A 72089-nucleotide genomic window follows, 5' to 3' on the forward strand; every position below is an offset into this window, starting at 1 on the left:
GATTTTAGCTAGATAGCAATTGTGATATTTGCATTCTCAAAGTCGTTAGTGGAGCGTGTGTGGTTTACCGGCACACTAACATGGACTTGTGAGAAGTGGCAAAGGTCTAAACAATTGAGACTATGATTACGACATCCCTTTTCATAGTTCTAAAATTGTTTAGACACACATGTGAGCTATCTAAGAGAGGTGTATGATTTTGATAAAGTTTTATCAAAACAATCTAGTATCAGAAATCTGAACTTTGGTAAGAAAGTCAGTTGATTTCTGAGTACATGTCAAAGCTAGTGGGAGCATAAGTGTTATGCTAATAATCATCATGTTAGTGGGAGCATGATAATTATGATAAAGGTTGCAAGTTAGCAATGTTAATTATAGAAAACAAAAGTTTCAATTCGTGAGGTTGCAGGGGTTGAAAAAGTTGTTTTGCTATAATTAAGGGAGAGGAAATTATACTTCATTTCAATTCTAAAAGCTTAGATTGAGATTTTAATCGTATTTAATCAAGGATATATATATGAATTTCATGTTGGAATGGCTCAACATAAGGAAATTCTATATATGGGTCCATTATTTGCGTTCTAAAATTCGATTATGATTACGGCATCCCTTTTCATAATCTGAATTTTGAGAACTTGGCAAATTGAAATGGAAATATTATAGCAAAAGACTGGTTTAGTCTTTATGTGAGACATCATGAATCGTGTCCCATATGCTTCGGATATAGGATCGATTACATGTGCTATATTCATCCTTTCTAAAATTTTCCAAATGCCTGGGGCATTATGAAGGGAAAAGGTCTAGAATTGGATATGACTAAAATGATTAAACAATTGTCGAGGACAATCTAAGGTTTACCAAAGATTGGTTGCTCAAGGACAGTTGGAAGTATAATGTTAATTCTGGAAGGACCATATTGACATAATCTGTAAGGAGGCAACTCTTGTTCAGAAGTGATAGTCAAAATGGAATATGGAAATGTTTCAAAGTTAGAAATTATTCAATCTGTGTAAGATTAGGAAACTTAATGAAAAAAGGATGTTTCCAAGGAGCTGATCTCCTTTGGAATGATATGTAATGATTGTTGTCAAGTCTTTCTGACTTCGTGCATAATCAGTAAGAGGATCAATGCATATAAGTTTAGAATCTAACAGATTTCAGTAAATGGCATGAATTTGGAATTCTTGCATTTGCAGTAAGGATTTGGGACTGTGAAAAGAGGATCATTGGAGTGATGTTCAATTGATCTATTTTATAAAGTAAATATCATAGACAAACATAGTATGCATACTTGGTGTATGGCATGACTAGTGTTTAGAAAACATAGTCTACATGCTTGGAGCATGGGACAACTATTGTTTTAAATTCAAGTATAAAGTTGATAAAACCGAAACAATGAATAATGAGTAATCAGTATGGTGATAAATAAAAGTGTTTATTTATATTCATAGGGTTTGATACCATATTTGATTCATTTATTCTTGTGTTTCACTTTGCATGTTTTGACTTCCAGAATAACTAAGTCGCTCTTCCTGAATGATTAAGTTATTCAAACCATCCACAGTCGGTCATATGTTGGAAGTAGATATGAATCAAGACTGTCATGGGTTGGTTTGTAGAGGTCCAAGTTGGTGGACAAAGTGGTGCTACAACACTCATGAGTGCTCATAAGTTCTGAGTATTGGATTCAACCCGCGCTCATTTGAATCACTTCATGGATTTTATCACGAGTGATCATGAGACGATAATATCTTATATTCTTCAAACCTAGATATGAGTTGTTACTATGAGTTGGTTATACATTGATTGCACGAAAACGCATTGGTAACTCGATATTATAAAACGTGCCTTTGTGTATGATTCAACAAGTAGTAGAACAAGCCATATGAGTCGAAGTTTATCCATTCCTTTTACCTTCGGGATAAAAGTGATATCTGAGGGCCCCTCGATGATTTAAAGATGATACATGTGAGTGCTTGGCCAAGCCAGGACTGATTTGATTTGTTCAATCAGTCAGTCATCATGAATCGGAAATCGGGAAACAACAAATGGACAGAGAGAATGATTGATAATCCATGTCTCAGTCCATATGATATCTAGAATGGAGGAATATATGATCCCTTATCTAATGGACAAGTCATTGACAAGGGTCAGAGTTCATCGACAAGGTCAGAGTTTGACAGAAGCTTTTGAGAGCTACGATTGCTGATCGGTTCCTGAAGTCATACGCAATAATAGTTTTAGACTTATCCAAGTGGGAGACTGTTGGATTAATGTCTAAGTCCATAACTATAATTGGTAAGACTTGACCCGACCCGACATGGTCCATTTGGGTTGCATGGCATCATGCATTTGGATAGACTATAATGAGAGAAATAACACTTAAGGTTGGTTAATATATTATAAGTTCTAATATATTAATAAGGTTATTTAATTAGTATTGATCAAGAATTAATTTGGAATTAATTAAGTGATCAAAATGAGACTAATTAAATATATGGGTTGATTGTGTAAATCATTCATTCTTATATATGTGGGCTTGTGATCCAAGATTCCTTATGTTGGACTAAGTCCATGGGGTGACCCATGGATACTCCATGGAGGTTAAAATCTATGGAGCATAAGGAATGGGTAAAGTTATGAGTTATATGGTGTAACCCTAATAGCCACCATATAAAAGAATCCCATGGCTCAAGAAATCGTGCACTAATGTGTGAGTGTGAGGGCTAGACGATTTCAAGGAGTGTTCAAGTTTCTCTCAAGTTATTCCAAGTGTATTTGGTGTTGTGTGAACCATTTGAGGTGTCACACTTGGGGCACTAGGCACTCAAGCTTCATGAAGACATTCTACATCAAAGAGGTATGTATTCTATCTTGTTATATTTATTATTTTGTATGCTAGATTAGGATAATACCTTGGATGTTCATAATTGTATGTATAATAAAGAAAACATAGATCCAAGGTATTTAGGGTTGCATGTACACTTAGGAGTGTTAGAATGCTCATAACCCAACACAATGAACTCTAGTAGATACTTCCTAACACTCAATCCTTGAATATACTAGGCTTAGAACACTCAAACACACCTAAACAATGCTAAAAGATAGTAGAAACAAGTCTGACTCTTGATTGAACTGAATGGCTTTACAAGACAGAAATTTTAAGGTTGTCACATCATCCCCCCGTTAGAGAGAATTTCGTCCCGAAATTAGAGTTTAAGCAATTACAAATAACTAAGTAAAAAGATGAGGATATTTCAGTTTCATTTGATCCTCGCGCTCCCAAGTGAATTCAGCTCCCCGCTTGGCATTCCAGCGAACCTTCACTATCGGGATACCGCTTTGCTTCGTTTGCTTGACCTATCGGTCCATGATCTCTACTGGTTCTTCCACGAAGTTGAGGCTCTCGTTGATCTTAATCTCGTCAAGTGGGATTACAAGAGTCTAGTCGGACATACACTTTTTCAAGTTCGAAGCGTGGAAAGTGGGGTGAGACCTTCCAGGGTGAGACCTTCAATAGAACACGGTCACCAACCTAGAATTCCGAAGGTTTGCTTCTCTTGTCTGCGTAGCTTTTCTGTCAGTCTCTAGAGGCTTTCAATCGTTCACGAATTTGAACGATTTTCTCTATCGTTTCCCGTATGATCTCCGGACCTGTGAGAGTGCTGTCAGGAACTCGTCCTTTAGCTAACTGTGTGTTACCCACCTCAGCCCAGCACAGAGGGGATCTGCACTTCCGGCCATAGAGGGCTTCAAATTGAGCAGCCTTTATGCTCGTGTGATAACTGTTATTGTAGGAGAACTCGACAAGGTGTAAGTGAGTATCCCATGCCTTCCCAAAGTCTATCACACAGGCTCGGAACATATCTTCCAAAGTTTGAATAGTCCTCTCACTTTGTCCGTCGGTTTGCGGATGGTAGGCTGTACTCATGTCCAGCCTAGTTCCTAGGGACCATTGTAGCGACTGCCAGAACCTTGAAGTGAATCTACTATCTCTATCAGAGATAATGGATATTGGAACACGATGCATTCGTACGATCTCCCTAATGTAAGTTCTTGTTAGTTTCTACATCTTGTTAGTTTCTTTGATAGGTAGGAAGTGTGCAGACTTTGTTAACCTGTCTACGATCACCCAAATGGTATCGAGACCACCCGTTGTCTTGGGCAACTTGGTTATGAAGTCCATTGTGATCCGCTCCTACTTCCATTCTGGTATCTCCGGTTGCTGTAGTAAACCTGAGGGTTTCTGGTATTCGACCTTAACCTTGGCGCAAGTAAGACACTTACTCACGAAGGTAGCAATCTCTGCTTTCATGTTAGGCCACCAGTATAACTTTTTGAGATCCAGATACATCTTATCTGAACCTGGGTGGATGGAATATCGAGTGTTGTGCGCTTCGGTCATGACCAAGTCTCTGAAACCACCGTGCCTCGGTGTCCAGATCTGATCCATGAGATATAAGGCACCGCCACCCTTGACTTCCAAGTTTTTATCCATCCCTCTCAGGGATTCACCCGCCACATTTTCAGGTTTCAAGGCTTCTAGCTGAGCCTCCTTAATTTGTGTGGACAGATGTGAATGGATAGTCATAGTCAATGATTTGACTCTACGGGCAGAGTATTCTTTCTGACTTAGGGCGTCAGCTACTACGTTGGCTTTACCGGGATGATAACGAATTTCACATCCGTAGTCATTGAGTAGCTCGACCCACCGTCGTTGTCTTATATTGAGCTCCTTCTGGTCAAATATATGTTGAAGGCTCTTGTGGTCTGTAAAGATAGTGCTCTTTGTACCATACAGGTAGTGTCTCCAGATCTTCAGAGCAAATACTACTGCTCCTAAATCAAGATCATGTGTGGTGTAGTTCACTTCAAGTGTCTTTAGCTGTCTTGAGGTATAGGCGATAACCTTACCTCGTTGCATAAGAACACAGCCAAGCCCTTGGTTGGATGTATCGCAATAAACCACAAAGTTTTCTATCCCTTCTGGGAGGGATAGTATCGGTGCGTTGCATAAGGCTCGCTTTAGCGTTTGGAACACTTTTTCTTATTTCTCTTCCCAGTCAAAGGTCACGCCTTTCTGGGTCAATGTAGTAAGTGGTTTCGTGATCATTGAGAAGTTCTGAATGAACCTGCGGTAGTAGCCAGCGAGGCCTAGAAATTGACGAATTTCTGTAGGCGTCTTTGGTGCTGACCAGTTCTCAATGGCCTTTATTTTGGAAGGGTCCATGTGAATTCCCTCTTCGCTAACCACGTGACCCAAGAATTCGACTCTTCGAATCCAAAATCCGCACTTAGAGAACTTCGCGTAGAGTTTCTCTGACCGTAGTGTTTCTAAGACTTGACGTAAATGTTGACTATGCTCCTCCTTACTTCGAGAGTAGATAAGTATGTCATCGATGAATACAATGACGAACTGATCCAAGTAAGGACGACACACCCTATTCATCAAGTCCATGAATACTGCGGGTGCATTGGTCAATCCGAAAGGCATCACTACAAACTCATAGTGTCCATAACGAGTTCGGAAGGCTGTCTTGGGAACATCCTCCTCTAACACTCGTAACTGGTGATACCCGGATCTCAGATCTATCTTTGAAAAGTAATTCGCCCCTTGCAGTTGGTCGAACAAATCGTCTATACGAGGTAGAGCGTAACGATTTTTTACGGTAAGCTTGTTTAGTTCTCTGTAGTCGATGCACATACGGAACGATCCGTCTTTCTTCTTCACGAACAAGACCGGTGCTCCCCAGGGTGAGAAGCTTGGTCTAATAAAGCCCTTGTTGAGCAGCTCGTTAAGTTGACCGGATAGCTCCTGCATCTCAGCTGGTGCTAGACGATAGGGCGATTTGGCTACTGGGGTAGCCCCTGGAACTAAGTCGATTCTGAACTCGACTTGACGCTGTGGTGGTAATCCTGGTAGTTCTTCTGGAAAGATGTCGGGAAACTCGCGTACTTCTGGGATGTTCTTTATGTCTTTCGTCTCTTGGCTCGTATCGACAACATGAGCAATGAATGCATGACATTCCTTTCGTAAGTACTTCTGGGCTTGTATACTCGAGATGATATGAAGGATTGTGTCGGGTTTGTCGCCATAGATAACTAGAGTTTCGTTAGACGGTAGATTAAGGCGAACGACCTTTTCATAACACATGATGTCGGCACGATGAAGACTCAACCAATCCATGCCGATTATGACGTCGAAACTTTTAATTGAGACCGGCATGTGGTCGATTGGAAATGAATGGCTATCTAGAGTTAGAGTACATCCTATGTATATGCTGCTAGTGCTCTCAGTTTTTCTGTTAGCCATTTCTACAATGAATGGTTCTTTCAGTGCACGTGGTTTTTGTTTAAGTAAGTGAGCAAATTTATGGTTCACAAAACTCCTCTCTGCTCCACTATGAAATAGTATGCATGCATAAGAGTTATCGAGGAGAAACGTACCAGTGACCACTGTAGGGTCGGCTACTGCTTCCTCGTGGCCTATAGCCAAAACTCTTCCTACTCCACCCGCGTTCCCTGCCTTCAGACAGTTTCTTTTGTAGTGACCCACCTCACCATTCGTAGCAAGCCTGGCCCACACCAACGTCGGGGACTTGGTTGATTGGCCTTGCCGGAGACTTGCAGAAACGGGCAGTGTGCCCTTTCTTGTTGCAGTTAGCGCACTGCATTTCCCGGCAGGGTCCATTATGGTGGAAGTTGCACTTGTTGCACTTGGGCAAGCTCCCAGCATACTGTTTCATCGGCGCAGTAGCAGTAGGTGTTATCGCAGCATGAACAGCCACAACCTGCTGCTTTTTGGCAGAGTTCTGCGCCGCCTTGTTCTTCTTGTTATCCCAGAACTTCCGCTTGTTGTCAGCGGCTTTGGAGGGTTCTGGGATGGCCAGGGTTGTTGTGGTTGTCGGGGTGCGGACTCCATGATCAATGAGCCGATGTGCCAATCGCTTGGTACTGTCAAAGGTAGTGGGGTTTGAAGCTAAGACATTCCCCTGAAATGGAGGCACCAGCCCCCAGATATACCTCTCAATTTTCTTTCCCTCAGCAGGGACCATTCCCATACATAGTGGCATCAGATCCCTGAACCTGGCAGTGTAGGCAACTATGTCGGAGCCCTTCATGGTTAGGCTCCATAGTTCCTGTTCAAGTTTCTGAACCTCGCCCCTCGGGCGGTACTCTTCTATCATGAGCTCCTTCAGAGCTTCCCAGCCCATAGCATTAGCCACTATCAGGGTTAGTGACTTGACATGGCTATTCCACCATGTCAGGGCTCTGTCCGCGAAGGTGCAGGCAGCAAATTCAACTTTGCTCCCTTCCGGACAGGAGCAGATCTCGAAGATCGACTCCGTTTTCTCGAACCATTGCGAGAGGGCAATGATTCCACCAGTCCCGTTAAAGGTCATGGGCTTGTAGTTGGTGAAATCCTTATACGAGCACTCTCTAGAGCGTACTGGAGCATCACCTTGAGTGGAATGCACAGTCGTTCCACTCCCGCTAGTACCACTAGCACTAAATTGAGCTAAGGCTGCCGAAACAGCTGCAGCCACTGCAGCTTGGATAGCCGCTGGATTGTATTGTGGAGGAGGTGGTGGTTGAGTAGGAGTTATCGGTGGATTGCGTCTTGGTGATCGGCATGGAGGCATCTTTCAACTAAAAGTTTACAAAGACGAAAATGATAGTAAGAATCGATTGTGAGTATAATGAGAGTTGTCCATGGACTAAGTCGCCATATCCCAACAAAACAGATGCGAGTATGATTGAAATAAAGATCTAACTGTAGAAGGATGAAAGCACTTGGATAAAGATTTCCCAAAAGATTAGATGTCTGTCAATAATATTGGCATAAATGATGTAACAAGTTCGGGAAAAATGACCTCTAAAGTAGGTCTTACATCAAACCAGAATAAGAAAATTTTGACAGCGAAGAGACCTAACAGACTGAAAGTCCAAGGTCTTTAAAATAAGTGGGAAATTAATACTAGAGTCTATACATAGACCTAAATATATCCAAAAGACAGAGTAGAGTAGACTCTACTTGCGACGAGAACCGCTCGGATGAGCGTTTGATTCTGCCTGATGACGTTCCATTTCCAGCATACGCCTTTCGAACGTTGCCTGGCGTGCTCGAAGTTCCCTGACTTCAACTTGGGTTGCAGTAAGTTCTCTCTGCAGGACCTCATTGTGGTCCAGAGTTCTTCCATGAGCAGCTTGTAGATGACGAATACAGACTGTATTGACTCCCGCATCGGCATCAACTTCCATGACTCAGTTGATGGCTGCCCTACCCTGCTCGTCATTTCTAGCAACCCTACGAACCAGGATAGGCAGGATTCTGTCTGCTGAGCCTCCCTCGCTCAGATTGTAGAAGCTTCTGTCTCCATTGTATGGTAAGGGTTGACCCTGTTCTTGACTCCATCTACCCAAGTTCTCAACCTACAGAGGTGTCGGGCCTTGAAAAGCCGGACGAGGGTTAGGATTTGGGATTGGAGCCACTAAGGTAGATCATTAACTTCCGGATCGGAGTCAAAATCCTCCGGGAAGTTCTCTGCGAAGTCATCATCCAATGAAATTGCATGATTCTCTTCTGGATCTGTATCGAGCCAACTACCATTTCCTTGGTTGGGAAAGTACGGGTCGCCAGGGAGATGGAATCCAGCCATGTTATCTACGCGAGAATATGGATAAAAGAGATAGTTAATAGACGTACTACTTAAGATAATTATAGGATGATCCTTACCAGTTACTTCAATATTTGCGTAGTGCATACCAATCATATGTAACCAAAACAGGATAGACCTTCGAATAAGTGACCCTAACTCTAAGTCCACAACCAAACAACGAACAGGAAGTAAAGCAAAGATCATAGATTCTAAGTCTATGACACCCTAGTCACATATAACCTTAGTGTATCCACTCAGCAACTATTGACCTACTAATAAAGACCTTTTAGTTCTCAAATAAGTAATTATAGTAACACAAAATACTCCTATAGTATTTTAAGTTTATGTTCTATTCTAAAGTTTTCATTGTAGTAGTGTTGGTAAGTTTTTAGACTTGCTGCAACACCACAACCATTCCTAGGCACATGCTAATCACTTCTCGGAAAGATATAGTTGATCAGGCTATATCACTCCCAGATCTGATTATATGTCCCCAAGCCTACTTGTGTTGTCCAACAACCGCAATACTTTTGTTCTAATCTAGTATGACACTGATATTAGTATGAATGCATGTATGTATACTTTCGTTAAATATTTTATTATTTAAAAGTATAAACTCTTGGTCAGAGTATTTTAATCCCGTTGTGTTTATAGTTGTATATATTTTATGGGTTGATATACTCAATTCATTATAAACAAAGTTCTGATACCAATCTGTCGCACCCCCAAACCAGAACGACGGAAACATCCGGGGGCGGAGGACGTCATGTACAGTATCATAACAATGCACAATAGTAAACAAGCAACAACATCATCCATTGCATTAATAATATAATTCAATACAAGTGTGTTCTGTGTATAGTTTGAAAGACACCAGAATATGAATCAAAATAAAAGACGAGTCTCGAATGTGCTCCGTCTTCTCAAAATCTGGTCCAGTATACCTATCTACTGGTGACATGAGAATACAAGTTATTTTGAAAGAGTAGATCAGCATTTAAGCTGGTGAGTTCATAAGTATTTTAGTGTCAAATGTTTGTATAAGTTTGATGAAAGTGTTTGTAAATGTTTGATGTAAATGTTTGTAAGCGTTTGATGTAAATGTTTGTATCACCTACAAAATCCTATATTTTCTACTTATAAGGAAATGTAGTCTTCTACCAAGACCCGACTATTCTGTATGTTTGTTCTTTTGTAAAAGTGAGTTTTTTCCCAAGTATGACTATCATTACCAAAAATATAGTTTACATTACCGTTTATGTGAGAAGATCACAATGTGAATGTAATGGGAAAATAAAGATGTACTGTAGTATTGTATATAGTAACTACCATTGTACTAACTACCTTAAACCAATTGTTTAATTAAGGTAAAATGTGATGAGATTATAACCATGCTTGATTGACTAGTAAAACACGACGTTCGAAGACATCGAAATGGTATGACATTCGTCACTCGTAGACCTGCAGGTCCCACTGTAGCTAACAGCAAGGTGTAGGATGGTCAATCCCGTATAGATCTATACACAAATTCACGCTCTCCCTCCAGGAGACTCTGGTTACAAAACGTGACACAACAGTATATTGCCATGCCATGAAGTAGTGGCTCACATTAATGTTATAGTATTCTTGTATTTGTATAGTATGTTCTCTATTATAGTGTATTGTATGTTCTCTCTGCTCTAGTGTATAGTATGTTCTCTCTATTATAGTGTATAGTATGTTCCTCCATCTTTCTCATTATAGTATGTTTTTTCTGTTTCTCGTTATAGTATGTTCTTTCTGTTTCTCGTTATAGTATGTTTGAACTGACTCATGTATGAACTGACTCTTGTATGTTTCATTGTACTAGAAATAGTGGGTAGTAATCCTCTAAACTATACATATTATAGTTTACTAGTAAAGATGTTTGAATGACTGATCATGTTTGTACACCTTTGCTACCCAAAGGTATTGAACTGATGTAAGAACTTTTATATCTATACACATATACATAATATATAACTAAGATCGAAACGACACTCGGACAAACAACCGATACCCTAAGTCCATAACCAAACAAGGAACATGAAATAAAGCGAGTTATCAGTCCTAAGCCCTTTCAACCTTATTTATATAACTATATCTATATAGACACGATTTTGACAATATATAAATCTAAAAGAGTTTGATAAAGCGTTTAGCATATAAAAGAGTTTTAACTATTTGAATGGTTATAGATGACTTGATGTCTTTTTATAAAATGTTTTGAAATAGTTTGTTTGATAACACAGTTTTGAAGTATAAGAAATCCACTTGTTTGATAGTTATTAATCACCTGTGATTGATACGATAACTACAATGTTTTCTACTTGTATCCCCCCCCTCATAAAAGCATTTAAAATCATTTAAAAGATAAGTTAGGGGTATGAACTCACCTGTAGTGAGTGATTCGAATGTAAGATCGATATAGGATGCTAAGTGTCAAGTGAAGTCTCGAGCACAAACGGATCCTATTAAGCATATAATGACACATATATGTATATAATTAGTGTATATAACAACTAATCATGATAGGGAACAACCTTAGGGACTAGGAAACACTTGGAATGAAGTGTTACAATCACATATGATTGTACTAAAGGTGTTCACGGCCACACAAGTGTGTGTTTACGGCCTAGATGTGTTCACGGCCAATGAGTTTACGGCCAACACATGAAATAGCAAGGAGTTTACGACCAAGACTTGAAGGAGTTTACGGCCATGCAAGGGTTTATGGCCGTAAACTCTTGATGTTCTTGCTAAAAAGGTTGTTTCTAGGATGTTAATCAAGAGCTTCTAATGAATATCAAGTATATGGAAAAGATACTTACGATTTGGAAGCTAAAAGAGGTGATTACGGCCCAAAGAACTAGTGTGTGTTCTTGGTGTTCTTGGTGTTCTTGAAGATCTAACCCCAAAAAGATATGAATTCACGGATGAAATCATGGGGTTTTACTAGATCAAGAAGGATATCAACAAATAAAGAAAGAATCACTTACAACTTTTGCGAAAAATAGAAGTGTTCTTGATGATACTTGAGAGAGAAATGAGTGTTCTTGACTTGGAAGTGTGAGAAGTGAAGCAAAATGAAGGAATATCATACTTAAAGGTGGAGTTCACGGCCAAACAAGAGCTTACGACCGTAATCTCTAGTTTACGGCCGTAAACTCCAAGTGATGGAGTTTTTCGGCTTGAATGCTGCACAATGAACTCTAGTAGATACTTCCTAACACTCAATCCTTGAATGTACTAGGCTTAGAACACTCAAACACACTTAAACAATGCTAAAAGATAGCAGAAACAAGTCTGACTCTTGATTGAATTGAATGACTTTACAAGACATAAATTTCGGGTTTTCACAACAATTGATATCAGAAACCTACAAATCATGTGTAGAAACTTATAAAATTGACTATGTTAAACATTTCATTGAACTCATCGCATGCCAAATTGACCTAAAAATAAACCGGGATGAAATTGCAATACATGTGCAAATAGCTTTCTGACTTCTGGTCTTAAGAGTGGGAGAATCAGATTAAAATCATCTCCAAATTGATAAAATACATGACTTAATGGGAGGATTAACCGTTAATATGCTGATTCTTCATTCCCGAACCACTATTGGCACATAAAATAACTGATATCAGAAACCTATAAATCATGTGTCGAAACTTATAAAAATGATCCCAAAAAGCTCAAAATCGTATGTTTAGAACTTGAAAACCATCGGTACATACCTTCAAAACCAAGGCAAGCAGAAATTTAGCTTCGATTCACCGTTCTTCTTCTCCACAAATGAATCCCCAAACGTCACTTCTCAACTCCGTACAGAGTAGCGTGACTCTGTCGTGGTCGGCAACAATCGTCGATTGACCGGAGGAAGACAAACAACAAAATGGATAGAAGTACCTGTATTATGCAACAGACGTTAATCTCTGATGGAAGATTGAGGGTTTGTCAATGAATCCTCTTCGGGAAATTGAGGGACGGTGGTGGAAACTTTGAGAGAAACAATAATATTTTGGACGGAAGAAGATAGCAGCAGTCGGTTGAGGCAATGGGATGAGGTGAACCGGAAGCATGATCCGAAGAAGAACGAAAGAGGGACGATGACCTTTGCGTGTGAAGATAGGTGACCGGGAAACTAAAACTGTTCCTAAACGTGTTGTCCGTTAAATATGTATATTAATTATAGATACAATGTAAAAAATAATATTAAGAGTTGGAAATAGTGTAAACACCACGACACCTTCTTGCCTTAGGGGGTGTTTGAGATTGTTTTTTAAACTAAAAAGTCATTTTTAGAAAAAGACTTTTTGATTTATGTTTTTTTTTCAAAAAAAAACTTTTAAAATGTGTTTGTATGAACTTTTGAGGGTGTAAAAGGAAAAAAACAAAAAGTTACTAAAAGTCATAAATCTATGACTTTTTAAACGCATCATTTTTCTTTTTTTTTTAAAAAGTTAATCTAAATTTTGAAGTTACCAAATAACTTTTTAAACTTTTCACTTTTTGAAATAACTAAAGATTAAAAAAAAAAAATTATTTGTTAAGGAATGCCAAACAACCACTTGAATCTAAAAAAAAAAAGAGATCATATTTCGGTCACTTTCTCAAAATTTCCTATACAAATTCATTCCCGGATCGCAAAATCGCTGGGACGACCTGCCTTTGAAACATCTGACTGTACCTATTCATCATCAAATTACTTGATTCATCAGATCCATTTCATTCCAACAATCACCCGGTCACTTTCACATCACTTTGGAAGCAGATCTAGCAAAGTTTCCTTTTTAAAGTTCACAATAATCAAATCCATCTGTCTGAGTAAACTTTGTTAAGTGTTCAATCAATCAACTATGCTGCATTCTATATCTCTTTCTAACTTGTAATTCAAGTGTATTTAGAGAGAAAGCGAATGAGTCAGTTGTTCGAGTACTTCGTGGTGTGTGGAATTGGACCAGAGATTCGTACGCTGGATGGTGAAAAAGGGTTTCACGGAACAGGGGTTTTCTATTTAGCTTCTCTCCTTGATCAGTATCCTCCTCCTACTCACACGCTCTATCCTCCTCCTCCTCCCCAACTTCCCACCGTAAGTTTCCTGATTCCAATGCCATTCGATGTCATTATTCTTATGTAATAGCTTGTGCTTTCTGTTATTGCTTTACGATTTGACTCTCCTTTCAGAAATTGAACCTAGTCTTTCTAAAATTGAAACTGATGTGCTTTAGGCTACAGTTTAAACTCCAGCAGCAAGATGGTCATAATTTCAGTAGTTATTATAAGTTTCTAATGTAGTCAGCGATTTTACCTTGAAAGCTACTTAAGTTACATATCAATTTTGAAGTTGAAATCAAACAAATTTGCATCGCAAAGTCAAAAGCTGCAACTCATCCTTTCCCTTTTGGAATGAGGAGTAATGTGCATCTTCTGATATATGAACCGTGATTGTGGCAAGCTCTGTTCAATTTTGGGGGTTTTTTGGCCGTGAGTTAAAATGATTATTACATTTTCAAGTCAGAGGTATCAGTGTCAAAACCTATTTATGATTATAATTTTTCTGAAGTGTTAAAGTAATCAAATTATAAGAAAACTAAGATAAATGTATGTTTTCAAATTATCATCACCTTCCGATTCCTCAAGTCACAGTAATCACCTTGAAAAAACATGTCCAACACTTAAGTTTATTCGAGACATACATAGGATAGTTGCTGGTAATGTGGTTTGTATGAGATTGTGGTTAAGTCAGAGTAAATGAAACACAAGAGTGGTAGATGAAAGCTTGAATTATGTTTTTCATGGTTCACAATTTTATTGAAGTGATAGAATTAGTAAGTGAATATGGTGAAAATAGGTGTTCCATTGTGTATTTGGAATTGGCCCCTTGTGGGCACTGTAGTGATTTACATACAAATCATGTCACATGATGATGCTCTTGGGATATGATAATTTACTTCACTATTCTTATTCATGTTATTTTCCAGTCTTAATAATATCCACGGTTTATTTGTAATGCAGTGTGTTCTACCGGCTGGTGTGGAATTCTACACAACTGGGTTTGATTCAAGCAATCCGTTATCTTTCCCACGCAGTTATCCTATTGTTTTAACTGGTATGTAACCATTGAGTAAATGTCGAGGGTTTTTATTTTGTTATTTTTGATTACTATTTGTTTAGCAATTAGCACATACCAAACCCAACCCAAATGGTTGTTCCACGATAAACGCGGGGTACCAACTAGTGCAAAGACTTCCCTAAGGGGGAATTAAATTTTAGTGAGGTTTTTGGTTATGGTAGAAGAATTTAGAAATTTATAGTGGTTTGTTGTAATCATTAGGAACCGAGAGGTCTATAAGTAGTAATATAGCTTATCATGAAGGAGATATTGATATGATGAATTCACAAACAAAAAACTAATAATATGATGAATGCTTCCTTTATGGATGAGCATGGTGGGACAAAAATGGCGAAATATGTTAATTGACAAAATACTAGATGACCCCTTGAAATTAAATTAAGGTCAACTAAAAAAGTACAAAAGTGCAAGTCAAGGTATGTTATGTTGACAGGGAAGTTGAAGATGTGATCAGTGAAGGGCAATTCTTATATTTTTTTAGGGGTTGGTTGGGTCAGTACAATGATGTGGCAAGAAAAATTCTGATAGTCCTTAATATGTAATTTTGTAGATTATTTGTTTGAAGTTATAGTTTGTTTTATAATTATGCGGATGGAGACACTTAATGGCATGTTAGAGGCAGTATTATAGATTTTTTTTTTTTTTTTGGAACGGTAAATCTACTCTACTTCTAAGTCCACCTATGTCCTTGACGGGACTTGAATCCTCAACCTCAAGGAGGGATAACGCTGGGCTATAATTTTAGAAGCCCTTTGGTTTTGGTTTGAATTTTAGAATTTTAGTTAATTAGTTTTTATTTTGTAATTATGCAATGACATAGACTGATAGACACAAGTGTTTTATTATTGTGTTGGTTTGGTGCAGAGGGCGATGGTTCTAAAATTTATGTGAGTTGCATTGCTTTTCGGGATCCTGTTTGTGAGGATATTGCAGAAGCTTATCGCATTCCTACAAATTCATTTGCTGATAAATGTATCTGTCTAGTTTCACGTGCTCCCAGTTTTCACATCCTTCGGGAAGTACTAGAGAAAATACATCAACTTTGCTTTTCCTCTAACGGAAGCAGGTAACAGTATAATATTATGCCTGATACGAATACGACCAGAGTGTGTGGATAATGATAATTACCTGTCTGTCTGTATGCACATATCTGTTCTCGTTCTCGTGTGTTGATGCATCATTCTTTTATGTTAGCGTGCAAATTCATCATCAAAAAAGCTTCTTCAGTCCTGTCCTGGCTTGTGTAACAAACACAGGCGGTTATTTTGATTATATCATCAATTTCCAATGTTCTAAACATGTACTTCTTTCTTGAACATAATGAATTATCATTTAGACATCTATCTCATTCTCATCTCTTTAGAGTTTTAGTAAACAAGTTGTTGCATGTATATATATTCCTTTAGGGGAGAAATAGCAATGTGCTTTCCAAATAATTTTCCTATTACTTTCAAAAGTAGAATAGTAATTTGAAGATACAGTATAGGCTTTGTTTTAGGATATGGAAAACAGTTATATATTGGATTGGATTGGATTTTGCAGCAAGCCATTATGGGATGTTATCTCGTATACGGTGTCTAACGTACCTTTGCCTACTCCTGGAAAGGGACGTGTTCTCTTTGCCATTGAGAATAGCCTGCTTTCCGTTGACTTTCCGCCCAAGGATGGCCTTCCTCACGCTGATGTAAGTGCATGAATTTTCCCATATGGAAAAACTCGAATATGAAACCTTTACCTGCCACGTGTTTGCTTGTTGGGAATGGACTGGAATTCAAAATTACTTTTAATATATATATATATATATATATATATATATTATGTATGTATGTATACGGTTTTAACAAAAAACGGAATGATAGATTCTGATATGAAGGATTCCTATGGATTTAAACCAAACACAAACATAAATACAAATACAAACACAAACACACACACGCATGAATTCCAATTCTGTTAGAATTCCTTTCCTTTTGGGTGCTGATAATTATTGCCCGTTTACTTGAGCAGATATCCTTTCAACCGCTGGTGCAGTGCCTGGATGTGGATAACTTCATCAAACTGTTTACAGCTGTATTAATTGAGAGAAGGGTTTTGCTTCGATCAGACAAGTAGGTCTTTCTTTCATTTAAGATCCAACTTCTGACCTTTTTTTCTGGACTATTTTCGCTTTTAGATCTAAAGTTGCCATCCCCATTCCATTCCATTCCATTCTGGCATGGCATTTTAGTTGCAGATATGTACGTACGGAATTGAATTATGATGGAATCCGAATATCCCACTAGTAGTAGTGAAGGACTTTTTGTTCAATAAACATGGAATTCAAATGCCCTCCCTAAACCCGAATATTTTATAACTAACAGTCTTCTCTTTGATAAAAAACATAATTTAAATATTTTTACAAGTATTTGAAGAAGCTCAAATATTTTTACAAGTTTTTTGACAATAATTTGTATGTTTTGTAGAATAATCAATTATATTTAATTCTAAAATAGTTTAAACAAGAAATTAATAAAAGGGTTAAAAACAAAGAATAATTTATAAAAGATCAATAAAGGGGAATTTTACCATTTATCCTTAGTTACATTCCGAATCTTTTGATGGATTTATAGACCAACAAATATATACAAATTTCCATTCCATTTCCTACAAATGCTAATAATCCCTTCCAAAACGTTATGTGAACCATAAGGTTGGAGAGAAGGTATCACACATTTGTAGGGTATTAGTTAAAAGATGATATTACACAATGATGGGTGAAGAAATGTAAAAGTTTGAGTATATATGCAATAATTGCAACTATGTTTAAGTCCCCATGGTGTTTTCTGCTGTTTCTTTTTTATCATAATGGACTTAGTCCATTAACCTCTACATATCAGTCATCAGTGTTTCTGTGTCCTTTTGACTTGACTTGATGCCATAAATTAAAAACCACTTAATAGAGAAAGTCAGGGAAAGGACTACACCTAAACTCAGGAGCCTTGCTCTTTGTCTTGTACAAGATTTAATTTCAGTGCATGCATTTTAGCAAGGGTAATAAAAAGGAATCCCAAATCCTAAACCTAAACTCGTTATCCCAGAAGGTTGTAATTTTTTACAAATTTGCCCTCGTGTATTCTTCCCTTTTATTTTCTCGAATATCTTTTCAACATTATTTATCCAGACAACACTTAATATGAAAAGAAAAAAAGAAACAATGAAGGGGTTAATCAAGTAAAAGAGAAGTTTTATGATTGTGAATTATTTGTTTTATGCAGATACTCTCTACTAACGCTTGCTTCCGAAGCAATATGCCATTTGATTTATCCTTTCCGGTGGCAGGTAAACTTTTTTGCAGGCTTTATCTATCTCAACTTGTCTTGTCTGTGTGACTTTTTCTGGGAGGCTGCATATAAAGTTTTAACATGGGAAAAAAATAAAAAAAAAGTTTGTAGACTGTAGTCCAATCCAATTATCTTCGGCAACTTAACTTAACTTAACTTAACTTTGAGTTAACAAGTAATTAATTATTAATACATCAACCTGGGCGGGTCTTTCAAGCTTTTAAAAAGATATCATAGGCATACTATACTAACCAACTAAAATAGGGAGGGATAAACGCAATGTAGTTTCATATATCATAGCATCCTACATTCATTTCTTTCTATTACCACATTCTACTTTCGAAAGTTTTGCTTATTATCCTACTTTGAGTTTGAATAATCTATGCAAATCCTGACATCGTATTTTCTGTGAAAATCCTACCGAATTATGGCACTGAAAATTGCTTGTACCAGCTATCTATGATTGGATGGATTTTCCAAAGCACAAAATAGGCTGTGCTAAGTACGTTGCTAACTATGATAGAATTTTGAATTAATTGGATTTATAGCTTTAACAAACCCAAACCACCAGTAAAGGAATTTTCTGAACCAAGTAACATTACATGATATGACTGAAAATAGTGTGATGTTTGATTGGATTGGTATCTGATATGAATATGATTGTTTGTGTGGTGAATCAGCATGTCTACATTCCGTTGCTATTTTTCAGTGGAGTTGACTATATTGATGCTCCTACACCATATATGATGGGGCTTCATTCAGGTGTTGATACTACTGGTCTCTCAATGGATGGTGTAAGTTGTTATTTTTTTTTTGTCCTTAAACCGCTGTTACTGCTCACTGCTTGTGTTAGTTTCTTAGGCCAATACAAAACTCCTTTCATTTCTGCCACGCAATTATTTTGTACATCAATGCATTTATTTACGCACGCCTTCTAAAAGCCATACCAACAACTTAATAATCCTTTTTTAATAGTTAATACTTGTCCAAATAATAACATTACTTATTTAATTAATAAAATATTTCAGACATTATATTACAAACTACTAATAGTAATTATTACCTTTACATCAACCAAACGTTTAGCATCTTTTAGTATGCAAATATATTAACATCAACCAAACGTTTAGCTTCTTTTAGTAATTATAATAAGTTAAGCTTCTTTTAGTATGCAAATATATTTATAAAATAATAAATTAATTTAATCAATCGACATAGATAATGTTAGAACTTCGAATTCAATGTAATAATAATATTAAAAGAATGGGGTCCATACACATACCCATTGGCATTGCTAAGAGACTTCCATTTGTTAAAAGTGGGTTTGCATGGATGCCCTTATTGGTTATTATTATTTTTTGCATAATAAAACTTTGTCTTCTGCATTTTGGATAGCTGTACTGTATGTATTAAGGGTGGAACTATTCTTTTCTTTAGCTGGTTAGGACGATCAGGAAGAAAATCTTTTGCACTTTTAGGGGCAGAGCAAAACCTATAAATTAAAAATGACTATGCTATGCCTTGCATTTAAAGAATTAAAATCCCAGAATTAGACTGAAATCTAATAGAATTGGAGATTTGTTTTATTAAATATAATGAATAATGACAATTTTACATGAGAAAATATGTTGAGTTTTTATTGGTAAGCTATGTATAAATATTTTTATTTTCTTTAAATTTGCTTGGACCGCCCTTTGCTGTAATCTTCTTTTTGGAATAATTCAGTGCCACCTCAATAGTGCATGTGAATCTACTTCACTTATATGTATATATATATATATATATATATGTATGTATGTATATGTATATAATATCATTTGATAGTTGAAAATCAGAGGATTTGGGGTTGGTGGGTGTAGGTAGTGGTTGTTGATCTTGAACATAATTGCATCATTAGCTCAGAGGAGATTCCGCCAATACCGGAGCCAGAAATGAGTTGTTTACGGAGTGAGATCTTGAAGTTATTGCATCCGAATGTTGTTTGGATAGACTCAATGAAGGCTGATCTTGACTCATATCACCAATATTCAAGATTTAACACCAAGCCTTGGTCCCCCGACCATGATGTGCAACTCAGGTAATACTGTCTCAAACACTTACTAAATCCATTTTCCATCTAAAACTATTTTTAATATTACTACTTTTCTCCCTCCCTATATTACTTACTTCTTAAAAAAAAATCTACCCATTTATTGTAATTGAAACTATAAGATAAAAAAAAAGTTAACTATAATTGGGTATATCTTTGCCTTGATTAGAAAAAAGATTGAACATACAATGTTGTGATGAAAGATAAAATGTAAGTATTTCAATTAATTGAACTGCATTTTGATTTGATCTTTGGAAAACTTTCCTTTATTCTTCAGGATTATTTTCCTTAAGTTTTTTGCTTCAATCTTGGGAGGCTACCGTAACTTCATAGTAAGGAGGAATAAACCCACCCTGGCCTGTTATAATTCTTTCTAACCTCCTCCTGCATTGCATATGCTCATATTTCATTTTCCAGGAAAATACTGCAAATCAAGTGTTCAACACTCAAGCTTTTCTCAAGAAGCGTTCCCGCGCAACTCACCAACCAATAGATGAGATGGTAATGGCCTATGCCTATGGCTATGTGTTTAACTTATGCTTATTAGAACCTCCATACATTCTGATTCTGCATACTTACATGATGAATTGTTTTTAATTAGGTTAACTGCAGAAAATAGCAACATACTAAAATTGATTTGTTTCTTATGGTATCTTCTACTTTGAAAAATATACCCAATACTAGCCATCCAAATACAAACCAATTTTAACTGCCATACAATTTGCTATGATTGATTCGGTAGAAATTTCAAAAATAAGAAAAATGCTGAAACTACAATGCTATAATTGTTTTTAAATAACAATGCCTTGATATAATTAGATTGGAAGTACAATGCTGTACTCTAACAAAACGAAATCAAAGTAATTAACAAACTGCTGCTGCATTTTTCCCTTTATAATTGCTTTTCCTTTTTATATATATCCATACATTCCTGTTATCGGTCTGAGTCTAATTAGAATAGGTTGTTGTTTAAGTTAATACTTAATAGAACTTTCATACATTCTGCATAACTGTATTAGCAATCGTATATAATTGGATTAAATGCAGAAAAATAGCAATATTCTTTGATTGATTTGTTAATTATAGGATCCTACTTTCATTTTTTTTTCTTATTACAACATTGTACTTTGGAAAATCTATGAAATCATAGAATTAGTATCCAAATACAAAACAGTTCTCACTTGTATAATTGGGCGGGTTTTTTAAAGACAAAAAATTGTAAGTACAATGCTGTAATGAAAGTAGGATGCTCTAATAAGCAAATAAACAAAGTACATTGCTATTTCTTGCATTTAGCCATTTATAACATGCTTTTCCTTTTTATTCATCTATACAATCCTGTTATTGGGTGTAATTTTTTTTTGAACTGTTGCATAGGTAACTCAGTTTCTAGAGTCTCAAGGATTCTTGGATTATTTGGAAAGAGGTTTAGGTTCTGGTGAAAACAGTAGTAATCTTGTTGATAAGTTACAAGATGCAATTGGAAGAGGTCAAAATCCACTCTCTATATTGCCCTCAGCCTCAGCAGAGCCTGAGATTATAACTATTTCTGACCCGGGTTTAGGAATATCAGGTACTTTTTCATGTTACTTTATCAAAGGAATCGGCATGTGAAGGAATCAATCATAATCCGACACACATTAGCTTGACTGAAAATGGAATGGTGTTGAGTAATTTTTATAATTATATTTATATTTTTTAATGTAAATGTGTTTAGTTGAAATTTTTAAATATTTAATAATAATAAAGGTATTTTGATCTTCTAATAAAAAAGGGAGAATTGCAACTCTGAATGACGAAATTCATGGAACAAGAATGTTTGAAAGATTCCGAAAGAATTAAATTCTGTCCATTTGGCAACCAAACACACTATGGAATGGAATATTGAATTCCGATTCCATTGGGATCTTATCTGATTCTGATGATTCCATTATTCTTTGCGAACCTTTTAGGTTTTGTGTTTATAAATATGTGGTACCCTAGGCTCCCAAAACCAACCACCACCAACAGGTTGTGTGTCTGTGTCCTATGGCCTATGCTTTAAGGTGTTGATCGGTAACCCCCATATGGATGATATATCTGGTCAAAGAAAGTCCCTCAACAAGTGACATAGTGCTCACACATACATTAAGGGGTGTTTGGGATTTTGCTTATTTAAAACAACTTATGTTTTTCTATACAAGTGCTTAATAGCTTATGAGGTACCAAAACGGAGTTTAAGAAAAAGTGTTTGGATTAGCTTAAAACGAAATAAGTTGATAATAAGTTGTTTTTTAGTGTTTGTCAAATTCTTCTTATACATGTAAAATGACTAAAAACATATTATTTGCTTATTTAACTTTACATATAACAATCTATTTGTTATCATTTATATCTATTATATGATTTTAAACCAATAACATTAAAGAAAGTATCTTTTACAAAAAAACGATATCTTCAATAACATTAAATAATATGTTTTACAAAAAATGTCAATAATGTTTAAATTTAGTAAAAGTGAAAACATGAAATATGATATATTTCACATTTGACATTAAGTGTATCATATGATTGAAATCACTCGACGCTCAACATTTATTTACATATGAAGAAAAAAATGGTTACATAAAAGAAATTTAGGTAAGGAAGAAAAGCTGTGATACATAAATGTTTTTAAGGATAAAAGAGTAAATCTAATAAGGAGTTTCAAATACGTAAGGGATAAGCAGTTTTCAGTTTTTTGTATCCAAACACTTAAAAATGCATGCATGCTTATTACTGGTGGGGCGGTGATAAGTTAATAAGCATGCTCACCTTGTGGCTGGGATTGGGGGAAATTGGTGATGATTGTTTTCTGTTTCACTCCACCTCAAACTTATAATAATAAAGTAGCAACTTAAAATATATGTGGTGGTCTGGTGTCAACCAGCAATGTTGGTTGATTTGTTTTTGTTTTTCAATTGATTTTGTAAGTTTGCTGATGAACTTTCAGGATCTGGTGGTAGATATACTTATGACAGGTTCCCTTCCAACTATAGATCACAAGACCAGGAGGAGAAAAGAAAGCAGATACTAGCTGCAGCCAGTGGAGCTCTTGAATATGCCGCAAAGCATACTCCTAGGTCAATATTTCCATTTATTACTTCCCCTTCTTTCTATACTTTTTCGTATTAAGCTATTATACCATTATACTTGCTATCTTTTTCTTATTACATGGAAAAATCTATCCATTTATAGCAGTGAAAATGCTATACTTTGTAAAGTGCTTAAATATATATATATATAAATACTTAGGATAATAACGTAAAAGATTTGTAAACTAATTTGATTTAATGCTAACCTAGAAACCTGCTATTACAGGTAATAAGGGTAAAAATAAAAACTTGGCAACTTTTGGACATTAACAAACAAAAAATCGTCACAGGAACAAAACCCTAAAAAATATCCATAAAAGTACATACATAGCATTTAACCGAAATTTGTTGTTCAAGTATAATTCAGCCAAGTCTGTTGCTAAGTTTTGATATATTGTTTTATGCCAGCTCACCTTCGGTGTACGCGGATGGAGACTCCAAAGGAGAAAGTTTAAGTCCTAGAGAGAGAGCTGTGAGTTCTCTTAAATCTTAATCACAACTCATCTCATCTCATCTCATCTATCTGCTGGTTTTGTGATTCTAAATATTTTGCAACTTGCAGGCCGAACGGGAGCGCATGGTCTTGGATATAAAAGTGAAATTGCAGGTCAGGAAAGGGTCTTTTCGTAATTTTATCCTTTTGGGATAATTGTTCATGGAAATATCATTTTGACATCCTCCATACTTTTACCCTTTTGGGGAATGTGTGCCTGCCTGTTTGTATTGTGTAGACACACACACACACACACAAACACAAACACAAACACAATGGGGGGTCAAAAAGTGCTACAAGTAGTCAATTTGTATTTTGTTTGTTACCATCTCAGTTGTATATCTATGAATCTTGTTTAATTCTTTCTCCCAAATGCTTTTTGTTATTCTGAATGGCCAAACAGGGTCTATGGCTACGTCTTCTGAAATTGGGAGCCACTGATGATCCTTTGTCATCTTTTGAATACGGAACAATCCTAGGTACATTGTTTCTATTTTATATGGCTTATATTTTGGAATAACAATCTACTTTTCTAAAATCATCCTACTTACAAAAATTCACCCAATTATATTTATACCGAACCAGTTTAAAAGGTTAGTCATTGCTTTAATTGGCTGGATTTTTCAAAGTACAATGCTGAATGCCCTAATAAGAACTAATTTCAAAGTACAATGCTGTAATAAGTAAATTAAACTACAATGCTATAATAATATATTTTTGGAAGTGCATTGCTATTTTATGCATGTACCCTTTTTTTTTGGGCCAAATGTGAGATTAGCAATGCACTTTCAATTATTTTTGTATTATAGCATCATTTTATATTAAGGTATTCTACTTTGAAAAATCTAACCAGTTATAGCAATGTACTTCCAATCCTTTTTTTTTTTTTTTTTTATTGTAGCAGTGAAAGTTGCTTTGTATTTGAATAGCATTGCTATAACTGGGTAGATTTTTCAAAGTAGAATGCTGTAATAGGAAGAAATGAAACTACATTGCTATTTTTTTCATATTAACCCTTGTATTTATAAGGATCTTAGCTAATTGGTTTTTGGCTTCTGCACATATAATCTTTTGTAGCTTTGATAGAAATTGATGCAGAGGGGATTGGTGGTAGTGGATTTGTTGAATGTATAAGGGAACACATTCACTCGGTATGCACACTTTGAACCCTGATTTGATTGAACTTTGTTGTCGTGATTTTAATCTTTGTGGTTTCAGGGTTGGAAAGGTCACTTGACTGAAGAGCAGTTCACTGCAGTGAAAGAACTGGTATGTTATATTTATGGTCTATGCTATTTCTATTCCTTGGTTGAGAATTATTCTATTCAAAGGGCTAAATGCAATAATAGCAACAAGCTTCCATTTAATTGTTTATTTTATAGCATCGTACTGCCATTTCATTATATTTCAGCAGTGTACTTTCATTTTTTTTTTTTGGTTATTAAGGTATTAGCGTTGTATTCTCATCAGGACATTTGAAAAATCTACCCATTCGTAGGTAGCTGTGAAAGTTGCTTTGTAATTGGAGAAAACGCAAGTAAATAGATAAATGGGAGTAGGGTGCTATTTTTTACTTATTTAGGAGTCAACACTATAGACATATTTTGATGGAAGTGCTTTGCAATGTTATTAAAATTCACCATTGCTTATGTTGGAAGAATGGCTTTATTTGTGCAATAGCTGTTTGTAGAAGAAGTGCTGTGTGGATTCTTCTCTTGGGGAAGTGGATTGAAAAAGCATAATGGGGAAAGATGTTTGCATTTTTATTTAGCTTTACTGTTATAAGTTTTGAGATTTTGTATTTTCTTTTTATGTAACACAGCTAAAAACGGCAATTACTCGTGCTACCTCGAGGAATGATATAGCAACCATTAGAGATGCCCTTGAAGTTTCAGCTGAAATGTACAAGAAAGACAGGAATAATGTTGCAGATTACGTTCAACGCCATCTTCGTTCCCTTTCCATATGGGAGGAGTTACGGTATGTTTTTACTTGACTTCATTTATCTGTTTTCTGTTTCTTTCCCTCCTCCCCTTAACTGTTTTCAAGATAAATCATGTTTAAGGAAAAATAACAGCAAATGGAAGGAAATAAACAATAAATTTGTAAAAAGTTACGACTTAAGGGAGAAACCCTTATTTTTCTAAATTTCTCTATTAACTCTTTTTTCTGCATCAAGTCAAAATAAAACACCTATATGTAGCTTATGAGATTAAGGAAGGGACTCTTTCTTTTCTTTTCCCATCGACTTGACCAAGTGCTGAATGATGTTTAAAAAGTATTTGGGAAAACAACCGGAATTTGAAGTAAAAAAATAAATGAGGGCAAATCTGAAAAAAAAGATTTTAACTTTCTTTGGTTTTTTCTATTAAGTCATACATAGCTTACCAGATTATGTATGGCAAATCTGGAAAAAAAAGACTTTACTTTCTGCATTAAGGTATATAGCTTAGCAGATTAAGTCCATGAAGTCAACTATCCAATGACTAGTGTTTTATATCTACGAATCTTATTGCAGCTTCTGGGACGTGTACTTTGAGTATCTAATGGAATGCTTTTCAAACAAGTAAGTAGCAATTTATTGTTATTTCCCCAACCCAAGATTATCTATTTCTTGCATAAATTGGTATAAACTAGTTCTCCTTCCTTATGGATTTTGAAGATTAGTTGCACCTTTTTTGGGTGGGACAAAAATTGCAATTTATGTTCCATTGACACGAGCCGCGCTCCCAGTACAATCCACACACGTTGCTATTATTATTATTATTATTATTCCTAAGAAAAGAATCTGTCAGGTCAACTAACTATGCGGCATTGGTGACTGCACAGCTAATTATTTTGGCGACACACATGGTATGGTACATTTTGATTTTTGTTTCATCTTTAGCTTTTACATTGTTGTGTTGTGCTTGCTGATTTAATAATAATACTAGTAATTAATTTGTTGAAGGCGGGGCTAGGCCTTCCTGACACCGATTCATGGTATATCATCGAAACGATTGCAGGGAAGAACAACATCGGTTACAGTCATATTGTAAGTAAGATTTAATGTCGATTGCTTTGCTGGTGAATATATATATATATATATATATATATATATATATATATATATATATTTATTTATTTGAAGAATCTCCAGACCCAATCCATGGGTCTGCAATCAATGCATTCCTGTTTCTTCTTTTTCAATGAATGATATAAGTATACTGTGGGTGTGGGTGCAGATAAAGCTTCGGGGGTATATGTCGCATATCCAGCAGCTATGTGTTGGTTATTGGGGTGTTTATTCAGTGAAGTCGGCAAGTGTGGGAATGGGATTGCTGCCCTCCCCACGACCACAAGACGCTTCCTCGGCCATAGGAATAGACAACCAACAACCTGCAGAGGCTTCTGGTAGGAGCTGGGTCCAAAGCATGTTTACCAGGGACACTACTACACTACGCACCAACTCCTCCTCATTCACCCGTGTTCGTAAATGGACCTCTGATCAAGGTACTTACTTGCCCCACCCAAATTCTATCTATGCCAACCTACTTGTGATTCTTTGTTGACAATATGTAAACTCATCATTCCCCCATTTACTTCCACCAAATTATAGGAAATACCCACTTTATTACCATAATATTATTTACCAATGTATGTTCAGTTCGTTCATGTTCTTTACACATAACATAAAAGCAATCAATCAATGCTCATATCATAAGTAGTGCATTAATGCAGTGCATTGTTTGTTATTCCCACAGAATTTGATTTTATATTTTATTGATAGGTAAAAGTGAGAATGGTGTTAGTGGACAACATAAACTACAATCTAGCATCCGGACACTTAGGGGCCATAATGGTGCAATCACTGCATTGCATTGCGTGACACAAAGAGAAGTTTGGGACCTTGTGGGTGACCGTGAAGATGCTGGATTTTTTATAAGCGGAAGTACAGACTGCACTGTAAGCTTCCTATTCCTATAACTCACTCATAACTGTATGTATGTATGTGCAGTGTCTCATCATTCAGGCATATCTCAGACATATACATACATATAAATCATTCTGCATTTCTCAAATATTGATAATCACATATGCTGCTAAAGTACCTACTCATCATAATTGGAATATGTTTGCGCTTGGACTGCTAAAAGGCACAACTTCATTTTAACCCTTGACCTTATACCAATAGTTACATTTTACATGTCATAGTTCAATCTAGTTTTATGTTGCAGGAAATAGCAGTTCACTTTTGTTGATATGTTTTTCATTTCTTCCAATTAAAATCTATGATATTTTTCAAGTAAATAAATAAATGAGAGTGTGTTGGTTAGTATGTATTTATTTTGTGAGGAAACATGTTAGTTATTGGTTGTTATGGCACGCAGGTTAAGATTTGGGATCCAAGTCTTCGTGGGAATGAACTGAGGGCAACACTAAAGGGACATACAAGGTGATTTTTGTGTCGTAAGCCTAAAACTTGTGAAATGAGGTGAAACTGATTTTTGATGATGATGATGATGGCAGGAGTGTGAGGGCAATTAGTTCTGATCGTGGAAAAATTGTGTCAGGATCGGATGATGCGTATGTGTTTGTATGGGATAAACAGACAACACAACTTCTAGAAGAGCTCAAGGGACATGATGCCGAGGTAAAGTAAAATCTAAGTTATAATAATAATATTATGTTGTTGAAATTTGAAAATTAAAAAGAAAGGAGGAAATGATTGATTTGGCATTGGCATTGGCAGGTGAGCTGTGCTCGCATGCTATCGGGGGAGCGTGTGCTGACGGCAGCGTATGATGGAACAGTGAAGATGTGGGATGTAAGAACGGATGCGTGTGTCGCCACTGTCGGTCGTTGCTCCAGTGCTGTCCTTTGCATGGAATACGATGACTCTACCGGAGTTTTGGCCGCTGCTGGAAGAGACGCGTATGCCCCTTTCCCTTCCCCTTCCCCTATTATTAATTAATTAATAAATACTAGTATTACTTTTCAAATTGCCAAATAACCCAATTTTTTCTTTAAAAACCTAACCTATGTATTTGTATTCTATTTAGACTGCCCATGTTTTAAATTTTCTTACAAATTTCGTCCAAACCTTTTTTTTTTACAACCTACCAAGGTTGAAAAAATATAAGAAAAAGGTTTAAAATTTTTTAAGTGTAAGCAAAAATGTTTAAAAAGGATGATTTTTTTAGAGGTTTTAAAAACAGGTTTAAAAAGCTTTTCGCAACTTAATGTTGTTTAAACCTTTTTAATTACTTTCTTTATAAAGTTTCAAATCTTTTACTTACTTTCTTTAAGCTTTTCGCAACTTAATGTTGTTCAGTCCCACCGTTTTACCAGTGCAGCCTCTAAGAACCTGTATTTTGCTGGGGCTGGGCTGGAATGGACAAGCTTTCTAGCACTGTTTCAGACATTAATGTCTTTTGCACAACAGTCCCTGTCAATATTTTGGATTATAATTTTTGTCCCATTGACATCATCAGTCCAAATCCAAACACAGTACTAGAGATAAAAAAAAAAGCTTAATGTTAATTTCCTCTAACAGAGTTGCAAACATATGGGACATACGATCCGGTCGACAAATGCACAAGCTTTTAGGGCACTCCAAATGGATCAGGTAAGGAAGGGTCAAGAATTTTTGGTGGCTGGATACACAATTTTTTTTTTTTTTTAAAATCTATGGTGGGTGTGGCAGGTCAATAAGAATGGTTGGGGACACTGTAATTACGGGCAGTGATGACTGGACTGCCCGGATATGGTCAATTTCTCGAGGAACATGTGATGCTGTTTTGGCCTGCCACGGTGGCCCTGTTCTTTGTGTTGAGTACTCCAAGTCAGATAGAGGAGTAATAACTGGTCAGTGTAATTCCATCTTAAAGACTTAAATGCGTTTGTTACATGGGAGTGGGACTGACTGCGTAGCCTAAGCCTAGGGCTTTTTTTTGATGAGGGAGGGAGGGAGGTCTTTTTTCATCCCACCTTCCAGAAAAAGGCTACGTTTGCCGTTTATAGATGACAGATGAGTAGACCAAGTGGAGAGAGAAGCTTTCTAGTGCTATTTTCACAGTGATGAAAGACTGAAAGCGAGTCCTTCTATTCTATCTTTTTATGTAGATACTACTTATAACTTACTATGCTTTTTATGTTTTCGTTTTTCTTAGAAAATCTGTCCAGCCAAGACCCAATTTAGTCTCCTTCAGTATTAATAAATAGGTATCGTATGTAAATGTTTTCAGGTTCAAGTGATGGGTTGGTCAGGTTCTGGGAAAACGAGGATGGTCAGTATCAAAAACCTTTATAATAACTCCTGTTTTTTTTTTTCTTTTGAGGACATAACTTCGCCATGCCATACATTGAATGCAATATATATATATATATATATATATATATATATATATATATATATATATATATATATATATATATATATATATATTACAACTTAAGTCCTAGTTTGTTAATAGGAGGACCGAGGAGATTGTAGTTTGAAAAAGTGTATTGCTAGAATGGTATAATAATAATAAAAATAATGATGATGAGGATGATTTTGTGTGTGTAGGAGGAGGAGGAGGATTGAAAAGTTCAAAGAACGTGACGCTTCATGGTGGTGGTGTTCTGTCAATTAATGCTGGGGAGAATTGGTTGGGAATTGGAGCTGCTGATAATACAATGTCTCTCTTCCATCGACCTGCCTCTGCCTCTGCTTCAAAGACTTCAACCTGGCAGCTCTACAGAACACCTCACAAAACAGTAGCAATGGTATGTATGGTATTACATACACCCTGATTGCCAAAAATACTTTATTGTAGCTTATAAGCTAGCTTTTCATAAGCTACTTTGAAATAACTTTTGGGAAGCTTATGGAGTTTTTTCATAAATATTCCAAATATGCCCTTAATTATACTACTATCTTATGCTAGTTTTTAGTTATATATATATATCTAAATGTCCATTTATGTCATTTTACATGTAATCTAGCTTATCAACTACTTTTTACCAAACACTATTAATTCATAACTTAGCTTATCATCTACCAGCTAGCTTTTCTGCTAGTCTGCCAAATAGGACCTTATTATATCTATACTATATCCCTTCTTCTCTTCTGTCCACACTTACTTTTCTTGTTAGTTGTATTGTGATACACTAAATGTTACAATTGCTTTCACCAACTATAAATAAATAATAATCTCATATCATCCAACCTGTACCACTTTACCATTTTATATATCTTCTACGTGTTTTCACTATGTAGTTACATCATGAATTACTACTTTGTATCTCAACTATTATTACTATGGATAATAATAAAAAAATAAAATGGTGAGTGAAACTACATTGTGTATTTGTGTCTTCTTCTCAAAACTGGATCATGGTGGCCGTGAAAATGGTTCTGTTAAATGGTCAAGAAAATCACTACACAAAACTACAGAATGACTAAATCAATAAAAATGATATATGATGAAATTACGTTTATTTGTCCTCTGATTTGCATTTATATTGGGATACAAGGAATAACTTGAATTTACCAAAATTATGATGTTTTATTTTCAGGTGCGATGCGTGGCTTCTGATCTTGAACGCAAAAGGATATGCAGTGGGGGCCGCAATGGACTGCTTAGACTCTGGGATGCAACCATCAACATTTAAGATTCTCTACAATTCTATTAAAATACTTTTTTTTTTGCCTTTGTCAAATTATTTTAAAGTGTACATATGGACAAACTGCCAAATTCCTCCTACTTTGTTGTTGCTCAATTGTTTTGAATTTTGTTGCAAGCCAAGTGTCGTTGGAGTATTATTAGATATGCCTTTTACTCTTCATTACATTTCATCATCTCAGATTCTCAGTCACTTTTAGTAGCTATCAAGTATTGTTTCTTTTTGACTCACATAACTTAATTTGCTATGTCATAAATTGAGTTTTAGGGTTTACGTTTGTCTTTCATCCTAGTTAGGTCTCTATGTCCTTAATCGAATGGGGTTTTGGAAAGAGTTCCATGGAACACTTTACTGATTTTGTAGAATATGAACATATTGACATGTGATGAAACTCAAAGCAGCATCAGATGCATCATGATTAATCAAATCAAGAAATGTTTTAACTATAATGGGTGCTATCATCTAATATACATTGTCACCCATCCACATACTTAGAACTTAACATCTCATCTGTTGACATAAGTGATGTCAAGATATAAAAAAAGTCCCCAAAGTCCCCATTGCGGATAATGCTAATGATCCTATGAATAAGCAATATCAGACTTTCCAAGATTGACATATATACATGTAGTATAAGAATGAGATTTCTCTCTGAGTAGGGGTAGAACAACCCAATTAATATATTCAGAATTATAACAGGGACACTATGAAATATGATTTGATTTAACATTTTAAATGCAAGTACATATTTTCTTCAAGTTAATATTCTTCTTCGAATTATTGGGATTCCCCTAAATGCAAGTACATATTAACTATGATTACCTTGTTACCTAGATTATCAAGAATTGGTCCGTCGATGACATAAAGTTTTCATTCATGTTTGAGGACAATCGTAAGGTTATGATATGAATTAAGGAAATTGTTTTAGGAAGCTTATCCTTACCGGTGATCAGACATAGTGACCATATAATGGTGTTGTATTTTTTTTTTTTTTTTTTTTTTTTTTTTTTTTTTTTTTTTATCAAATGACATGCATAGATAAATAAAGTTGCATTTTAGTACATTAAAATTAATCTCATTCTAATAATTTTGTAATGATGATGCATAAATAAATAAACTTGTATATTAGTACATTAAGATTGATTTTTCATTCTAATAATTTTGTAATGCTCGAACATAATTTGTTAAACTATGTTTCATACATAGTTCACATATATAAGTTTGAATTCCTATTATACTGTTATATTAATCATATTATTTTTCGGTAGGACAGTTCTTTACTAGTTATACCTATGAAACTCTTTATAACACCCCCAAAACATCATTTTATATTGGGGTTTAAAGCATAATACCATTTGCAAACTTTTATGAAACATTTACAAAAAGCAAAATATCCTTTTATACAGCGATGCATATCATCACACACAATAGAAAAACATTTACAAATTACCATTTCTATTTACATATCAAAAAAACTATAGCATGCTTTTTACAAACTATCTTTTAAAAGTAAGTATTCCAATATCCCCCAAAACCTCATAAAACAAATATCATTTCATAACAAAAAACATTTGTAACGAACATAAAACATTTGTGATATGTACTATTTAAATGTCATTATCTTTTGGGAATTAGAGTCCAGTAAGGATTAAGTTTGTTAGTCGGCCGTAGCTATTATTAGTATTTATGTCTTTCTTGTTCTATGTATTTTTTCAATTCAACAATAATAAAATTTTTGTTGTTCTTTTTTCTTCTCGGTACTATTACTAGTTTCTTGATGGTGTCATAGTAGGCTCGACCCTGCCTTAGTCAATAAACCCTTCTCTGTCTTCGTGTTGTTTAGGTGTTGTCATCATGACCGAAATCAGATTCGGAGATATCCCTGCCGCCCTAGTCAAGCAAAGTAACCTCATAATCATCAATAAAGAATCCATCTCCAATCCAGTCAAATCCAAATGTTAAATACTTAAATATATAAACCTTCCCATTGGTTACAAGATGAATGAGCAAAAATACAATTTATGGTCATAAAGTTTCAATTTTCATTGGAGGAAAAGGTCAAGTGATGTTGTTCAACTAGAAGAGAAAAGTCTAGGATTTAAAAAATGGAAAGCAAAAACTAAAATTGTAATGTATTGGCTCCTAAATACTATGACATCTGAAATTGGTGATCAATTCATGTTCTACAAAACAACCTCTGAAATATGGGAAGCAACACGAGACACTTTTTCAAACCAAGAAATACATCTACCCTATTCGAAATCAAAGGTATCCTACACGATCTTTGACAATGTGAACTTACTGTAACAAACTACTTCATAACCTTAAATCGCTACTAGCAACAATTGGATGTTCTTGATACTCTTATGTGGAGTTGTTCTGTAGATGGAAAATGATACAAACACATGTTAGAGATAGATAGAATTTACAAATTCCTCCTTAGACTAAATCACGAACTTCACGAGGTACTAGGAAGAATATTGGGCACTAAACGCATTCCCAGTTTTCGTGAAATTTTCTCTGAAGTTCTAAGAGATGAAAGCCAAAGAAGGGTGATGCTCGACACAGGTGGAAATCTAGCAGCAGATGGACCGAGTCTTGCAACCAGGGTTCCATTCAACCTGAAATCTTCAACAACTTTTGGACCTCCTCAGAAGAAGACTAGTCGACCCTGGTGTGATCATTGCAAACGTACCGTTCACACAAAGGAAACTTGCTGGAAAATCCATGGTAAACCTGCAGATTGGAAGCCTAACTCACGTGGTAATATGGCAACAAGTGACACTTTAGAACCATTTACCAAGGAACAACTGGAAGCTCTTCTAACAGTGCTATAAAGTATAACCTTTAAAGATAAAGGGATAACAATGGTTTCATAACAAGGTGGGTTCTTTTCCGTATTCACAACTAACGCATCTGGGACAAAACCATAGGTGGTAGACTGTGGTGCCACCGACCACATAACCGAAGACTAGAATACCTTCACTGAATTCCAACCAGTGTCAAACAAAAGAACTATCAGAGTGGCAAACAAGAGAAGACAAAAAAGTCATGGGCATCGGTACAATTTTCATCTATAAAAAATAAAACAATACGATCAGTGTTATATATTTCCAGTCTTGACTACAGTCTACTTTCTCCCATCAAACTTATGTAAGACCTGAATTGCATCACTATGTTAACCCCATCTATTTTTGTTTTTTAGACGTTGAGTTCGGGAAGATGATTGGCAGTGCTAAAGTCCGTGATGAGCTCTACCAATGTGAAGCCGAGAAATCAAGAAATCATCAAGTTTCGTCTTTTTTTTAATGTTTCATGTCAAAATAGTGTGATGATATGGCATCATAGATTAGGTCAACCAAAATTTCATTATCTCAAGAAATTGTTCTCGCATTTATTTAATAAAGATCCTAGTTCTTTTAAACGTGAAGTGTGTCAATTGTCTAAGCATGCCCGGTATTCTTACTCTCCTCTTCCATATAAACCTTCTCATCCGTTTTATTTAATTCATAGCAATGTTTAGGGTCCTTCGAGAGTAAAAAACGTGTAGGGTGCCAGATAGTTTGTCATTTTATCGTCAATCATACCCGTATCACTTGGGGTTTTCTAATAAAAGACAAATCTGAAGTCGGAATAATTTTTAAACAGTTCCATCAAATGATTCAAAATCAGTTTACCATAAAATTAAAATCCTCAAATATGATAATGCATAGGAATACTTTCAATCTGAACTAGGGAATTACTTGAATCAACAAGGAATTGTCCAGACCACCTCATGCGTTGATACCCCACAACAAAATGGTGTTGATGAGAGAAAGAATAGACACCTTCTCGAGGTAACTCGATCATTACTTTTTTTCAAGTTTTGTACCTAATTGTATATGGGTAGAAGTAGTATTAAATGCTACATACTTAGTCAACCGAATGCCCTCTCGGGTGATTGGTTTCAAAACTCCACACCATATTCTTCGATCTAGTTTCCCTCATATTCGAACCTTGTCTGAAATACCACTTTAAATATTTGGGTGTTCCTCATTTGTTTATAAGAATTAGCCTAATCGTATCAAACTCGTCTGTCAAATGTGTTTTCTTAGGGTATTCCCCAAATCAGCGAGAGTATAAATGTTATTCTCCATCCACCAGAAAACAATATTATTCCGTGGATGTCATATTTTTTGAAGACGAACCCTACTATTATTCAGGGGAGAGATCAGTAGAATTTTAACATGAACACTATGCAATATGATTTGATTTAAGATTCTAAATGCAAGTACATATTTTCTTCAAGTTAATATTCTTCTTCGAATTATTGGGATTCCCCTAAATGCAAGTACATATTAACTATGATTACCTTGTTACCTAGATCATCAAGAACTGTTCCGTCGAGGACATAAAGTTTTCATTCATGTTTGAGGACAATCGTAAGGTTATGATATAGATTAAGGAAATTGTTTTAGTAAGCTTATCCTGATCAGACATAGTGACAATATAATAGTGTTACTTGTACTAAGATTAATCTTTCATTCTTTTAATTTTGTAATGCTTGAATATAGTTTGTTAAACTATGATTCACCTTTCACATATACAAGTTTTAATCCCTACAATATCGTAATACTAATCATATTATTTTTCGGTAGGAAGGCTCTTTACTAACTGTACCAGACTATGAAAGTCTTTGTAACACCCCAAAACATCATTTTATACTAGGGTACAAATTATACACCATTTTCAAACTTTTATGAAACATTTACAAAAAGCAAAACATCCTTTTATACAAGGATACAAATCATCACACACAATAGGAAAGCATTTACAAATTACCATTGTTATTTACATATCAAAAGAACTAAAACATGCTTTTTACAAACTATCTTTTAAAAGTAAGTAGTCTAATATCCCTAAAAACTTCATGCTAGTGATCTAGGTTACGATTACTTTATTTGATAGGTGGAGTGGAGTACATATCATAAAACAAATATCATTTGATAAGAAGCTATCAATCATATGAACATTTCATAATAAATAACATTTGTAATGAAAATAAAACATTTGTGACATGTACTATTTACATGTCAAAAAAACTATCTTACACTAAAAATACGAAAAACATTTACAAATTGCCATAACTATTTTGCATACAAAAGAACTATAACATGTTTTCCACAAACTTCTTCATCTAAACCAGTAAGGTAATCTTCCATATGATCAACCCATTGATCATAATACTGGTGATAGTTTTATAGTATGAATGAATAAAAAGTAAAGGTGTCGTAAGGCCGTAGAGAAAGTAGGGTGCCTAGTTTAATGAACCAGTGACGTACAATAGTAAAAATGAGAAAAAGTTAGAAGACCCATTGAAACTGTTATGTTTGACTTAGCATATAATGGTTGAAATTATATCCGGTTTATCATTGTACATGACCTGTTTTAGTAGGTCGTATAAATATTAGATGTAAAATAAGAAAATAACAAATACTAATGACTGTTCTTCAAAGGTATAGCTGTGTGTAAGCACACAAACATTAAACTGTTAAGATGCAAGTGGTGGTGATATCGTGTGAATAACATCACTAAAAGGGTATAGTTATTTGTTTACTCATTGATGGAAAATCTATGCAGTCACTATTTATAGGGCGAAAGATTTTAAATGGATAAATTTGGGAAGTCTTCGATGGCAACTATGTGTATGATCTTTTAATATGATGATGTTGAGACCATCGTCTGATTGTAAACATGATTAGTTGGATAACAAGGCCTTAAGGTGTCCTTGACATGAAGTCGAAAACACATGAATCAATTATACAAATATGACATGTGTACCATGTTGGTAAAATATGAACACTGCAGAAGATTTGTGTGGGAAGTTTTGAGATTCTAAGAAGTGGGAAGTACATAGAAATATATATATATATATATATATATATATATATATATATATATATAATGAGATGTGATGAATGACAATAGGGATCGTGCCATTCTGGAGATATTCCACAATGGGCTGGATCCAGGATTTTAAGTATTGCGGAGGATCCTGAATGTTAAGATCCTAACGATTAGGATCTTGAGAAAGTGGTTGAGGGTCAGGATCCTCGATTATTGCTACGTTGTTTGTTTGATCATGGTTATTGGGATTATCTGGTTTGTTGGAGGGATATTCCATCACTGGGATCAATATATGGGTAATAGGGATCCTAAATTCTGGTGGGATCCTAAGGGAAGATCCTAGATTGGCCAGTGCGTATGCCTAAACATTTTCTTCTCTGGGAACTTGGCTTAAGCTGAAAGCTTCGAATTCGAAGTCCAATCTTTTGAGGATCAATAGGTATAGTGCTAGTCTTTCACCTTTTACTTCATAGGACCGATTAAAATGATTAGTTAATAATAAGGAATCAACAAATACCCAAAGATCCTTGATTTGAAGATCCTTGGCCAACTGTAATCCTATGATCAATGCTTCATATTCAGCCTCGTTGTTGGTTGCATCGAATTCCTACATGACTGACTGCCTGGGGTATGATGTCCCCATATGGAGATTTTAGTATGATCCCTAGGCTTGTTCCTCGGAAGTTGGAAGATCCATCAGTGAAGAGTATCCATCTTCCCATGCTTTCTTCTTTTTGGAGTTCCTTGCTTTCCAATTATGCTTTAGGTTGTAGATCATCATTGAAATCAGCCACAAAGTCTGCTAGTGCTTGTGATTTTATTGTTGATCTTGGTTCATATTTGATGTCATATGTACTCAGCTTCACATACTGTTTTTCCGTCCTACCTGGCATCTATGGTTTTCGCATAACATTCTTAATGGGATAATTAGTCTTTACATGTATAGTATGTGTTTCAAAATAATGTCTTAATTTTGTCGAAGTAGTTACTAATGCAAGTATTAGTTTTTCAAGATGGGAGTACCTGGTCTCAGGATCCAAGAGACTTTTGCTTACATAGTAGATGAGATGTTGGCCTCCGTTAAGATCTTTGGCTAAAACAACACTTACTATGTTAGAGGATACTTAGAGGTATAAGAGTAGTGGTTACCCATCTAGTCGTTTCACCAACAAGGGTTCTGATCTTAAATAATTTTTAAGTTCCTGAAAAGCATCTTCGTGCTCTTTGGTCTACTCTTCTTGTTAGTCTTTGAATATCCTTTGTCGAGGATGGTGATCTTAAATTGATGATGGCCTTTATTTGCTATGGACTTGATTCTATTCCTCTTTTAGTCACCATATATCCGAGGAACTTGCCTCATCTCATTACAAAATGGAATTTGGAAGGATTCATTTTCATGTTGTATTCGTCTAGTATGTTGAAGGCGTCCTCAAGATCCTTGAGGTGATCTTCAACTTTATTTGATTTGACCACCATGTCATCGATGTAGACTTCCATTGTGTTCCCCACCTTATCCTTGAACATCTGTTTAACTAGCCTTTGGTACACTGCACCTGCATTTTAAGACCAAAAGACATAACAACATAGCAATATATACCTGTTGGGGTTATGAACGTGGTATCTTCCTGGTCAGATGGTTCTATTTGAATTTGTTGGAACCTTGGTGATGCATCCATGAACGTTAGCAGTTCATGGCCAAGCGTAGCATCTATCATGGAATCTATGTGTGGCAAGGGGAAAGGATCCTAAGGACAAGCCCTATTAAGATCCATGTAATCTACACATACTCGCCATTTTCCATTCTTCTTTTGTACTATGACCATGTTGGCCAGCCACCTTGGGAACTTCACTTCCTTGATCATCCTTGTCTTGAGAAGTTTTTCTACTTCTTCTTGGATGATCTGATTTCTCTTAGGTGCAAACTTCCTTCTTTTTTGGTGTATTGGCCTGAAAGAAGGATCAATGTTAATTTTATGAGTTATAATATTTTTTTGTCTATACCTGTCATATCCTCATGCTTCCAAGTGAATGTTTTGCTTCTATCTTTTAGAAATTTTATTAGTTCTTGCTCAATTTGTTCTGGTATTGAGGATCCTATGAGGACTTTGGCTTCAGGACCCTCGAGGTTTAGGGGAACTTCCTTTACATCCCGTTCTCTTGTTTCTAGCACACCTCATGCCCCCTGCTTTAATTTCTATGCTTGTCATGGTACCGTTGAAGATTTCATTGAGGTCTTGTAGCACTTCTTGGATTCTTGTTGATCACCTGTGATTTTTATTGTCCCCTATGGAGTGGGCATCTTAACACACTAATGGTATGTTGATGGGACAACCTTCATATCGTGGATCCATGGTCTACCTAGTATAACATCATAAGAGGATAATGTATCAATTACAAAAAAGCGTAGCATAGAGTTTACCCCCTCTATGTAGGTAAGTAGCTTTTTCTTGTCGATTGTATGCTTTGTTTCGCCACTGAACCCTATTAACATTGAGGATCTTTTGACTATTTCGGATTTAGGGATGTTCATCCTCCATTGACAATGATTCTTTTGACAAAATGGTTGGCGATGTAAATGGTGATCATCAACCCATCGTGGCGGGGATCTTGGACGTCTGTTCAATTCGTTTCGTCGAAGGTAATCTCCTTCTCGTTTGTGATCGACATATTCTTATGACACCTTTCTTATTTATTTGTTTTCGATACTTTGGCATGTCTTTTTGCTGCAGAGTAAGAGGTACCACAAATGTCAGATCCTCCAGAGATCACATTGATTACCTTGGAGTCTGCAGGAGGGGATCCTGGTTTCTCTAGGATCTTTTTCTTTGGATCTTTCTTTTCTTCTTCCAAGGATCTCGTTGATGTATCCCTTGCTAAGTAGGTAACTGATCTCCTTTCTGAGGGCTATGCGAATTCCGTAATGTGACTGAAGTCCTCGCGATATGCACACCATTTGTGCTTATCTTTCCAGGCGGTGGACTTTTCTCCTTTTCTTGGCCATCTTGATTTGTCGCCAAGATCCTGCATAGCAAATATTAAACCCGAAACATCCACAAAAAAATAATAGTCAATGATCTTAGGAAATTCTGCTTCCCCCTTCATCTTCAAGGGCATTGACCCTATGATGATCGGGTTTGGAATAAGGTTTGGATTTATAGGATCTTTGGACCGATGAGTCGGCCTTCCTATTGGGTTTATCATATGGGTTGCTCCTTTTTTGGATCTCCTTGTCTTCTTCGAGCCTTATGAAGCTCAGTACTCTGCTCCTTACTTCATCCATTCTTTCACATGGAGTCATTACAAGGTCTTCGTACAAAGGAGAGTCCTTCTTTAATCCCATTTTGAAGGCTTCTACGACAATTTCCATATTGATGTTGGGGATACTTAGAGCTTCCCTGCCAAACCTGTTCATGGAATCCCTGAGGGATTCCATAGGATCCTGAACCACTTGATAGAGATCACTAGTGATCTTTTCGAATGTTTTGCTACAAGAAAATTGGTTGTTAAAAATATTAGCTAAATGTGCAAATGAAGTAATAGAGTAAGGAGAAACATTTAGTAGCAATTTCAAGGCTGATCTTGTGAGGGTCGAACCAAAACCATTGCATAGGCAAGCTTCCTTCAAATGTGTGGGAATGGGGATGATCTCCATTTTTTCCTTGTATTGTGCCACATGTTCTTCATGATCCATATTCCTATCGTAAGGCTTCATGATGGGAGTTTGGAAGAGCTTTGGGACTTTGGTGTCAACAATCACCGGAGCAAATCTTGAAATCCTATGGCTCGTTGGGGAAACTTCCAGTATCGGTTGGACCACCTTGGGCACACTCGAGATCATCTACCTTAACTCCTGAAGTTCTTTGTCCATGAACAGGCTTATTCCTGCATCAATGTCCATGGAGTTAGTATTAAAAGTATTATTATTCATGGAGTTACCAGGATCCTTGTTATTGGGAGTGACGAAGGTTTCACCGGGATCCTGGATCATATAAGCTTGCTCTTTTGGCGTTGCACCCTAAGCGGGAGTAGGGGCCGGTGTTGAGGATCCTATCTCGCGGCGGTTTCCTGAGGATCCTGTATTGTTAAAGTTCAGGATCTTGGGCTGCAAGATCGAGGGTGTCACTTTTTAGGATTTTTGGATCTCCGCCCTCATTCTCTCCATTTCCTTGAGTACCGTCCTGTTGTCCTCCTACTACTGAGTGACTTGTTATTCCAATCTATTCATCGTAACAAAGAGATCGTTATTGGAAATCAGTACAAGAGGATCCTGAAATCCTTGGGTAGCGACCGGGGAGGTGTTTTTCTTCGGTGCCTCAAAAGATTTTTTGGGAGCTCTGCCTAGAGGTGGTGGAAGGTTTTTAGAGGAGATGGGATGAATAGAGGAAGAGGATAAGGTTGGTTGGGTAGACATGATTCTCGAACGATTGTGAACACCACGGCCACACGGTGGGCACCAAATTGTTTTGGTTGAAAATTGATCAAGTATAATTCAACCAAATTGCATGAGAGGTTGTGATGTTAGGATAATGCAAGTGTATAATAATAATCAAAGTGAAACAAGTGAGTTACAAGGAAATCCCTTGACCCTTTGTAAGATCTCCGACATAAAACCTTGGGAGGTGATAATGATCACCTGCCTTGTTGCTTTTTATTGATTTTAATATGAGATTACAGAGATGATGAAGACACGAGTACAAGTATGATAATAGAGCTAATCGTGTGTGTGCTCTGCAATTTACAAGTGTTATTTATATTCTAAGCTGAATAACAAGAAGTCCGATATTTCCGGGATCTGCCTTGAACAAGCATTTGCACATTGTTTGACTTGGTATTCCCGGGTCTTAAGCTTGGTTGAAGTGATTCTCCGTTGAGAACGAGTCTTGTGTTGACTAAGTCTGCACACGTGAGAAAAAGAAAGAAGGATATATCTGTTATAAGTATTAGGAAATATTAGTGATAATAGTTAGGATCCATAGATATGTTTAAGGATCCTGAGGTTTCAGGAATATTAAGGATCCTGAATATGATTCTGGGATCCTGCCCCTAACACTTTTACGTCATATATATGTTGAAATGGTTAAAAATGACTGTATATATATATATATATATATATATATATATATATATATATATATATCCAGTCATTTTTAACCATTTGAACATATATATGATGTAAATAAGAAATATAAACGATAACAAGTTTATATAAACGTAAATAAGAAATATAAACTATAACGAGTTTATATAGTAAATGAGAAATATAAACTATAACGAGTTTATATAGTAAATGAGAAATATAAACTATAACGAGTTTATACAAAGGTAAATACGAAATATAAACGATAACGAGTACATATATAACGTAACTACGAATAGCGAATGTATTCTCCCTTGAAAACATAAAAGTCTTAAAAGGGTCGTTGAACTAACCCTTGATGTGTGAAAAGTGTTCTTTTCGAGAATCGGGACTCGTTTCACGTTTTCTCGAATTTTGAACGAGAGACTTTTTGGTTGAACCGACACTGAAGGCTTACAAATTTGTTCGTCAGGAACACATAAAAGTAATTTTTATGCCAAACAGAACCTATCAGAAGTGGAGCTCCGCCGTTTCACATCGGCGCGTGGCTACATAGATGTTTCGTCGGCTGTTTTGGTTCGCCGAAAACTGTTGTTAGAGCAGATGGTTAGTAGCAGGTGGCTCGTCGGGAGAAGACAACAGGTGGCTCATTGGGATAAGGTAGAAGCTGGCTCGGATGTGTGAGGCAGAGGAACAACGGAAGAGGGTGGCGATGTCAATCACCAGCGGCCAGAAATCCCTCGTCAGTGGAAAAAAACCCGAGAGAGAGAGAGAGAGAGAGAGACAGAGAGAGAGAGAGAAAGAGAGAGATAAATGTATAGAGAGTCTAGAGAGAAGGGAATGAGGATGATTTCCTCTCATATATATAGTAGATGATTGTTGGGTTTTTTATTCAAAAATTAGTTTAAAAAACACAAGATTTAGTAATGGAAGACTTTTGATATTAAGACCAACATAACTACTTTATAACCAACCATGGATCTTCTTGCAAAGTTTGGAAAGAAAAAAACAACCAAAAAGGAAGAAGAAGAAGACAACCTTTGTAGTCTTTGAATACTCAAGGGGAGGCTTGGAAGTCGTAGAAGAATTTATGGACTTTTGAGACACCAACATGAAACCAACTTGATGATGATGCTAGTCTTTTAACTCTTAAGTCCTTAAGCTTAAAGTTCATAACCAAAGTATGAACTTCAAGAGTATTCTCCATGCAGATGAACAAAAGAGAGAAAAATCCCATGCTCTGTATATGTTATGGTTTTGGATACAAAGAAGGAAGAGACAAATGCAAGCCTCATAAAGTGTATTCTTGGACCATAAGTCCTTAACACTTCTAAGAACATTATGTCTCATACTCCTACTTGTCTCACATGACCCTTAAGCCATGATTTATTTTGCATAAAATAATCAAAAATCCATAACTAGTCTAACTAGTTAGAGGATTTATAAAAGAAAGTCAAAGCTTTATAAATTTTATAATCTCTTATAAAATATACAACTTAACTTTTGGGATAAAGAAAAAAAGTCTTTCTAGTCCAAAAATATATACAGGACTTAATAAATCATACCATATGATATATTATGTTACTTGCTAATGAAAATTATTATTTCCAAGAAATAAATAGTTTCCAATTAATTATAAGAGTTTATTGTATATTTATTAAAATTAATTTCTAATAAATAATCTATTGAATCAAGTTGTTGTTAGTGTGACCCATTAATATCATATGTTAATTAGCAATATCACTTTAATATGACTCTTGAGCACACAAGATCTTTCAATTTCCCACTTATGGAAGACTCATATTAGACTGATATAGACAGTGGTGAACATCTAGCAACATTTTACTGCTTCTAACAACATATGACTTTGTGCCATTCTATCAACCTCCAATTCCCCAAAAGATCAAAGCTGCAATTAGTGTATAAGGTAAGTTATCACTTATCCCTTTGTCACAGACATCATGTTGAACATGTGATACAGATCAAAATCAATCTCATCTGGTGTTCAAATTTTGGTAAGGCGCCTTAGATGTCTTACTCTCAACACATAAGAGGAACAAATCCCATCTTGACTACATAAGCATCTTGCATAGTTCACACCATACCTAAATATGACTTTTATAACTGCTCGGTTAAGGATCAACATTTGACCATATCTAAGCACAACACTCTTTACACTTAAGTTCCATTATGTATCTCATGTGTTAAGGATACAAAGATAGTACCTTTCAATCAAGTATCACTCATGATAGCGATCCATGAGGTGATCTTGATGTGGGTCAGTTCAATACCAGTTTTCTGATATGTACCTATGAACTAGTTTAAAAACAAAATATCATTGTATTTGTTGGAATATTTCTTAACCTGTTATATCATATATATATATATATATATATATATATATATATATATATATATATAAATCACCCAAGACTTCCTGGAAGTCAGGAATAATTGCTCCTAGTTTGATGTTAGAAGCATCTTTAGCATCATAGTGATGCCTTTACTAGGTATCATGTTTAGGTCTATTGCTCAAAGCAGGTTGTTTAGGACTAGGACCTTTAAGTGTATACAATTTCAGATCTCTCACGAGATTGTCTCTCAAGATATGAACCCATTCTTTGAAGTTGTATCTATCACATGTTGTTGATTTTCAAGTCAATAAAGAAAATGACAATTCATGGTAATGAGAATGGATTATTTGTCTACAAAATCTTTAAAAAATTCATTTAGTATTTTCAATATTTAACCTTCAATAATTAACACCCTTTTAGTTTCCAAAAACATTAATTATCGAAGTCTAGAATCCAAGTTGCAAAACAAATAAATGGTTACGTGACCTTTATCCATTCATTTCAATCTGACCCGGTAGATATCGATTATCAATTATATTCTACTATATAATTCCTAGATTTTGGAATCACTAATAAAAAAATTTAATTTATACATATTTGATCCCATCCATGCCTCAAAACTCTCTTGCTTAGGTATTCTTTATCACAAACGATTTCTGATCAAATCATCCAATTTGAAAAACTTGTGTAATTGACCTATAACTTGGTTATGGAAATTGCGAATACCCCTACCATCAAAAGATAACACTAAGCGGTTAGGTGCCCTTTATCCCACTAGTGCATAGAAGAGATGTGCGAGTGTTCTTCAAAATGAATTGCATAGATTTGAGTCTTGTAAGGGGTCTTTTTATGTTTTATGATTCTAGTTTTAAAAACATATAATCTCATGGTTATTACATACATATAATAAGCCATGGTGCCTATTTTCAAAAGAAAACCGCTTTTAAAAGTTCTATATAAAAAACTAGTATTTATATAATTTAACGCGGTTTAATTTTAAATTTAATAATCTGTATTAAGTTTGAGTTAGAGCGCTTTTGAAGTTTGTATAAGTTACAAAAATCATCATTTTAAAACTTATAATTGACTATTTCAAAATTTGCCGTTATTAATGTTTTATAAAACCGGTTTTTATTTTAAAACAATAACTTGTTACATCTTATGTCCACATTATAAATTTTGAAAACGAAACTCCCTGTGATGTTTATTTTCTCAAAATTATTTTAGCATGCGAAAAACTAATTTATCAACCACACATAATAATTGCATAAAATAAACAACACAAGCATGCATAAACATATGTGGATAAACCAACCATCTAATGACATTTTGTGAGCCAACATAAAAATGCCAAGTCCATTCCTAAAATGACAAAAGGGACCAAAATCTTATAGTAATATTGTTGTTGAAGCTCCCACTTGAGAAACATCTATTGTTTGCAAAAAGTTGGAAAAACTTCATAAAGTGTAACATTTCAGCAACATGCAACACTTTCAGAAAAGGTTGCAGAAAATGTTGCATTATGTCCAACAACCCTTAAGGAAACTGCCAACAACAACATTTTTAGCAACAATTTGCAGAAAGTGTCGCAATTTCCCCTACACACTTTAAAGTTACTAAAATCACCATTTGGTCTTCAAAAATGGTTCCAGCTTCATCTATTGTTACATTTTTGTACAAATTAATCCATTACTTACAAAAAATAAACAAAGAAAACTAATTTATTTATATTACATACATAATGAATAAATAAATAAATATTACAATTATTTTTAACAAATCAACATACACAACAACACAAAAGTCTATGGCTAGTTTATGCACATCATACATATAAACATATACATAAAACAACATTTGTTTTTCTAAGACAACTTTAAATGAAAAAATATTCATGAAAACTTTTGTCACAAAAAATAAAAATTATAAAGTTTTCATAGAAAATATGTATGAACTCATTTTCTTATAAAAGCAGGTTATCCATATTTTTCAAAAATTAAGATTTCAATCAATCATAAAATCTAACCAAACTTGCAAAGATGACTCTGATACAAATTGGTGGGTTTTTTTATTCAAAAATTAGTTTCAAAAACTAGTTTATAACTAACCATTGACCCTCTTGCACAGTTTGGAAAGAAAACAACAACCAAAGAGGAGGAAGAAGAAGACAACCTTTGTAGTCTTTGAATCCGCAAGGAAGGCTTGTAAGTCATAGAAGAATGTATGAACTTTTGAGACACCAAAATGAAACCAACTTGACGATGATGCTAGTCTTTTAACTCTTAATCCCTTAAGCTTAAAGTTCATAACCAAAGTATGTGCTTCAATAGAGAAAGATAAGCAAGTATTCTCCAAGAAGATGAATAAAAGAGAGAACTCCCACGCTCTCTACATGTTATGATTTTGGATATAAAGAATGAAGAGAGAAATGCAAGCCTCATAAAGTCCATTCTTGGACCATAAGTCCTTAACACTTTTAAAAACATTATGTCCCCTACTCCTACTTGTCTCACATTAAGCCATGATTTATTTTACATAAAATAATCAAAAATCCATAACTAGTCTAAGTAGTTAGAGGATTTATAAAAGAAAGTCAAAGTTTAAAATTTTTATAAAATCTACTATAAAATATAAAATTTGACTTTTAGGATAAAGACAAAAAGTCTTTCTAGTCTAAAAAGATGTACATGACTTAATAAATCATACCATATGATTTATTATGTTACTTGCTAATGAAAATTATTATTTCCAAGAAATAAATAATTTCTAATTAATTAAAAGAGTTTATTGAATATTTATTAAAATCAATTTCTAATAAATAGTAAATTGTATCAAGTTGTTGTTAGTGTGACCCATTAATATCATATGTTAATTAGCAATATCACTTTAAAAGAATTTTGTCCCGAAATTCAGCTTGTAGACGGGACATCATTAAAAAGTTGGGGATACGTTTGCTTCATATGATCTTCGCATTCCCATGTGAATTATGGTCCTCAAAGTGAGTTCCATCATACTTTAACTATAGGAATACGAATCCGTTTCAAGCTTCTGATCTCTCGATCCATAATCTCTACAGATTCTTTTACAAAGTGCAGTTTTGTGTTCACTTGGATCTCGTCGAGAGGAATGGTAAGAGTATCATCAGATAGACACTTCTTAATATTGGACACATGGAAGACATTATGCATATTATTTAGTTCTTGAGGTAGCTTGAGTTGATAAACAACAAGACTAATTCGGTCAAGAATTTCAAAGGGCAGTATGTATCGTGGGTTTAGCTTGTCCCGTTTACTGAACTGAATCATTCCCTTCCAAGGTGAGACCTTTAACATAACCATGTCCCCAACCTTGAATTCAAGGGGCTTAATAATAGGTTTTATAGGTTGTAATTAAAAATTATGGTGGAAAAACTTAACCCTTAAGTTCACATGCAACCTATTTGGATCTAAGTTTTCTCTATTGATAGCTGTAATCTATGAACATCAAAGAACCCTAAAAAAACCCTATTATAATCGAAATTTACAAAGGGATTAAGGTTTACATACCTTTTTATTATTATTGTAAATAATCATTTAAATCCTTCTTCCAAGAGCTCTTAAAAAACAAGCACTAGAAATCTTGTGCCTCTGATGGTTTGTACATAAACCCTAGCCATAGAACACTTGAGGAGAGAGGATTTTCGACAATTCGTTCTTGGAATAATAGTGGCTGAAAATTGTATGCTAAAGGTCCTATTTATAGCAGATAGGAAAACCCTAGATAACCCCAATTTGAATTAAAATAATATTATTTCAAATCTTGACTTTTTCTAGTTTTCTTATTATCCATATTATCTATATGAAATAATCTAGAAACCCTAAGGAGCCTTTAAATTTTCGGCCAAACCTAGAATATTCCAGAATCCTTCTCTCGCTCAACTATTGAACAATTACATCTTAGGTCCTTGCACTTTTAATTAATCTAATTAATCACAAAATTAATTCCAATTAATTTCTGATTAATTATTAATTAAATAATACTACTTATAATTAATATATTAATCTCATAATATATTAATAAATTATTTATTACTATTTATTAATCATATAATAAACCAATAAATCAGTCTCTCTCTCCAAAAGTCATTCTAGTCAATTATTAGATTTGAGGGAAACCCAAAGGGACTTTGCTTTTAATTCAAGTATATACCAATTTAGTTATTGGCTTAGACACCTAATCAAATAGTCTCCCACTTGGATAAGTCTATAACTATAATTGCAAGTATAACTTCTAAATCAAGCACCAAAGTATGCTTTCCAAAGCAACTTCCATGCTCTGATCTGATCAGACATCGGTCCTAAGATAAGTGATCAAACATTCCTCCATTCTACAAGATATTGTATGGACATGAGACATGGATTACAATCAATCTCTTGTCCAAAATTATGTTTCCCGATTTCCTAATTTGTGATGACCTCATAAGACTACCAATTGAACACATCAATTCAATCCTGGCTAGGCCCAACACTATAATGTCAACACCAAATCACTGAGGGGACGAATGATATTGTTTTTCCTGTTAGGGAAAAAGGAATGAATAAAATTTGATTCATATACGTGTATCTTTTACTCACGAAATCATGTATGACACCACATTTTATAACATCACGTTACTGATGCATTTTCGTAACACCAATGCACAATCGACTTGTAAATTACAACTCGTATATCTCCATTTAAATAATATAAGATATTATCGTCTCAAAATTACTTGTGATATAATCTATGACGTAATTCTCTGAGCGTGAGTTTTATCCAATACTCAAAATCTCAATTTTCTAAGTACTCATGAATATTGTAGCAACTATTGCAATGTCTAATCTCCATAGACAATCTACAATCTATTCATGACCGTCTTAATTCACTACTTACTTCCAAAAGTATGAGCGACTGTGAAATTTATAATAATCAAATCATTCAATAAGTAAAACATCCAAAACGAAACACAAGAATAAACAATTGAAAAAGGAAGTAACCATATTCACAAATAATCTCTATTATTTAATGACCAAAGTCAATTACATCTATTTTGTTACAAGTTTCAAAATATCAACGAACTACTAAAACTAATATCATCTCTCAAGCCTATGTTCATAGCATGCTGGTTATGCTCAACCCTACTTAGAGCCTTCGTGAAAGGATCTGCAGGATTGTCTTCTGAGGATACTCTCTTCACCAGAAGATGACCTTCTTTAATCCTATGTATGATGTAATGGTACTTTCTGTCGATATGCTTGGATCAACCATGATCCTTGTGTTCTTTGCTCAAAGCAACTGCACCTTCAATATCATAACAAAGTTCCAATGGCTCTTGAATGGTCGAGACTACTCCAAGATCGCCGATGAAGTTCTTCAACCAATCCGCCTCCTTCGATACCTAACTCACTGTGATGTACTCTGATTCACAAGTAGAATCAGCCACCGTATCCTGCTTGGAACTTTTTCAAGTCACTGCTCCACCATTTAACACAAACACCCAGCCCGACTAAGAAAAAAAGTTGTCTCGATATGTATGAAAGCTGGCGTTACTATATCCAGTTACTCTTAACGTATCACTTCCACCAAGGACTAGAATCATATCCTTCATCCTTAGCAGATACTTAAGACTTTTTTTTACTGCAGTCCAATGAGCTCTACCAGGATTTCCCTAAAATCGGCTAACCATGCTCGAAGCATATGACACATCAGGGAGAGTACATGTCATAACATACATGATCGAACCTACAGACGAAGCATATGGGACTCGAATCATCTCAACTATCTCTTCATTTGTACTAGGGCTTTGAGTATTACTCAACTTGGCATTACTCTGAATAGGCAGTTCCCTTTTCTTGGAATTTTCCATAATAAAACGCTTTAGTATTTTATCCAAGTATATACTCTGACTAAGACTTCTATCCCTCAGAATCCTTATCCCAAGAATATAGGCTGCTTCCCCTAGATCCTTCATGGAGAAACACTTCCCAAGCCAAGATTTCACTTCTTGCAAGGTCAGAATATCGTTCCCATAAGGAGTATGTCATCAACATACAAAAACAGGAAAGTTACTATACTCCCATTAACTTTGACATACACACATGACTCATCCTCGCTCTTACAGAAACCAAATTCTTTGACTTTCTCATGGAAGCAAAGATTCCAACTGCAAGACACTTGTTTCAATCCATAAATGGATTTCTCAAGCTTACACACTCTATTAGAAAACTTTACATATACAAAACCCTCTGGCTAGCTTATGTAAACATCCTCAGCCAACTTCCCATTAAGGAAAGCAATTTTGACATCCGTCTGCCATATTTCATAATCATGAAAGGCAACTATGGAAAGCATTATCCTGATAGACTTTATCTTAGCTACTGGTGAAAAGGTATCATCATAGTCAACCCAGAAGGTTTATGTAAATCCCTTCACAACCAGTTGTGATTTGAACATGTGTACTTTCCCATCCATGCATATCTTCTTCTTGAATATCCATTTACAAGCTACTGTCTTTTGACCAGGTTCATGATTAACCAAATTCCAAACTTGGTTGTCATACATAGACTAAATCTCGCTTTCCATTGCCTCTTTCCATTTGGCAGCCTTAGGGCTCGCCCTTGTAGTTAGCCGGCTTATCCAAAGTTACCAGTGTACCATCACTGATAAACGTGTCACCATCTGTCGTTATATGGAAACCACAGAGTATAGGTGGCATGCTAACCCTACTGGATCGATGAATAGGTAATGAATTGTCAATGGGATCAACAAGAGTCTCATCCTATGGTTGAGAGCTAGTGTCTTCTAAGGTTCCTTCATTGGTTGATTCTGGAATTTCTTCCAGATCAATAACACTCCACTATCCTCTTTGAATATGAGCTATTTCTCACGAAAGACTCCTCTTTGATCTACAAAGACCATGCTCTCACTAGGTCTGTAGAACAAGTATCCAAAAGACTTTCGTGGGTAACCAATGAAAATACACCTCTCACTTCTATGTTCTAGCTTGTCATGAGTCTCTCGTCTCACAAAATCTTCATAATCCCAAATCTTGACGTGAGCTAGAGAGGTAACTTTCCCTGTACACATCTCGTGAGGTGTTTTGGCAACCTTCTTAGTAGGGACAAGATTAAGGATATGAGCAGTAGTTTCTAAGGTATACCCCTAGAAAGAAATAGGAAGGGGAGCTCAAATCATCATGGAACGAACCATGTATAACAAGGTTCGATTTCTCCTCTCAGCCACACCATTAAGTTATGGCGTCCTAGGAGGAGTCAATTGTGAAACTATGCCACATTCCTTAAGATAGTCATGGAACTCGATACTAAGATATTTCCCACCTCTATCGGATCAAAGCATCTTTATCTTCCTACCCAATTGATTCTCGACCTCGTGTCTAAACTCCTTGAAGTTTTCAAAGGTTTCTGATTTATGTTTGATTAAGTAGATATACCCATATCTGCTATAATCATCCGTAAACATCACATAGTATCGATTTGTATCCCTTGTAGCAGATCTAAAGGGTCCACACACATCTATGTGTATGAAATCCAACAAACCCTCACCTCTTTCACAAGACCCAATGAAAGGTGTTTTTGTCATCTTACCCAAAAGACAAGACTAGCATTTATATCTGACCTTAAGTTGGGCGATGCGTTTCATGTTAATATGTCCAAGACGACAATACCACAAGCATGCTTTGTCTAAACCATTAGACGGATCTGATGGGTTTTGTATACTACAACATCCAATGGTGCACATACAACCCTAAATACCTTGGATCTATGTGTTCTATGTGTTCACTAATTATACATGCAAATGGTTTCCAAGGCATTAAACCTATAACTAGCATGCAATTTTCATATACCATACAAGATACTAGTTAGGGTAACATACCTTTTGTGTAGCTTGAAGTCTTGATGTATTTGGCCTTAAGAGCTTAGCCCCAATAGTGTGGAAGCCTCAAATAAAGTCACAACACATCATGAACAAAGGTAGACATTTGAGAGAGAATCTTCATACACCAAAAAACCATCCATATGAACTCCAAGAACAAGTCTAGGCGTTTTTAACTATGAATGAACATATTTATATGTAGGATTCCAAGCGTCATGGGTATAACCCAAATCCATACCCATGGGTGTTATGATCCATGGTTCATGTGGCCCAACTCTTTATGTATCCATACATAAACTTGGTCCAACATGGATCATAAGCCCAACACATATAAATATAACTAATTACCATAATTAGCCCCCATAGATTTAATTAGTCTCCTTTGAACACTAAATTAATTCCAAATTAATTCTTGATCAATACTAATTAAAAACATATGATTTCATATTAATATATTATAACTTATAATATATTAATAAATCATATATGACCTTCTCTCAAAAGTCCATCCTAACAAATTGTCCTGATGATATGCAACCCAAATGGACCATGCTACTCTTGGGTCGAGTACATACCAATAATAGTTATGGGCTTAGACATCTAATCCAACACTCTCCCACTTGGATAAGTCTAAAACTATTATTGCAAGTGTGACAACCGTCAAAATTCGAGTCAGTTCTAGATTTGACTAAACTTAGTTGCACATATAGGCACGACACATACTAGACTTAGTAACTAGAAGCTAAGTTATAATCTACTAGAAACTTGGAAACAATTAGAAACGATGGACAATGTACTTAGATTTCACATGGTTATGTGAATTCTACTACTACTTAACTGTAGAGACTACCCATATTCGGTTCACTCTTTGACTCGGACAACTTTTCATGAATCATATACACACATCATTCACTTGACCTATAAGTAGAAATTAGGTCAAAGTCTCATAGAAACTTAAGTCAAAGTTGAAGACTAGGACTAGTATACTTGATTCCTCAATTTCGCTTGAATCTCGGAATCACTACATAGAATGCCAATAAACCGGTAAAATTAATTACAAACATTATTTCTAACTTGAATAAGAGTTATGAAACTCTAAAACAGTTTGAAGTCTCAAAATTTAATTAATTTTGATATCTAAAGACTTACAAACTCCTCAAAACCCTAAAAAGCCCTAAAAACTCAAATTTATAAATTTGAACACCCAAAATTCCATAAAATTTGTTATGAACCACATAATATCAATTTAATATAACTAAATTCAGGAAAATGCAATCAAGGAAAATAAAAATTAAGTCATTGACATTTACCCTTAATTTATAAGGCAAAATACAATTGAACCTTGTAAAAACTTAAGATGATTTTTATAAAAACTAAAGATGATTTTTATAAAAACTAAAGATGATTTTTATAAAAATGATTAGGAGGCCATATTTATTCAAAGTAAATCTTTAAAAGCCTCCTAAAACCCTCTCTAATCCCTCTTAAAGTCGGCATCCACCTCCCAAGAAAGCTCTTCCCAAAAACACTCAATCAAGTTATTCACTCCCACACTCTTCTCTCATGTCTCTCATTTCTCTCTCACACTCTCACACACATTTTCTCTCTTCCTCCCCCTAAGAACCACGAAATTTCTCCAGAAAATAAGTCCAAGAACACTCAAGATACTCAAATCTTCATCATGTAGTGGTGTTTATTAAGGTTTAACACGATTTTCCTTCATCTTCCTTCAAGTTTTACATGTTTTCTTGCATTTTCTCCATCTTCTACTCCATTCTAATGAAAGATCATGAACACATAAACATACACACACACACAAACACACACTCACGGTTTTTATAATGATGGTGGTAGGATTTCATCCAAAAACAACATGCATGTTGTAAATGGTGAAATCCAAGGACCTAAACCTAAGTCAAGATCATGAAAATGCACTTTTTTCTACATGTTTTGGTGGAAAATCACCACATGCACTCTAAGTTTTCTTTCAAAAACGATTTTTGAACATTTCAAACACATGATTGGTCTTCAAACCAACATGCATGTAATGATCTTCAAGCTTAGAGGCTTGATCATCAAAGTTTGTTGTTAAAAAGCATTCAGATAGGTTCATAAAGAATTTATTTCCAAATAAATATCCAAAACTTATTTTCTGATCAAATCTGATTTTTCCCAGAATTCCATCAACAAAATGAGATGTTGCACAAATTTTCAGAAAATAATTTATTTTTCTCGAATTATTATAATTATTGCAAGAAAATAGGGCAATAATTCATATAAAACCTTTCTGAGGTCTATAAATCCTAGGTAAATTTGTGGATGACCCCTAAAGTGAATGACGACAGCTCAGTGAGTTTCATCGATTTTTGTTACTGTTTGCTATGGTATTGAATTTTCTTTTTGTTTAATTCAAATAAATCATAAAACCACTTTAAGGAATGTGAAAAGAGTATCTAATAATTTTTGCAGCTTCTACCCTATGTGTAAGACTCAGAAACATATTTGCAGAATTTTTCATAATGCATTCCTATTTTTCCCTTATTTTTGTATTTATAATGGACTAAAAATAGGAAAAATAGTTCTACTCAACCCAAAACTCATGAAAATTTACCAGAAGACCTTATAATATATTATAACTCTAAATAAAAATGTGGATGGTTTTTCTATTCAGTATGCTATTTTTTTTTTCTATTTTCTAATATTAAATACACTTAAATCCACAAAATCGGATTCCAGTAGATAAAAACCACCTTTGGGATTTTTCCCAGATTATTTACACTGTAAATGAAGTTTAAATTTTTTTTGGTAATTTACTTTAACTTTTTAATAATTATTCTCCAATTAATTATTATTTAAGAGGATAAAACAAAGAAAAATAGAAAGACTAATTGAAAAATATCTTTTATATTTTTCCCAGCTCAATAATGTTTAATAAAAGTAATACAAAAAGTTTGGGCAATTTTGGAAATTGTTTTCTATTTATTTCAATTTTTATTAAAATAAATGCACAAAAATCATAAAATTGGGTTAAACAGTTTAGAAATCCATTTTTATATTTTTCCCAGATTAAGTATGTCTAATTCCAGTATTATAAAGAGTTTGGGAATTTTTATCATCTGGATTCTATTTTTCACGAATTTATATTGTTATAAAGGCATAAAAATTTGAAAATAGTTAGTCACATAAAAAATTTAAGGGAAAATTACTGGAAGACCTCTACTGTGTTTAGAATCAAAATGCAAAGTTTGAGAATTTTTGGAAACCGTTTGATAATATTTTGGATTTTTAGGAGCTTAAAACACCTTTAAATGTGTTGAAATACCCTCAATTAATATTATAAAAATCTCAAAATTGTCTTAATCACATGAGTTATAAAATTTCACTATTTTAGAAAAATGTTTGTAACTTATATTACCATTATGTAGGAATCGATAGTGGTATGAGTGGAGCGTAGTCAAGGCACCATTTGCATCATCTCAATGCATTGTGAGTATTCACGCACTCCCCTATTTTCGGTTTTTATGTTTTGGGGTGGAAAAGCATGTCCGAAAAACTATTTATTGTTCGTTGTATTTAAATTGATTCATATCAAACTCGATTGCTATATTTTGCTATAATTTGCTATAATTTGCTATATTCTGCTATGTATGTCTATGCAACACGGAACATGAGAACTTATCGTCTTAAGTCCCTTCCCTTATACTTTACTCCAACCATTAACTCTTTGAGCCAATGGTCATTGTGGATAGCGCTATTAGGAATTGACAACTCCTCACTCGCCCGATTGCTGGAGTGCATGATACCATATAATCTATGGAGCGATAAGCATAGATCTTGATAGGACATCAGTCATAGGCTTGGTTGGGAACTCATTGTTCGCTCATACACATACGAACTCGTTACTTATTATAGCAATAAACTTTGTATCCCATTATAACAACGACCTTTTATTACTGGAAACTTATATACATGTTTTAGCAATGAAACTGTTTGTTCCTTGTAGCAACGAAATTGATTGCTCGTTTTAGCAGTGAAACTTGTTTACTCGTTTGAGTAACGAACTTTATCTTCCATGAGAATATGAACGTTGCATCTCATTTGGGCAACATACTTTATCTCTCATGATGACAAAGAACTTTGTTTTTACAAACTTATTTACTCATTTTAACAATATACTTTTATTATTGGAAACTTTTATCAAAACTTTGATTTCAATTCATGGAACCAATATTATTTTGTTTATCTGTGAGTACTCACCAACTAATTTTATAGTTGACGCTCGTTTTACATGCTTTTTCAGGAATCATCGAGTAAGTGGCACTTAGGGACACATCACTGTTAGGAGCATTCACATGTGTTGTATTTCAATTTACATTGTAATTTCTTTTAAAATTTGTTCAAACCCATTGTAAATTTGTAATGATTTTTAATACTATGGTTGGTGTTGTCTTTTAACCTTTGCTATGAAACCCTTTATACTGCCACGCCTCGTGTTTCCGCTTTAGCGGGGTGTGACAGAAATGGTATCAGAGCCGAAGGTTATAGAGAATACCGGTTTTCCTTTGGAGAACCACAACTATAGCCAAAAAATTTCAAAATGTTTTTAAAATACTGAAAATACTACTGGTATAACTAATTCGAGTATGCATTATTGGATTTTAATTAAGTATAGCCTGGCCAACTATGCTTAATTAAGGAAAGTTAATGTGAGGATGGAAACGATTATAGTAGAATTATGTTCAAAACAATTTTCAACTTAAACTTTTGAAAAACAAAATTTTTCGGTGTGCGTACGGGCATTTCATATTATAGGCATTCATCTAGATACACTTAGAAACTAAGTGCACTATTATAACAATGCCTTTATTTAGAAATATTCTTGTCCCTTATCAAGTGCTAGGTTAACCACTTAGGTTATATCACTAGCTAGCCACTCTAGGAGCAATGCACATAGTACTAAGAATGGGTATTCCTCGGTAGCTATTGACTTTAGATGTAAGATTAGTAGCTAGATATACACTAGTAATAATCTTAAGTCGAAACCTATACCAATTATTCCTCAATACCTCTTCATCGTCTTCGTATTAGAGTTACAACTAGGAAAGCGTTCCGATACCGACACGGATAAAATTGGAGCATCGCATAAGGAGGTAGATGAGTCATTTCTATGTAATCACTTGGATACCATTGGCGGGCATTCCGGATTCGACTCACGAGGAGACACGGAGGTTTAACCCATACGTGAGACCTTATTACTACGCTACGATTTAGCTCTAGGTTGTTTTCACCTTGAGGTTAAAACTTAACACAGGATATCCTTTTGACCTCTATAAAAGGCCACGAAACTGCATTGACACCATAAAACATTTTACAAACAAATTTTCTTGTCCTTTATTTTGGGGAAAAGACACCGGTACTCGCCTTAGACTCGCCTTGTACTCACCTTAGTATTTAGGTACGATCAACTACACTAACATACTTATTCCTTACTTCTTAATCTTCCATCGAAAAGTTATTTCGCTTCATCGGTTTTATTTATCATCGATAAAATATTTTATAACCACTTCATTCAACTTAGTAGACATTTCCTAACAATGTAAGCCATATTCTCGCTAAAAATCTTTTGACAACTTGCTTTAACTTAACACTTTTCTTCAAAACTCAATTTAACCAATATTGGTTTTAACCTTGCTATTTCAATTTCATTTCAAATCCATTTCAATGGATAGATGTGCTTTTAAGGACATATAAACCATTTTAAACCTTGCTTACCATTTTGACACATTTTCGAAAAACTTAGAAACATTTTCTTTTATAAAAGTAATCTATGCTATAAAACTTAAACATATGACATTGAAGTTCATATTATGTGAAAAAGGTTTCATCGAATCTTCAAAACACTTTTGTTTTAACACTTTTAACAACTTTCTCATTTAGACATTGTAATTTACTTTAATGTGTTTTCTCGAAACCCAACATGATATTTATGCAAATTTCTACTTCAAACATGTTTATAAGACATCTCTAATGCTTGTATTTCAAAACATACCTTATTTGTGTACTTTGTTTCAATATAGTTTTATAATCTATAAAGTTTTTAAAATTTATAGCATTTGAAAACTTAGTGTTCACTTTTAAATTTCCAGTGATACACTCTCAACAATGAATAATTTTTCTTCTAAATATATTGAGTCTTTACCTTATCGATTTTAATCATTGTTGGACTTCAGTCTAAAAAGTCAAAATTGTCAGATTTTCAATTGTCATTTGTAGGGCTTTTTTTTCACAAATGGAGTTTAACTTAATAGATAACTTATGAATTTTTAGCAATCCTTAGCAAACACATTAAAACTCCCACATGTCTATTTAATCATCAATATACATCAAATATTGAAGTTTGAAATATATCTCAACCTGGTTTTAAATCTACCTATATGTATTGTTCTTATAATTTTAACAATAACAATCATTGCCCCCTACCTTCATTTTTCTTTCCCCCGAACTTTATTTCTTGCTCTCCTTCTGATTTTAGATCTCGCACGCCATAATATTAACATAATACATTGTCTAACTTTGTTTCTGTCTATTTTGCTTCTCCTGGTATCATGTTCGTATAAATAAAGACTAGAAGTCTACCCTTTCGTTTTGAGCGATTAATACGTGTATAGTCATGAGGCATACCTTTGATTTAGTCAACTTTGATATATTCAATTATGCCTTTTATTATATACATCTTGTTTTTATTTTGAAATCTACTATAAACAAGTGATTCTTATTTACATTTGCTCTTTCGTTCTAAATTCGGAAACTTGATTTAAAATGCAAGTTTCATTGTATTTTTCCTTATAATTAATACACAAGATGAATACCCTTATGCTTATAATTTTTCTATATCCGGAAAATATATGTGAATGATATGTTTCTTTATGTTTCTTCTTTTCTTTAAATACATCAAAATTTTTGAATTTTACGATTATATATTCTCTAAATGATTATTTTTGTAGAAACACTAAACTATGAATGCACTATTTTCAAAGATTGACATTTTTACATCTTTCTTAAAATAGTATTTTACTTTGCAATTTTCAATGAGTTCCTAAACTCTCAAACTTGTTTACATAAGTATTCTGACTCCTCGTAAACTTGAATTTGTCATGACTTAGACAATTGGACAATTTCTCAAATATTTAATACAAATATTTCTATACAAATTCCTTTAATGATGACTTAAACCTTTAACCTTAATTAATCTTTATATTATTTTACTACTTCGTTGGATTGCCACACATGTATCTTCATTATCTTGGAATTATTACACATTTTGATAATAGTGAGATTAATTATCATTTCTAAACACACATTTTGATAACAATGAGATTTTTTTCACTTCTAAACACTTAAAATGTTATCTACACAATGTGATTTAATTTATCATAAACTTTCATCGTCTCCATTTGCAACAATGACTCTCTAAATATATTTATTCTTAGAATAAGGTTTTATTATTGTAAGAGTCACCGTAGTAGTAATTATAGCCTCGGAGATCCTCAATCATTTCGTAATTTATTTTGTCGACGACACTTAAATAGCCTTTACATTTGAGATGTACCAAAACTTCGTTGCCTACCCTTAGTACGTATTTTAGGAACTTACCCTCGATCACTTCCCTTTCATTCATGCTACTCCTTATTTCGGAATATATCTTTTCCAGATGTAGTAGCCAACCCGGAAGTGAACAAATTGTTCCATTCTCTTCTTTATTAGGCGGCGAATTTACACTTAGTGCTAATTTAGAATGTAACTTAAGGATAAATGCGAATTTAACGCTCAGTACAGTTGGTGCTTCAGAAAAACTTATAATGCACTTTTAAGTTAGATAATATCTAACTAGACGATCTTTCTCTTCTAGGTCGCCATGGTTGGATCATGATTTTCCATGATCCTAATTTCCTACAATCTAGACTGTAGAACTCGAATTAAGGAAACACTAATTTGATTATAGCTAAAGAAGTGAGCTCTTCCCTTGTGGAATTAACTCAAAATAATCAAAAATCTCTCCAAGTCACTACCTCTCCAGCTATACAATTGTATCCGACTGAGTTCTAATAGAATACGTCACAAATTGAATTTCGGGACGAAATTCTTTCAACCGGGGGAGACTGTGACAACCGTCAAAATTCGAGTCAGTTCTAGATTTGACTAAACTTAGTTGCACATATAGGCACGACACATACTAGACTTAGTAACTAGAAGCTAAGTTATAATCTACTAGAAACTTGGAAACAATTAGAAATGATGGACAATGTACTTAGATTTCACATGGTTATGTGAATTCTACAACTACTTAACTGTAGAGACTACCCATATTCGGTTCACTCTTTGACTCGAACACCTTTTCATGAATCATATACACACATCATTCACTTGACCTATAAGTAGAAATTAGGTCAAAGTCTCATAGAAACTTAATTCAAAGTTGAAGACTAGGACTATTATACTTGATTCCTCAATTTCACTTGAATCTCAGAATCACTACATAGAATGCCAATAAACCGGTAAAAATAAATTACAAACATTATTTCTAACTTGAATAAGAGTTATGAAACTCTAAAATAGTTTGAAGTCTCAAAATTTAATTAATTTTGATATCTAAAGACTTACAAACTCCTCAAAACCCTAAAAAGCCCTAAAAACTCAAATTTATAAATTTGAACACCCAAAATTCCATAAAATTTGTTATGAACCACATAATATCAATTTAATATAACTAAATTCAGGAAAATGCAATCAAGGAAAATAAAAATTAAGTCATTGACATTTACCCTTAATTTATAAGACAAAATACAATTGAACCTTGTGAAAACTAAAGATGATTTTTATAAAAACTAAAGATGATTTTTATAAAAATGATTAGGAGGCCATATTTATTCAAAGTAAAGCTTTAAAAGCCTCCTAAAACCCTCTCTAATCCCTCTTAAAGTCGGCCTCCACCTCCCAAGAAAGCTCTTCCCAAAAACACTCAATCAAGTTATTCACTCCCACACTCTTCTCTCATGTCTCTCATTTCTCTCTCACACTCTCACACACATTTTCTCTCTTCCTCCCCCTAAGAACCACAAAATTTCTCCAGAAAATAAGTCCAAGAACACTCAAGATACTCAAATCTTCATCATGTAGTGGTGTTTATTAAGGTTTAACACGATTTTCCTTCATCTTCCTTCAAGTTTTACATGTTTTCTTGCATTTTCTCCATCTTCTACTCCATTCTAATGAAAGATCATGAACACATAAACATACACACACACACTCATGGTTTTTATAATGATGGTGGTAGGATTTCATCCAAAAACAACATGCGTGTTGTAAATGGTGAAATCCAAGGACCTAAACCTAAGTCAAGATCATGAAAATGCACTTTTCTACAAGTTTTGGTGGAAAATCACCACATGCACTCTAAGTTTTCTTTCAAAAACGATTTTTGAACATTTCAAACACATGATTGGTCTTCAAACCAATATGCATGTAATGATCTTCAAGCTTAGAGGCTTGATCATCAAAGTTTGTTGTTAAAAAGCATTCAGATAGGTTCATAAAGAATTTATTCCCAAATAAATATCCAAAACTTATTTTCTGATCAAATCCGATTTTTCCCAGAATTCCATCAACAAAATGAGATGTTCCACAAATTTTCAGAAAATAATTTATTTTTCTCGAATTATTATAATTATTGCAAGAAAATAGGGCAATAATTCATATAAAAACCTTTCTGAGGTCTATAAATCCTAGGTAAATTTGTGGATGACCCCTAAAGTGAATGACGACAGCTCAGTGAGTTTCATCGATTTTTGTTACTGTTTGCTATGGTTTTGAATTTTCTTTTTGTTTAATTCAAATAAATCATAAAACCACTTTAAGGAATGTGAAAAGAGTATCTAATAATTTTCGCAGCTTCTACCCTATGTGTAAGACTCAGAAACATATTTGCAGAATTTTTCATAATGCATTCCTATTTTTCCCTTATTTTTGTATTTATAATGGACTAAAAACAGGAAAAATAGTTCTACTCAACCCAAAACTCATGAAAATTTACCAGAAGACCTTATAATATATTATAACTCTAAATAAAAATGTGGATGGTTTTTCTATTCAGTATGCTATTTTTTTTTTCTATTTTCTAATATTAAATACACTTAAATCCACAAAATCGGATTCCAGTAGATAAAAACCACCTTTGAGATTTTTACCAGATTATTTACACTGTAAATGAAGTTTAAATTTTTTTTTGGTAATTTACTTTAACTGTTTAATAATTATTCTCCAATTAATGATTATTTAAGAGGATAAAACAAAGAAAAATAGAAAGACTAATTGAAAAATATCTTTTATATTTTTCCCAGCTCAATAATGTTTAATAAAAGTAATACAAAAAGTTTGGGTAATTTTGGAAATTGTTTTCTATTTATTTCAATTTTTATTATAATAAATGCACAAAAATCATAAAATTGGGTTAAACAGTTTAGAAATCCATTTTTATATTTTTTCCAGATTAAGTATGTCTAATTCCAGTATTATAAAAAGTGTGGGAATTTTTATCATCTGGATTCTATTTTTCACGAATTTATAGTGTTATAAAGGCATAAAAATTTGGATAAATAGTTAGTCACATCAAAAATTTAAGGGAAAATTGCTGGAAGACCTCTACTATGTTTAGAATCAAAATGCAAAGTTTGAGAATTTTTGGAAACCGTTTGATAATATTTTGGATTTTTAGGAGCTTAAAACACCTTTAAATGTGTTGAAATACCCTCAATTAATATTATAAAAATCTGGAAATTAATATCCAAAATTGTCTTAATCACATGAGTTATAAAATTTCACCATTTCAGAAAAATGTTTGTAACTTATCAATATTAAATTTTGACACAATATTGGCATAATTCTATAGTAGTAGTAAGTATACTAGTGTTAGATTTCGATTAGAGACTCACTATCGAATACCATTATTGTAGGAATCGATAGTGGTACAAGTGGAGCGTAGTCAAGGCACCATTTGCATCATCTCAATGCATTGTGAGTATTCACGCACTCCCCTATTTTCGGTTTTTATGTTTTGGGGTGGAAAAGCATGTTCGAAAAACTATTTATTGTTCGTTGTATTTAAATTGATTCATATCAAACTCAATTGCTATATTTTGCTATAATTTGCTATATTCTGCTATGTATGTCTATGCAACACGGAACATGAAAACTTATTGTCTTAAGTCCCTTCCCTTATACTTTACTCCAACCATTAACTCTTTGAGCCAATGGTCATTGTGGATAGCGCTATTAGGAATTGACAACTCCTCACTCGCCCGATTGCTGGAGTGCATGATACCATATAATCTATGGAGCGATAAGCATAGATCTTGATAGGACATCAGTCATAGGCTTGGTTGGGAACTCATTGTTCGCTCATACACACACAAACTCGTTACTTATTATAGCAATAAACTTTGTATCCCATTATAACAACAAACTTTTATTACTGGAAACTTATATACATGTTTTAGCAATGAAATTGTTTGCTCCTTGTAGCAACGAAACTGATTGCTCATTTTAGCAATGAAACTTGTTTACTCGTTTGAATAACGAACTTTATCTTCCATGAGAATATGAACGTTGCATCTCATTTGGGCAACATACTTTATCTCTCATGATGACAAAGAACTTTGTTTTTACAAACTTATTTACTCATTTTAACAATATATTTTTATTATTGGAAACTTTTATCAAAACTTTGATTTCAATTCATGGAACCAATATTATTTTGTTTATCTGTGAGTACTCACCAACTATTTTTATAGTTGACGCTCGTTTTACATGCTTTTTCAGGAATCATCGAGTAAGTGGCACTTAGGGACACATCACTGTTAGGAGCATTCACATGTGTTGTATTTCAATTTACATTGTAATTTCTTTTAAAATTTGTTCAAACCCATTGTGAATTTGTAATGATTTTTAATACTATGGTTGGTGTTGTCTTTTAACTTTTGCTATGAAACCCTTTATACTGCCACGCCTCGTGTTTCCGCTTTAGCGGGGTGTGACAGCAAGTATGACTCCAAAACCCGACTAGCAATCGTAGCTCTTAAAAGTCGCTGTCGAACTCTGACCTAGTCAATGACACGTCCATTAGATAAGGATCATATATTCCTCCATTCTAGATATCATATGGACTAAGATATGAATTATAATCATTCTCTCTGTCCATTTTTTGTTTTCCGAGCACTTACGTTTGTCATCACTAAATCACCGAGAGGCCCATAGATATCGCTTTTATCCCTCCAAGGGTAAAAGGAATGGATAAACTTCGACCCAAATGTTCGCTTGTACTTACTCATTAAATTACACACAACGATATGTTTTATAACAACTAAGTTACTGGTTGTGTTTACATATGTCAATGTGCAACCGACGCGCAACTACAACTTACACGTCTCCGTTTGAAGAATATAAGATATTATCGTCTCATGATCACTCGTGATAAAATCCATGAAGTGATTCAAATGAGCGTGGGTTTAATCCAATACTCGAATCTCATTCTAGGAGCACTCATGAATGTTGCAGCAACTTTTGCTATGTCTAAAAACTTTAGACATCTACAAGCCCAATCCATAACAGTCTTGATTCATACCTACTTCCAAAGTATGATTGACTGTAGAGAGTTTTAATAACCTAGTTATTCGGGAAGTCAAAACATGCAAAGTGAAACACAAGAACAATCAAATCCAATATGGTCTCAGAACTTATGAATATAAATAAAGCACCTTTTATTTAATCACCATATTGATTACACATTATTCATTGCATAATGTTTCAAATAATCAACTTAATACTTGAACTGAAACAATAGTCATGCCATGCTTCAAGCATGCACACTATGTTTGTCCAAACAATGGTTATGCCATACTCCAAGTATGCACACTATGTTTGTCTATGATCCTTACTTTATGAAATAGACCAATTGAACATGATTCCAATGATGCTCATTTCATAATCCCAAATCCTTACCGCAAATGTAAGAATACAAGATTCTTTGCCATTTACTGAAATCTGTTATATTCTAAATTTATATGCATTAATCCTCTTGTAATGACTATGCACAAAAGTCACAAAGACTTGGCAACAAACATTTACAAAGTACTCCAATGGAGAGAAATCCCATGGAAACGAAGTCTCAAATTCAAAGTACATTCCTTTGAACATCCTTCTTTCATTAAGTTTTCTAATCTTAGACAAATTTAATGAATAACTTCCACCTATGGAAACATTTCCACATTCCCATTTTGACTATCACTTCTGAACAAGAGTTGCCTCCTTTCAGAATATGTCAATATGGTCCTTCCAAAATTAACACTATACTTCCAATTGTCCATGAGCAACCAATCTTTGGTAAACCTCAGATTGTCCTCGACAATTGCTTAATCGTTTTAGTCATACCCAGTTCTAGTGTTTTGAAGCCCAAGGGTATCGGTAAAGGCCCAAAACACTAGAACTGGGTATGACTAAAATGATACCCTTGAGCCTTCTTGTGGCCCCGTTGACTGCAATGTAAGCATATCAGTTCTGATCCCTGGGTGGTTGTAGCAGTACAATCCCTGCTATAATGACCGATCCAACCACACTTGAAGCAGCCAGAATCACCACCACTACCACTCCTACACGCACCATCGTGTGTCTTGCCGCACTTGCCATAACGGCTACAGTCCTGATGATTCCTCACTCTAGAGTCTGATACCTTGGGCCTTTTTCCCGACCCCGTAGATATCTGAACCTCGTATGGCTTCCTCTTCCTCTCTGCCTCTAAGCCGATCTCCCTCTCCCTGGATCGAGCGATCATATCCTCCAGCGTACATATCTCGTACGCCCCGCGTACCTGGTTCAGCCCAAACCCTTCTAACTTCAAATGGCCATAACTTCTTCGTTATAACTACGATTTTGACCTTCTTTATATCCACAGAAAGGTAACGAGAAGCCCTACACTTCTATCAACTTTGTATAGCCTGAAAATCAACCGAACGTAAATCCAAAATTCATAAAAGGCCTGAACCAATGCCTTTCCCTCTTAATGCCCCATGCATTTGGAAAAATTTAGAACAGATGAATATTACATCACATGTAATCGATCCTATATCCGAAGCATATGGGACACGATTCATGATGTCTCACATAAAAACATGATATTAGACCAGTCTTTTGTTATAATATTTCTATTTCTATATGCCATGTTCTCATAATTCAGATTATGAAAAGGGATGCCGTAATCATAATCAAATTTTAGAACGCAAATAATGTAATTATGACTAAATTTGATTAAAAACTCACAATCTAAGCTTTTAGATTTGGAATGAAGTATAATTTCCTCCCCCTTAATTATAGCAAACAACTTTTCAACCCCCCAACTTCACGAATTGAAACCCTTTTGTTTTCTATAATTAACATTGCTAACTTGCAATACTAAACATAATAATCATGCTCCCACTAACAAGATAATTATTAGCATAACACTTATGCTCCCACTAGCTTTGACATGTATCTAGAAATCAGCTGGACTTCTAGAAATCAATAGTTTATTGAATTTCTTACCAAAGTTCAGATTTCTGATACGAGATGCTTTGATAAGACTTTATCAAAATCATACACCTTTTATTAGATAGCTCACATGTGTGTCTAAACAATTTTTAGAACTATGAAAAGGGATGCTGTAATCATAGTCTCAATTGTTTAGACCTTTTCCATTTCTCACAAGTCCATGTTAGTGTGTCGGTTAACCACACACGCTCCACTAACGACTTTGAGAATGCAAATATCACAATTGCTATCTACTTAAAATCTATTTAGCGAAAACGTTTTCCTCACCATCATTTTCATGAATCGGAGAGAAACCTTATGGCACTTAGATTTTATGGTGTATGTGTTCCTATCCATGTGAATTTGTCATAACCACAAAAGGAGGTTAGTGACAAATCCAAACTCATATGGACTGAACTTTTTCACTCTTAACTTCTTGCCACCTGGCAGCACAAGGGCCTACTATTGCTTCCAAGTAGTTATGCAAACAACTGAGAACTCATAGAACTCACATGCATAGTCAACTTTTAACTGGAATGGGCACAGAAACAAGAATATGTCAACACAATAGGTTACAAACCTCAAGTCGTGTGCTAGTGATAAACAACAGGTTTTATTCTTGATTAGTTCTTGAAACTTTTCAAGATATTTAAGACTCCCACTGACCTCTTGACATATAAGATTCTCTTGTGAAGAACCATTCCTTGACAAAGCAAATATTCAAGAGTTAGTGCGGATTCTTATCAAGACAAACACTTCACACAATTGGCCTTAGTTGGTCTTTGTTTTATCCAAAACATCACAACTCACCAATTTCAAATGTACAAGAGTAGAAAACATTTTACTCTATATTTGATAAGTGTTTTGAACCTTTCTTAAGATTATGTCACTCGAGTTACAATCTTGGAGTATTACTCTAAGACTGAATTTTGGAGCGAAGTATGATTCATCTTTTGATTTAACCATTTCAACGATTCACGATTCCTCTTCTTAGTCACACAAATGCACTAAGATTTCCTTAGAGGATCAATTGTGATATGGTTTCATAGTCACTAAGATAATCATAAACAAGATACTCAAGTACTCTCCCATCTTTTCAGATTTAAGAAACTTTTATCTTTCTGCCTAATTTGATTCTTCTTATTCGTCCTGCCATACATTGAAACTTTTCCAATGTTTCAGAATTATACTTAAACTTGTAAGCACAACCATATTTACTGAACTTTAGTAAATCATGACGAATAGTCTTATCGTTCTCTGTGGTGGACCTGATCCGCGCACAACCAAGTGTACCCGATCTCCTAGTCCTTCACTTCACTCACATATACATGTGAACAAGGAATTAATCTTAATTCCCAAAGATGAAAATTCTCATTCATCACACAAGTTGCATAATTCCAAGTTTCTATCCAACTGAAACTTGGGCGATGAGAATCTTTCCTTATTTGGTAAATTATAACACTACCACAAACAAAAGAATCAAATCCATTTTCCAATATTGCTATCAATGGAATCATATAAACAACAATTTTCACAATTCCCATTGTAAGGATACCTAAAATAAATAAAATCAAAAATTTTCCTTTTATTTTAAAATTGCGGAAAAACTTATCCTAACAATGCAAATACATATGAAAACTATGTTGTTATCTATTCCTATTCAATCTATCATAACTCTTATGCGGCTGCTCAAAAACCTGATCTTCGAATCATGCGATCGAAATCCATCTTCACGATCAGATTCAACATACTCTTCTTCTAAGCTTCCTCTCCTTTTTTTTGATTCCACAAAACATCAAAATGCGACCTAGTCACATCATGTAATAAGAATCTCCAAATAGGAACTTAATAGAATTAGATAGTGGACTTTACCTGAAGTATAGCCAAATTTATGACTTTTACCATCCTAGTGAACTTTCAGGTAAATAAGAAAGCTTCGCAACCAATGCCCATTCTATTGGCAATAGAAACATATGGACTCTTTAGTAATGGTAAATGAGACTATCTCAGACTTAGCCTTTCTCTTTACCATTTGGTCAACTGGGTTGACTATGGCCGATCCCTTTCCATTGGGAAGAGAAGACTTTTCTGGACAATGTTTCCATTGTCAATGTCCATGGAAGTTTGGGAAGTAGATATTCCAATGAAATTTGCTTTACCAGTGCTCCAAATCATTGTTGATTCAGCAGCAACAAGTAAATAAGGTAAGATCAATAAGGGTCATGTCGTGATCTGTCATCAGGAAGTGACTAAAGAACTCAGTCAACAGCCAACTTCTTCGAGACTTCGACACCCAACTCTCCCAGCTTGTCAATATGTGACTTCATCTCCAAGATGTGAGTACATATAGACATTGATTGCCAATAGGGATTGAGTGACCTTGAACTTTTCAATAACTTGTGGGTTAGGGAGAATAATTGGAGGATATGGAGGAAGAGAAGTATGATTTCCATGATCCAACCACGAGACATCATCTTCATTAGGAAAGCTTGTTTCAAGGGATTTGGGAAGACCATAGTTGTCTGAACCAGACATCTACAATGGGAGAAATTCAAGTTAGTTGATTTTAGTCCTTAATATAACACCCAATATGGAATATTAAGGCTAGGATCCAACACAATATTTTATAACTTGGAAGAGGGATGACGTAATCCAAGCTATAAAATATTTAAAGGTAGGTAAATGACGATTTACCAATTTCCACCACGAAAAACGAAAAAGAATTTTAGGTCTTAAGTGAATTGAAACTCCTAGATCCTTTGAGCTTCATTGAACTTTTCAATGGCATGTTTAAATCTCGATTGTGCCCTCTCAAGTTTGTGACCGGGATGCCGAGGATCACAAATTAACTTGGTACCCTTAATTTTTATCACCTAATCCATGTGCCGGTTAACCACACGCGCTCCACCAATCTATGATAAACATTAAGTTACCATTTGCCACTCTTACTAGTCCATGTTAGTGTGCCGGTTAACCACACACGCTCCACCAACGACTTGGTAAGGTACAAAGTGTAATTTCATGGGTTAGCACCAAATTCACATTTTCTTAAAGTAACTAAGATTGGGAATTTAATAAAGTTTAGTTACTTTATATTTATCATTATACTTTTAATGAAGGGAGAATTAGAGTTCAAACCTACCCGTTCGGCTAACGACCCTCCACCAGTCAAGGAAGCGGTGGGTGAGAGTGGACCCATTAAACTGCCATTTTATAGGCAGTAACCTTATACCCCCTCCCCTTATAGATCGGCTTCGTGAATGAGGCTTACTAACGGTAAGATTGACTTTTACTCTTATACATACATACATACATATATATATATATATATATATATATATATATATATATATATATATATATATATATATATTAAACCTATAATATTATAATAGTATAATGGTTGAACTTTAAACTATTTAAAATTCTAGGGTTTGGAACTAAAGTATACATGGGGGGGGGGTAACTTTACAAATTCCAAAACTTGAGGGCAAGTTTTGAACAATTCAAAAAACTTTTGGAATCTATAACATATGAGTTTAATATGGCTTTTAATGGCAAGACTCTTGAAAATCCATAACTTGAGGACAAGTTATGGATGTCATAAAACAATTTATGGGAAAAAACTCTTCAAAAACATAACTCATGACTTTTAAAGACTCATTAACAAGAAAGACTTTTGGTTTTCCATAACTTGAGGACAAGTTATGGAATCCATTAAAGGCCATTTAGATCATCTCATAAATAAACAAACATGTCAAGAAAAACTATGATCTAGATTAAACTCATATGAACAAGACAATTCAAATCAAACAATTTTCATGTAATTAGCCTAACCATTAAACTAATACAAAACATGAATCTTTTGACAGTTATCTTTTGAATTGGATTAGAATGATCATTACCACATCAAAAACAGGTTTATAAGTTCAAAAACAGCTTAGGGTAATGATTCTAGTCCAATTCCAGCCTTAAAAGTCGAAAATCTGCACTCAGGGCCTCCTACTCGCCGAGTGTATGAACCTACTCGACGAGTAGAATGATTTTACTCTTGGAATCAGCGAGTGCCCCAGTGGACTCGGCGAGTCCACAGTCCAGAAAGCCAGAAATTCGATTTTTACAGCATTTCATCAAGTATAATTGAAAACCAAGCCTAGGCTCTGATACCACTGATGTGTTTTGTATATTACAACATCCTATGGTGCACATACAACCTTAAAAGTCGAAAATCTGCACTCAGGGCCTCCTACTCGCCGAGTGTATGAACCTACTCGACGAGTAGAATGATTTTACTCTTGGAATCGGCGAGTGCCCCAGTGGACTCGGCGAGTCCACAGTCCAGAAAGCCAGAAATTCGATTTTTACAGCATTTCATCAAGTATAATTGAAAACCAAGCCTATGCTCTGATACCACTGATGTGTTTTGTATATTACAACATCCTATGGTGCACATACAACCCTAAATACTTTGGATCTATGTTTTCACTAATTATACATGCAAATGGTTTCCAAGGCATTAAACCTATAACTAGCATGCAATTTTCATATAACATACAAGATACTAGTTAGGGTAACATACCTTTTGTGTAGCTTGAAGTCTTGATGTATTTGGCCTTAAGAGCTTAGCCCTAATAGCGTGGAAGCCTCAAATGAAGTCACAACACATCATGGACAAAGGTAGACATTTGAGAGAGAATCTTCATACACCAAAAAACCATCCATATGAACTCCAAGAACAAGTCTAGGCGTTTTTTACTATGAATGAACAT

At 34.7% G+C, this 72089-nt stretch overlaps 1 protein-coding gene across 1 annotated transcript; it reads left to right on the forward strand.

The window, feature by feature from the left end:
* Positions 1-13291: 13291 nt before the first annotated feature.
* On the forward strand, positions 13292-31646 carry SCD1 (stomatal cytokinesis defective / SCD1 protein (SCD1)). The gene is made up of 31 exons (XM_079063350.1): positions 13292-13770; positions 14697-14790; positions 15679-15880; positions 16357-16498; positions 16822-16922; positions 18069-18132; positions 18815-18928; positions 19994-20211; positions 20501-20555; positions 20641-20724; positions 21601-21796; positions 23195-23324; positions 23745-23808; positions 23899-23943; positions 24233-24308; positions 24907-24980; positions 25048-25098; positions 25652-25809; positions 26348-26395; positions 26625-26682; positions 26780-26863; positions 27054-27321; positions 27599-27774; positions 28200-28264; positions 28339-28462; positions 28562-28743; positions 29366-29437; positions 29516-29676; positions 30057-30098; positions 30380-30579; positions 31372-31646. The coding sequence occupies exons 1-31, from the start codon at positions 13597-13599 to the stop codon at positions 31465-31467; spliced, it is 3618 nt and encodes a 1205-aa protein (XP_078919476.1). The 5' UTR covers positions 13292-13596; the 3' UTR covers positions 31468-31646.
* The last annotated feature ends 40443 nt before the right edge of the window (positions 31647-72089 follow it).

The sequence above is a fragment of the Lactuca virosa genome, chromosome 8 (assembly GCF_052849685.1).
Source record: "Lactuca virosa cultivar CGN04683 chromosome 8, Lactuca_virosa_CGN04683_v6, whole genome shotgun sequence".
Lineage (NCBI taxonomy): Eukaryota > Viridiplantae > Streptophyta > Magnoliopsida > Asterales > Asteraceae > Lactuca > Lactuca virosa.

Excerpts from the sequence above, each read along its gene's own strand:
- SCD1 (XM_079063350.1), top strand. The coding sequence starts at position 13,597 with ATGAGTCAGTTGTTCGAGTACTTCGTGGTGTGTGGAATTGGACCAGAG. Across the intron at positions 24,309-24,906 it reads TGAATACGGAACAATCCTAG|CTTTGATAGAAATTGATGCA; the intron begins GTACATTGTTTC and ends AATCTTTTGTAG. Across the intron at positions 26,864-27,053 it reads ACATCGGTTACAGTCATATT|ATAAAGCTTCGGGGGTATAT; the intron begins GTAAGTAAGATT and ends GTGTGGGTGCAG.